The sequence below is a fragment of the Ceratotherium simum genome, chromosome 31, assembly GCF_057802395.1.
Source record: "Ceratotherium simum simum isolate JZ-2026a chromosome 31, ASM5780239v1, whole genome shotgun sequence".
NCBI lineage: Eukaryota > Metazoa > Chordata > Mammalia > Perissodactyla > Rhinocerotidae > Ceratotherium > Ceratotherium simum.
In genome coordinates, this window is record NC_141930.1 from 8,835,774 (window position 1) to 8,907,862 (window position 72,089).

The window sequence follows — 72,089 nt, forward strand, 5'->3', positions numbered from 1 at the left end:
GCATGATTTTTCCAATTTATACATACAGAAATCTGGGGGAATATGTATGAAAATGGATCTTAAGAGTGTGGGTAATGGTGGAAGGAATATAAACTTGGACCAGGCTGAATTTATTGATATGGGATCACGAAGCTCAATGGGCTAGAGAGGGACCTAAGGTTTGTTTTGTTGGTTGAAACATGGGCCCAAAGGTGGCTTACACTAAATTAAGTTGAAATGTCAGGATTACCTTGATATACTGTAGAGGAAGGTATTCAAAGTCTTAGGGAGGTTGGAATGTTAGAAGGAATTTGTCATGTAAGACCTGCTCATCCACCTAGGAGAGTTCAGAGGAAACTTTTTATTACCACAGTGACAAATAAATTTGTGAGGGGAGCCCCAATATCCTTGAGAGCTCTGTGTTTGCCCTTCTCTGTAAGTAGGAAGTACAGTGGGAACTGCTACCATTGAACTGGGATTCCTACATAAAACGGGGCTAGTGGGATCATGTTGTGCCAAGAAGGCCCTGAGGGCACAAGTAAGTTTCATGAGGAAGTGACCAAATGCCCATGGCCCTACTCCTGTTACATTACCTTCTCTCTCTCTCTGTGTGCACCTATCACCTCACAGGGAGTTTCCTACTATCAATGGACTAAGGAAGAAAAGACTCGAATGTGGATTACAGGTAGTTCTGTACAATATGCAGGCACCACCAGAAAGTGGACAGCTGCAGCACTACAGCTCTTTTCTGGTACATTCCTGAAAAACAGTGGTGAAGGGAAATCTTCCTAGTGAGAAGAACTTAGAGCAGTTCACCTGGTTGTTCATTTTTCTTGGAAGGGAAACAGTTAGAGGTGTGAGTCTATATAGTTTAATGGGCTTGTGGCCAGTGGGCTTGGAAGGAACATAATTGGGAAAAGTGGTAACAGCAAGGTCTGGGGAAGACGTGTCTTGATGGACTCCTATAAATGGGCAAAGTAGGTCAAGATATTTGTGTCCCATGTGAATCCTCACCAAAGGATGACCTCATTAGAGGAAGATTTCAGTAATCAAGTATATAGGTCAAACTCCTGTGTGGATACCAGTTATCCTTTTCTCCAGCCATTCCTATCACTGCCCAATGGCTTCATGAACTAAGTGGCTATAATAGCAGGGATGGGGGTTATGCATAAGCTCACCAACATGTAATTCCACTCATCAGGGCTGATCTGGCTACATCTGCTGCTGAGTGCCCATTCTGTCTGCAGCAGAGGCCAACACCACATCTCCAATATGGAATCATTCCATGAATTGATCAACCAGCTACCTGATGGCAGGTTGATTGCAGTGGACTGCTTCCATCAAGGAAGGTGCTTTGTTCTTACTGGAATAGACACTTACTCTTGGTGTGGATTTATCTTCTCTGCATGCAATACTTCAGCTAAAACTATCATCTGTGGACTTATAGAATGTCTTATGTACCATCATGGTATTCCACACAACATTGCTTCTGGTCAAGGAATTTACTTCACAACAGTCAAATGTGGCAATGGGCTCATGCTCATTGAATTCACTAGTCTTACCATGTTCTCCATCATCTTGAAGCAGCTGACTTGATAGAATGATGGAATGGCCTTTTGAAGACTCAGTTACAGTGTCGGCTAGGTGGTAATATCTTGCAGGGCTGGGGCAAGGTTCCAGGAGGGTATATATGCCCTGAATCATTGTCCAATATAAGGTGCTGTTTCTCCCATAACTAGAGTCATAGGTCCAGAAATTAAGGGATAGAAATGGGAATATTTCTACTCCTTATTAATCCTAGTGATCCACCGCAAAATTTTTGCTTCCTGTCTCCTCGACTGTAGGCTCTTATGGTCTAGAGATCTTGGTTTCAAAGACAGAAATATTTCTATCAGGAGACACAACAACGATTAAATTGTACTGAATATTGAGACAGCTACCCATCCACTTTGGGATCCTCATGTTTCTTAATAATCAGGCAAGGAAGGGGGTCACTCTATTGGCTGAGGTTATTGGTTCTGATTATTAAGGGGAAATTGAGTTGCTACTATACAAAGGAGGTAATGAAGATGATGTCTTGAATACAGGAAATCCCTTAGGGAATTTCTTAGTACTCCCATGTCCTGCTATTAAACTCAGTGGAAAACTACAACCCATTTCCCCCAGGACTCCTAATGACCCAACACTTCAGGCATAAAGGTTTGGGTCATCCCACCAGGCAAAAAACCATGACCAGCTGAGATGCTTGCTGAGGGCAAAGGGAATATGGGATGAGTAGTGGAAGAAAATAGTTATAAATACTAGCTACAATCACGTCGCCAGTTGCAAAACAAAGACTGTTATAAGTATTTCTTCCTTATTTTATTTTGAATAAGTTTGCATATATATTAACAAAATATTTTTGTTTTCTCCTCTCTCTTATTCCATTATCATCCAGCATAAGATGTATTACTGTTAATTAACTTTATATCACAGTAAGTTACAGGATATCAAAGGAGAAGAGTGAACATCACCCAAGGACTTTGTATCCTCTTCCCGGAACAAAAAGGTAAGTATCTCTTCGTTTTTAAACAGAATAGTTGTATCCTGTTAGGTGAAAGTACGACTTTGTTATTGGCTTTATTTCAATTTTCGATGTGGGTTAAGGAGATGTGTATAGATGTCAAACTGTGGTGCTGTGTTTGATATGTCAACTTGGCGAGGCTTCAGGCCCCAGTTACTCAAATAGTAATTTAGGTGTTGATGTGAAGGTATTTTGTAGATGTAATTAAAGTCTATAATCAATTGACTTTAAGTAAGGGGGATTATTCTAGATAATCTGGCTAGATCTGATCCAATCTATAGAAAGGCCTTAAAAGCAAGGCTGAGGCTTTCCCAAGAGAAGAAATTCTGCCTGTGGACAATAGCTTCAGCCTATGGCCAGGAGTTCCAGCCTGCTCTTCTTGATGGCTTCCCCTATGGATTTTGGAATTGCCTAGACAGCCCCCTTAAAGTAATTTATTGAAATAAATTTCTCAATAAATATGTTCTGAAGGTTCTCAATATGTATGTTCTAAATTTCTCAATATCTATGTTCTCTGGTTGAACCCTAACTGATATAGACAGGAAGCACCTGTCTACTGTTTTCACAATTTAGTAGATTATATATCGCTAATAATCATGAGAAAATTGTGTGACTAGATTGAATCTGAAATGGTGACAAAGAGAAAAACTCAAACAAATTGAAAATATTTACTAACAATATATCCTTCTTGTGCAGTTTGGTCAAATTTGTCTTTTATGTTGAGGACAATTCTCCATAAATTTCAGCTGTGGGAAATTAAACAAATCTCTGCCAAAGATCTGGCATAGTGCCCTGTAAATTATTGAATGCACAATTATTGAATTTGTTTTCTATGAAATCATTTCTAAGACAACTTAGCTTGTCTAGCACAAGGCTGAACTTAGATTCATTTCCTATTTGGAAAATTTCAGGAAGCATCTTATTTGGTCAATGATGGAGAATAAACAAGTCCACATCTTGCCTTTATCAGGATTTCATTAAATCCCTCTGATGCTCCTGAGATTTTCACATTTAGAAAGAAACTTTTTAGGACTTGTTGAAATAGTTTCTATTATTTCTTGGAGTTTTTTTTTTAATGACTTCATGTTATTGTGGTTTAGCTGTTGACGTTATTTATGATGATCATAATATACTTCTCTGTATTTCCTTTAAAATAATAACACCAACCATGTTGAGGGTTTACAATATTCAAGGCATTCTGCTAAACCCATTACAGTGATTATCTCATTTAATCCTCACAATAGTCCTTTCAGATAGGCACTGTCATTATTCCCAACTTACAGATGAAGAAGTGTAGGCACAGAGAGGGAAAATAACTGGCCAGAGGTCACACAGCTAATAGACTCAGCTCTGTGAAACTAGAACTGATACTCTTAACCACTGTGAGTTACTGTGATTAATTTAAAAACAAAAGGAAATTAAATCTTTATTTTTTAAAATTTCGTAATGGTTAATGTGCTAATGACATATTTAATATAGATAAATTAAAAATCTATATTACTGTTTTCAAAAGCAAAGAAAATAAGCTATTTTTTGCTTGGTATAATCCAGACTTTTTTCTTTCCTCAAAATTGATAATGCATAATAGAGAAAGTATTCTCATTGCTGACTCATAGCACAATGCAGAGTGCATTCTGTTCTCAAGTTTCTAAGATAAGAATAAAATTATTATCTTGCCTGACTCACCAATATTTTCATAGTAGAGGACAGGTCATCTAACCAATGATTGGCCTTTCTCCTTTCTTTTCCTTCTCCCTCTCATCTTTCCTTCTTTCTTTGCTTTTTATTATTCCATATTTTAAAAGTACTTGTGGATGTTTCCCTTTCCCAATTTTAGAAATGCATAGAGCTTTCTAGAATTCAATATTAGTCATGTAGTCATCGTAAGCATGGATGAAACTAATAAACAGATAAAAGCATTAGTCATTGTTCCCATCTTCCTGATCATGCAAGATGCCTCTGCAAGCAGCTCTTCCTTCCCCCTCCTCCTTTTAAGAAAGAAATCAAGTGAAATTCTTCATGGATATAAATGCTTTTAATACATTTAACTTACTGGACTTATGCTGCAACACCATGGCTCAGTGTCTCTCAAAGAGGTATCTTCCTTTCCTCTTCCTTCTTTATCCCCCCGCTTCCCTTCTCTGTCCTTCTGTTTGTGTGAAAGTCTACATCTTCCTCTTTCTGACTCTCTTCTTTTTTAACATCTGTTCTTCTTGTCCACTCACAACAGAAAATTTGGGACAGGGCACTAGAAAAGGAACATAGAGTGATATAGGAGTAAGACTAGAAGTACTGTAATTCCTCAAGGACATAATGAGTCCAGGGAAAATAGTTCAGTGTCATTCTTCTTCTTTAGCCCAAGGATGAAAAGGATTTTTTCAACCCAATCTTTGTAATGACGCTGTTGGGGGAAAAAATAAACAGATAAGAGCAGGGGAAAGGCTCAGTCATGTTTCATGTTGTAAAACGTAGAACAGGATCAGTGAAATTTGCTTTCTCAGTTTGGTATATAAGCCAAATATAGCAATTTTAGATGGCACTCCCCTAATCTGAGAGCTTTCCATTGGTATTCAATGCAGCTTAATTCTGACTCTGAGTGATTCATGAGAGAAGGGTACTTAGTCTCCAGGCTCCTCCTTTACAATAAGCCTAACTCTTTAAAGTGACACTGAAAAGCAATTACATAAATATACTGACTGACAAAATGTTCTCCTTTAATAGGGTAGACAAAAGGGATTTGAATAGATGGCACCTGAAGTACCCTCCACTTATGGAGAGCCCTACAATAAATGCATACATGTGAATTGCCACAAAATGTACAGCCGGAGGTGTCCACGTGAGATTCAAAGTGATGTGTCCTCACAAATAGATGACTTAAAAGATTATTATCCCCCAACTTAGTGCACACACAGCATGAAATTTAGGGCAGTGATTAGGAGCATGTGCTCAGGGATCAGACCACCTGGTTTCAAATCCTGACTCTAAGAGCTCCAACTGTGTGACTGCAACAACTCAGAGAATTTCTTCTCTCTTCTGTACCTCAGTAGTAGTGCTTCCCTTACAGAGGCGCAAAAATTGAATGAGGCAATGTGTGTGAGATAGTGAGTACACTGCCCAGCACATAAAAAGAACTCGGAAAAGGTTAAATTAGCTAAGGAAAGAGAAATATTTAGAGTTGCTTTCAACACTGGGGGATATGATATTTTTTAAACCTAATTGGAATGAGTTTATAAGAGAAAGAGTTTAAGATAGCCATAACATTTACTAGTTATCCTCGAACTCTTGGCATTCTAATTGCTTATTCACTTCTCTATACCATCTTCTCCAGTTTTCATTAGATGCGACAAGGACTCAGTTTATTCATTCTTATATTCTCACCACTACCAGTATGTGTAGCATATAGTATAGTGTTAGTGGAAAGAAATAAGTTGGCTGGACATAGTGTTATTTTGGTTTTAACTACTCATTTTATTCCCCAAATATAATTCATAGTCTTCCAACAGAAGATCATGACATTTTTACTCATTTTATATTTTAAATTAATTTCTTATTTTAAAGTAATTATAGATTCACAGGCAGTTGCAAAGATAGTACAGAAAATCCCATGTACCCTTCACCCAGCTTTTCCCCAGTAGTTATCACACAATATCAAAGCCAGGAAACGGACACTGGGACAAGGTGTATGTAAATCTATGCTATTCTATCACATGTGATGATTTGTGTAACCACCACGACAATCAAAATATACAACTATTCCATCACCACAAAGATCTCCCTCATTTTACCACTTTATAGTTACTCTCATCTCCCTATTCGTCCTTCCTTAGTCCTTGGAAACCACTAACTTGTTCTCCATTTCTATAATTTTGTCATTTTGAGAGTGTCATATAAATGGAATCATATAATAAGTGATTTTTTGAGACTGGATTTTTTTTGTTTACCATAATGCCCTTGAGATGTATCCAAGTTGTTACATGTATTAATAGTTTGTTCCTTTTTAGTGGTAAGTAGTATTCCTTGGTATGGATGTACCATAGCTTATTTAACCTTTCGCCCATTGAAAGACATCTGAGTTGTTTCCAGTTTTTGGCAATTACAAATAATGACATTTGTATACAGTTTTTTACGTGAATATAAGTTTTAATTTCTTTGGGTTAAATGCCCTGGAGCGAAATTATTGGGTCATATAAGTATACATATAGTTTTATAAGAAACTGCCAAACTATTTTCCGGAGTGGCTGTACCATTTTACATTCGCACCAGCAATATATGAGAGGTTCAGTTTTTTCACATCCTTGCCAGCATTTGGTCACAGTACACTGCTGCTGACATTTTACCAGTATTAGTAAATTCAGAAAACTTACCTCCCTTTATATCTCTATGCCCTACACCATTTATATGTCTTAAATATTTCCTCTATATACATTGAAAACCACATTAGAGAGCATTATAATTTTTGCTTTAACTGACAAATACAATTAAGAAAACTCCAGAAGAGAAGGAAAGTATATTGTATTAACCCATATTTTTACTCTTCACATTATCCTTTCTTCCTTTCTGATGTTCCAAGATTCCTGCTTTTTTATTTTCTTTCTGCTTGGAGAACTTCCTTTAGCTATTCTTTTAGGGTATGTCTACTGGCATTTCTCTTAGTAGTCCTTCATTTGAGAATGTCTTGATTGACCATTCATTCCTAAACAGTATATTTGTTAGATATAGAATTCTAGGTATAGAATTCTGGTTGACAGTTCTAGTCTTTCTGTACAGATCTTCCTCAAATTAACATGGGGTTATGTCTCAATAAACACATCATCAGTTGAAAATTGTTCAGTCAAAAATGCATTTAATACATCTAACCTACTGAACATCATCATAGCTTAGCCTAGTCTAGCTTAAACATGCTCAGAACACTTACATTAGCCTACAGTTGGGCAAAATCATCTAACACAAAGCCTATTTTATAATAAAGAGTTAAATATCGCATGTAATTTATTGAATACTGTGCTGAAAGTGAAAAACAGAATGGTTGTCTGGGTACAGAATGGTTGTAAGTGTATCTGTTGTTTACCCTTGTGATAGCGTGGCTGCCTGGGAGCTGCGTGCGGCTCACTGCTGCTGCCTAGCATCACAAGAGAGTATCCAATGCATTGCTAGCCTGGGAAAAACTCAAAATTCAAAGTACGATCTCTAGTGAGTGTGTATCACTTTTGCACCACTGTAAAGTCAAAAAATCATTAAGTTGAACCATCATCAAGTTGGGGACAATCTGTACTTGGAAAATACAGTGCCACTTCCTTCTGGTATCCATTGTTTCTGATGAGAAATTAGCTATAATTCAGAGTTTTTCCCGTATTGATAAAGTGTTGTTTCTCTCTTGCTTTTTTCAAGATTATTTCTTTGTCTTTAGCTTTCAGAAGTTTGATTATGATGTGTGTTGGCATAGATTTCTTTGGGTTTATCTTGTTTGGATTTGTTGAGTTTCTTGAATCTTTTATAACTTTTGCCAAACTTGGGAAATTTTCAGCCGTTATTTCTTTGAATATTTTTTCAGTCCCGCTCTCATTCTCTTCTCCAGTTAAGATTTCAATGACATGAATGTTAGATCTTTTGCTGTAGTCCCACAGGTCCCTGAGGCTCTGCTTACTTTTTGTTTTAGCCTATTTTCCTCCTCTTGTTCAACTGCATAATTTCCATTGCTCTGTCTTCATGTTCATTGATTCTTTCATCTGTCTTCTCCATTCTGCTATTGAGCCCATTCACTGAGTGTTTTTGTTTTGTTTTTGGTTATTATATTTTTGAGTTCTGAAATTTCCATTGGGTTCTTTATCTCTTCTATTTCTTTGCTGAGACTTTCTACCTTTTCATTTGTTTCAAGCATTTTCATAATTTCTTGATGAAGCATCTTTATGAGGACTGATTTAAACTCCTTGTCAGATTATTCTACCATTCATTTTATCTTGGTATTTGCATCTGTTGATGGCCCTTTCTCCTGCAAGTTGATATTTTCCCAGTCCTTGGTTTGATGACTCACTTTCCAGAATCTTGAGCATTTGAAGTATTATGTTACAAGACTCTGGAACTTATTTAAATCTGCTGTTTTAATAGACCTTCTCTGACACCACACCAGTAGGGGAATAGGGACCTCAGGCATTGCTTCTAAATGTGAATGGAACTCTAGGTACCCCATTTGGCCTCCAGTGACACCTGGGAGAAGGGGGATGGGCAGCTTGTTACTGCTGGGCAGGGGTGAGAGTTCAGGTTCCCTTCTAGGCTTCCACTGATACCATCATGGAGACAGGAGGGTGGAGTACCTTGTTACTGCTCTCTATGTGGCCTCCACTGATGCTACATCATGTGGCTTCATTATCATTGAGCGTAGGTGAAAACTCTGACTAGTCACTAGGCTTCCTCTGTCACTATCCCAGCAGGGAGAGGGAGGGATGTCTCATTACTGCCCTGTGGGGATGGAAGTCCAGGCTTCCCTTGTCTTCTCCACTGACACTGGGATGGGGAGAGCTCATTACTGTCTGGTGGGGATGAAAGTACAGCTCCCCACTTGGTCTTTCTGACACCAACCTGGTGAGGGGAGTGCCTTGTTACATGGGGCAAGGGTGGAAGCCTTTGCTGGTATGGGTTGGGATGAGGTCATAAAATTTTCTGTGATGTTTGGTTGGAATAATGCAGTTATTATCTAAAATTTTTTTTTTGTCTTTCCCCATTCCTGGTCCTTTGGCTAGACAGAGCAAGCTTTTTCCTTGGTGTTTTTTTCTGTTTGTTCCTGTTGGTGTTTATAGGTTGCTGGCTTCTCCAGCACCCAGTCCAGGATATATGTAGCAAAAAGAAAACCAGGAAACTCACCACCATGCCATTCCTCAGGTACTGTGGCTTCTAGTTGGGCTGATTTTCTCTCTCCACATTTAATAATTTTGTTTGTTTTATATATAATTTCCAGGATTTGTAGTTCAACTTAATGGGAGGTATAGGGAAAAATGTGTCTATTACATCTTTCTGCCATACTAATTCATATTGACATTATTTAAAGTCCTTTTTGTCAACTGTCCCTACGGAGAAAAAGAAAAGTAGAGTTTGGAAGAGGAAAATGAGAGAAAAATGAAAAACTCTGGCCTGTACAGTGCACAGCAACACAAAAATGGATGAGCTTGTATCCCTGGTTTCAAAGCCTCCTGCAAGGCCTGGAAATTTTCTTCTTATCTAGTATCCCAAAATTCTTCCACTGTCCAAGGGCTAAAACACAGAATGGGTGGGATAGGGAGGGGAAGAGAGTGAGCAAATAGATTGGGAAGATCCACTGTTAAGAAAGAAGGTGAATCCCATTATGTCACATGGTATGGATTAAATAATGAGTTTTATTAGAGAAATTTATAAGCCAAGGGCCTGCACATGAAGGCCTGAGCTTCCCATTCCTTCCGTCAACCTACAGAGAGGTGATGGACACACAGTGTGTCCTTGAGTGGACAAATCCCATCCTCTTTGTTATTCTTCTGTCTTACACAGTAAAGGGTGGATGAACAGAGAACTGAGCTCCAATCAGTTTGGGATTCAGTGTCAGAGGAGTTGGCTTGGGAAGTCAACTGGCAGTCCATAGAACTACAGTCTTTCCTCCAATCCTGTTGGAAGTTCAGTTCCAGTGCAGCCTCTCCAACCAGGAGAAGGAGAGACCTTCCTGGGCCCCAACCTGCCCCTGGCTAGCAGATTGTCCAGGCAACTCAGAATGACACGTAGACATCACTTCCAGATGCATTTGCTCATTGGATCACACTCACTCCAATGTACACTTCATAACTAGTTCTTCCTCTCCCCAGACACAAAATTATTTTTATTTCAAATTATTAATCATAAAAGATGGACTCAAGTTACTATATGTAAAATAGGAGGGATCTGATGAAATAAATTTACTTTAAACTGATTATATAACTGAAAAATAATACAGTTTCTTTAAAAATTAGCAAAATCACACATCCTCATGACAGAGCAGGGAGTGAAATCCAGGTTTGGATGGCAATGCCAGGCCTTCCACTGCAATACCAGACATCCTAAGCTGACTCTACTGCAGGAAAGATGATAACCCACTTTGTGAGTTTCAAGAAAATGCCATCATCTTTCCTTTCAATCATTATAGCACACCAGATAGATCTACATGTTTATTTTTAAAATGTTTTATCTTAATCACAGCAGTTAACTGTGTTCACTGCTACTGCCCCCAAATTAAATTCCTGCTAAAACTTACATCATTTAGCTGTGACAAAACTATAATTAAACTAGTATTTCAGTCCTACGTAAATAAAGTAATTAACAGACAAAAACAACTTTCACTTTTCAACTGTCATGAGGCTGCGCCTACACAGTCAAAGGAAGAGATAAATGAAATTATAAAGCAAGAGGCTGTCAGCACTGAGTTGTATAAATCAGGACTGACTAGAATCAATGTACAACACAACACTTGCTCATTTACCAAGAAATATTTATTGTATGTCACATTTTATTAGAAAGGCTTAAAGAAGGCTCTTAACACATGATTGCTGATTAATTGGCGGTGTAGATGGACAGAACTGAATCCCAAAGTAAAGAAGTGAGTTAGTGATAAGGTCACACATAAGAAAATAACAAAGGAATATTCTACTAAACACCAAATCTCTCTCTGTTTCCAGCATAGATGTTCAGGCAACCTCTAGAAAAATTGGCAGTGAGCATGCAATATTTAGAAACATAAATGCAGCCCTGCTGAGGAATATTCTGATCCCATTACTTGGGCTTCTTTCAGAATAAAATTAAGTTGTCAAGCCACAGACAAAGATCTAATTTCTTGGGAATAAGAGTGTATGTGTGGTGGTGCATGGGAGGAGTAGGTAGAGAGAAGGCACAAAGCACCCTGATTGTAAATGGTTAGATGCGATAGATTGACTTCTGTTGGTGAATATAATAACAAGAAGATGTTAATAAAATGGATTTTTAAAAACTATTGATTCTCACAAAGCAAACAGTCCCCTTTCTTTTCAAAAGGCAGCAATGCAGAGATGCAAAAACCAACCTGTGGTAACTGCAGAGTTCGGAGGCCAGGTTATGACTTCTCTGTGTGTGCCACCGCATATCATTAGAAGGAAAGGAGCAAGAAAGGCATTATTTCTTGATGGCACTGCTGAGCAGAAAGCATATAATGTAGCCAGAACTACAGACTTACAGCCTTTACAGCAACATCTATTCACCATAGAATAGAAAAGCCGAGGACCAGCAAATGAAGCCTCAGCCTTCCATTGAAAGGCAGCAACGCAGAGATGAGCAGTAAGCAATACCTCATTCTCGTTTTTTGTGAAAAAGCAAAATATTTGCTTGTAAGAGTTAATAATGGCTAAAGTATACTGTTTTTCTAAATTTCTAGCAAGATCTTCACCAAGGGTTCAACCTTTTTACCTCACTTATTTCTAAACATACACGCGCACACACACGCGAACACGTGCGCACACACACACATCCCTCCTTCTTAAGAGGTGCATGCTTGTCACCTGCTGCAATCTATGCCAATATCTATGCCAGACCTCAGTGTTCTAATTGTATACAAAAGCAATAAATGTAATAGGACATGGTTAACCTCCCAAAGGCCCATTAGTCTACTCGGCTGTGACAGCTAGTAGGAAATTTAAGTGGTTCCAATAAATCACCCAAAGGCAGATAACAACTGCTAATAGAAAGAGAATTTCGAGAAACAAGAAATACCTGATGGAAAACACTAGCATTATAAACACAAATTTATAATTTCCTTAACCCTTACCCTAGCTTCTTTCCCTCTCTAGTATCCTCCACACAGAGTGTGTTTCTGAAGGAGCAAGCTTGAATGGGATTTTCCTAAATTTCAGTTTTCACTCTGTAATGTTTCCATAATGTTTTCTTGGCTCAATATTGACCTTATGGTAATTTTTATTGATAAGTTCCAGTGCTTAGTACCACATTCTCACATGGCCCATTTTATGCATGTTTGTGCACACACATGCCACACACACGGGTTGAAAATTCAAAATGAGACCAGCACTACAGCATGGACTCTTGGTATTCACAGATTTAGTATCCCAAAACTATTCACAAAACAAAACTTCAAAGGACCATGAAATCAGACACCCTGCAGCAAATTTGGCAATGGTTCTGTGAGGCTGTTTCATAGATCTGTTTATACCACACCTCAGTGTAGTGAAACAGTTGCACATCAAAGACCAGGTGAAAAGAGTCAAACCCAGATTTTACAGCCTTCTGATGGCATGGCTGAATCCCAGGAGACAGAGCTGGGTACACATGTTTCCTAAAAAGGGCGTAGGCATTCCACAGCACCAGCTAAAGGCAGGCCTATGTCCTTCCATTGGGTGTCTATGTATTGACAAGCTTCTATGAAGAACGTGGTATTCTTCATGGAAGAATATTATATAAGAATATTATAAGAATATATAAGAATATTACCTTCATATAAGAATATTATCTTCATAATAATATATAAGAATATTATAATAATATATAAGAAGATATAATAATAATAATATATAAGAATATTATCTTCATAATATTATCTTCATATAAGAATATTATCTTCATGGAAGATATTTAAGATGGTCAATGAGACTCAACTCAAGAAGTGTTTTGAAGATGAGTACCTGATACATGTGCTCCCCACCTCTACGCAGAGCCACACACAGGAGAACCCCAGAGCAGGGCTCAGATTCCCTCAGAAAGTGATTCTGGGTGCATTAGGGTAATGTGGGTGACTAAGCCCCCAAAACCTTACTCCATAGACCATGGCTATGATCATTTCAGCCTGGAAAAAAAATTAATCAGCTGTTACCAAAATCCAGGCATAGTCATTTAAAAAAAATCAATAAATATACTGATTAAAGCAGATTTTGAAGATCTAACTGTAAGCAACGTCACTTCCTGGTGAACCCTCCAAGATAAACCAGTAACCAAGGGCGTGAGCACAGCCTCATGACAATGTATTTATTGACTTGTCGTAGAGGGTTGTTAGGGCAAGTTAGTTAGATGTTGAAAGATATTTAACATATGGTCAATGAGACTCAACACCAGCATCTTAAACAAGTTTTTTCCCCCACTTGCTTTGAAGACTGCTGCCAGAATCCAGGCCTGGTATCCTAGAGCCTTAGAGGCAATTTTGCCACCTGAACAAGACGACAGCATCATTCCTGGGCCCAACCAGAGGCCCAAACCACCCACACTCTGAGTGTGGGTCAGGCTGTGCTTCCGTGCTTTAAAGTACTACGTGGTCTCTGAACTCTTTTGGTCCTACGCCCAGCCAGTAAAATATTTTATATATATAAATATATATGTATGTATATGTATCATTTACTGTACTAGATTATATATATCAAATACCGTAGATTGCATGTATTAATTACTGTACCAATGTTTTACAAACAATACAAAATATTCATTAAAATAGACATTGGGAGGGATGAGATATAAAATGAATATAGACAGGAGTTCTCTGGAAGTTCTATTTTCTTCCCATCTCCCACTATATCATCTAGCACACTCCTCTTTGGAGGTCACCATCTTAGAGTAAGGAACTAGGCCTTCTCTGGACCACTTCTTGGCACTTCAGGCAAGGTTTCCATGATCCAGCTCCCATCTCCCCAGCCTTGTCCCTGCTAAGGCTCTCCACCCATACCCAGTTCTCCATCACATCAGACCTGCACCATTTCCTGCACACACAAGGCACCCTGAATTTTTTTGATCATGTCATCCCTTCAGTCCAAATGCTTTTCCCTCTTTCTCCAGCTATCAAACTTTCAAGATCAAGTTCAAATTCCATCTCCACCCCGTAATTTACCTAGATCCCTTCTCAAATAGGAATCATTTTTTCCATCATAATAGCCACAATTACCCTTTCTAGTCTTCCCAATATCCCTGCAAAATATTATTATCTATTTTACAGATGGGGAAACTGAGGCTTATGGAGGTTGCATAATTCATCCAAGATCATATCCCCAGTGACTGACAGGAAGAGGATTTGGACTCATTTCTGTAACATTCCAAAGGCCATGTTTTTTTCCAGTGTAGAAAGCTTTCTCTTCTTCATGCACTGGCTTCTCCTGACAGAAAATGAGTTTTACATATATTCTCTTGTTGCATCTTCAGCTAGCCCTGTGAGTACATGTCATCATCGCTAGATTGGAGCTAAGAAAACAGGGTCTCAGAGAGTCACAGTGACATGACCAACATCACACAGCTAGCAAACAGCAGTGATGGTTTCAATCCAGATTGGTCTCGCTATAGACCCACGTGCCTTCTGCTTCCCATACAGGTGCATCTACTCTTCTCACTGCTTGTCACTTCTGCCTCATTTTAGCTTTTAATCACTTTGCCTCTGATTCAATATCTTTCCTTCATTGCTCTGTAAGATACTTGAGGACAGAAAATGGATTGTCTCAACTCTCTGGTGGCAAGGACATACACGTAGAAAGTACGTTCGTAAATATTAAGCTGAACCCTACAAGTAGAGTAACTGTAAAAAATATCAATTCACCGTCCTGTCCCCGTCTCCAGAGCATTTGTATCTATTGGCTGTCAACACTGGATTCAAAGAATATGGAAAGGAAACTAGAAAAGGTGGAAGAGAGGATCACCTCTTCCTATCCCCTAAAAGATCATTCTTCATAACCCTTGGCCATCCTTGGAAACCGGTAAGTAAGAGGCTTCTTTCTGACAGCAGGGAACAGTGCTTGAACATCTCCTGAAAGATGCCAGAGGTCCAGGTGGCCATCCAGACATCAGAACATGCCTGGGGGCATGGATAGAAGTTACTGATATTACAGTCACCAGGGGATGGTCTATAAAATCCTGCACTCCTCCTCTCTCCAACACTTCTATCTTTGCTGGCCTTTTAGGGGACAACACACATGGTAAAGGGCAGACATGGTCAGTCAGTCTATTTTGCAAGTATGTAGCTGCCCTAGTGTAGGAGGCTGAATAGCGGCTCCCCAAAGATCTTAGGTCCTAATCCCTGGAACCTGTGAATTTTACAGGTAAACTCTGCAGATGTGACTACATTAAAGATCTTGAGGTGGGAAGAATATCCTGGATTATCGAGTTGGGCCCTTCATGTAATCACAGTATCCTTATAAGGGAGAGGCAGAGGCAGGTTTGGCAAAGAAGAGGATAAGGTGATGTGACCATGGAGGTAGAGACTGGAGTGCTACAGTCAAAAGCTAAGAACTACTAGAATCCGGAAGAGGCAAAGAACAGATTCTCCCCTAGAGCCTCTGGAGGGACCATGGCCCTGCACATTTCTTGATTTCAGCCCAGTGATACTGATTTCAGACTCCTGGACTTCACAAATGTGAAAGAATAAATTTCTGTTGTTTTAAGCCACGAAGTTTGTGGGAATTTATTACAGCAGCCACGAGAAACCAATACACATATTAAGAGCTTTAGGGGAAGGAGATAGGAGCTAATGATAGAAACAAAGTTTGAGAACATGGGGACAGTACCCAGTACCCCCCCAATCTTAAGCATGCCCAAGACCTTGTCTGCCACTTTTGAGGGAAATCAAGGTCTCCCCCACCACCAGAAACTCCCTCACCACCAGAAACTTGCATTTCTTTGCAAGTGCCATCAGTCCAGATGGAGGATGAATATTGCTAAGATGACCACATCCCTTCCACTTACCAAGGTCCAGCCAAAAATAACTCTTTGTGAGGCTTTCCAGCCAGCTATACCTATCATGACCTCTTGCTTGTTATTATCATTAAATATAAGTTCTTACAGATGCCATCCTGTTCATTCTCATCCCCATATCTCCTTGGGTTTATCTCCCTAGGCCCAAACTCCCACTGTTCCCAAACCTTCCACTGGGCCCTTTGGGATTAATATCTGTCTCAGAGCACCTGGCTATATCAACCTTTTCCCTGCTCCTTTCCAGCCTCAGGTGAAACTTGCCTCTTCCTCTGGATTAAAAGCTTCTGATTCTTCCACATTCATGTACCTCAGAGTTACTTCCCAACGCCACTTCCAAAACCATCATTCCTACCCCTTCGTGTGTAAACCCTAGCTATATCATCTTCTACACCTCGTGGCCATTGTCTTCCATCAAGCTCCAGGTGATTACTTTTTCTTCGATAAAGACCTGGCATCAGGCTCCGAGTTTTCCTCTCCACTCCTCTCTGGTTATCACCTTGGGGAACAGCATCATCCACATGGAAAACTCCGCTTCCACGACCTTCAACTCTAAGCTAAAGTAGCCCTCTCCTCCGGGTCCTGTGCTCAACAGAACAGCTCCACCTCATAACACAGTAACATCCCACTTTCTGACCACCACCTCCTATCCTTCCAGCTCTCCCTCTTAACTGCTCTCACTCCATCTGAGTTTCTTCTACCATATTGAGAAGCCTAAGCCATTGATTCCTTCTACTGATCCATCCCCCTTGTTTTCACTTCCTTGCCCATCCAGCTCATTGGATCCCATAGCTAATTAGTTCAGCTGCCCCCTTGCCAATATCCTCAACTCCCTTACCCCATTTGTCCTCCTATGCCACCTGCTTGGCAAAATCCCCAAGGAAAATCGATCCGAATATCTGGCTTCTCTTCTCTCTACCTGGGCTTTTGAGCACTGCTGCAGAAAATCAGAAATGCTCATCAGAACTCTAGGTGATCATGGTCTCCAGCCCTACCCTGGTCCTAAGGTAATACAACAATCTTTGTGTTTTTCTAGTTAGCTTTCTCCACCAGTCTCCACAGTGGCTATATCAAACCTTCCCACTCTCACCAAACCTCCTACTACTTCTTTATGCATTTATTTATCCATTTATTGTTTCTTTCAACAAATATTTAATGGGTATCTACCATATGCCAGGCACTGCACTAAGCATGGGAAATACACAGTGAAAAGACAGACATGGTCCCTGCTCTAAGGGGACTTAGAAGTTACCAGAAAATACTCTTTCAGCAGACCACCTTCTCTGCTCTTTGACAGGAGAAATTGAAGCTATCTAAGGGGAATCTCCAACTTCCTGTTGCCAGACTCACACTGCTGCACCTTCCTTTTCTCCTCTTTTGTACAAAGGGAATAGTGTTTCTCCTATCTGCAGCCAAAATCCTTCAACCAATGCTCCAAGGCTCCTCATTGCCAACTCATCAGGCTCCTCTTTCTATAAATTACCTCTCTCTTGTGAATAGCCACTCTGTCTCTTTTTCATTTTATCTAATGTCTTTTCACCAACAGCATTAAAACAGTCTTAGGTCCTTTCCATCTTAAAAAAAGAAAAAAACCTTCCAAGCTCTTGTCCTAATTTCTTCTCTTCACAGCCAAACTCCTTTAAAGAGTTCTGCATTCACAGTCTCTACTTCCTTGCTTCCCACTCCCACAGACATCCACTGTAATTTGGCCTATGCCCCAACCCCACTCCCCAATTTTACCATAACAGTTCTTAATAAACCCAATGGACATTTCACAGTTCTCTTTCTTGACCTCTGTGTAGGATTTGATACTATTGACTATTCCTTCCTTTTTGAAACATCATACACCCCACTCTTCTAGTTTTTCTTTTCTCTCTCTGTGGGAGGCAGAATTCTAAATATGTCCCTCCAAAATTCCCATCTCCCAATTATTCAATCAAACACTAACCTAGATATTGCTGTGAAGGGACTTTGCAGATAGAATTAAGATTAGTAATCAGCTGACCTTAAAATAGGGAGAGTAACCTGGATTGTCCAGGTGGACCCAATGTAATCACTTCTGCCCTTAAAAGCAGAAGAATCAGAGAGATGTGGAAGGAGAGATGGGGCAGAAGGGAAGGTCAGAGAGATCTGAAGTATGAGAAGGACTTAGATCACCCTTGCTGGCTTTGAAGAGGTTCATGGGCCAGGGAATGTGAGTAGCCTCTAGAATCTGAGAAGGACTCTCAGCCAGTAAGAAATTCTACCAACAACCAGGATGAGCCTGGAAATGGATTCTTCCTTAGAGCTTCCAGCAAGGAAACTTGATTTCAGACTTATGGGACTCTAAGCAAAGAATCAGCTAAGCCACACTGATACCAGACTCCTGACCTACAGAAACTGTGAGATAATAAATATTGTTGGGGGCCGGCCTGGTTGCGCAAGTGGTTAAGTGTGCGCGCTCCGCTGCGGCGGCCCGGGGTTTGCAGGTTCGGATCCCGGGTGCACACCAATGCACTGATTGTCAAACCATGCTGTGGTGGCGTCCCATACAAAGTGGAGGGAGATGGGCATGGACATTAGCCCAGGGCCATCTTCCTCAGCAAAAAGAGGAGGATTGTCAGATGTTAGCACAGGGCAGATCTTCCTCATAAATAAATAAATAAATAAACAAACAAATAAATAAATAAATAAATAAATTGATGTTGCTTTAATATGATAAATTTGTGGTCATTTGTATAGCAGCAGTTGAAAACTAATATACTCTCTAACTGCTCCTTCTCTGCCTCTTTGTAGACCTCTCTTCCTCTACCTTCCTCTTAAACATTGATTCCCATTCTACACATTCTCCCTGAGTAATATTATTAGCTCTATGGCTTCAATTTCCATCTATGTTATACTAAATCCCTAAGCCATAACTCTACACCAGATATCTTTGCTGAGTTCCAAACCCATAGATCCAGCTGTCTGCTAGATATCTCCATTCATATGTCTTAGAGGCATCTGAAACACAAAATCTCCAAATACAAACTCATTTTCTGCCCCTAGAGCTGCCCCTACTTCTGAGATCTCCATCTATCAGAACATCCAGCTGCCAAAGTCTAAACTTGATCCTCATCCTCATCTCCTCCCTTTTCTTCAACACTAAATCCAAGCCCCAAGTTCTATCTATCCCAGCTCTTAAATTCCTCTAATCCATCTACTTCTCTCCATTTTTCCAGTGAAAGTCATAGTTATCTCTCACCTGTGCTACTGCAAAAGCTTCTACTAGTCTTCTCGCCAATGGTACTCTCCAGTCCATTCTCCTAGCTGCAGTCAAAAGATCACTCCTGAGATAAATCTCTATCTGTGAGGAGAATACAATAAAATGGATATGACTGGAGACCAGGTTACCATTCTGGAGGATGAGGTCAAGGAAATCACCCGTAACTAAGGCAAAAAGATAAAGAAGTAGAAAGTTGTGAGGGAAAAAATAGGAGACGTGGAGAATAACTTCAAGAGGTTCAGTATCATCTAGGACTTTTACAAAGGAGGGAGTGTCCATTGACAGATGAATGGATAAAGAAAATATTGTGTATACATACAATGGAATAGGATTCAGCCTTAAAAAGAAGGAAATTCTACCATTTGTGAAAACATGGATGAACCTAGAGGACGTTATGCTAAATGAAATAAGCCAGTCACAGAAGGACAAATACTGCATGATTCTACTTTTATGTGGTATCTAAAATAGTCAAACTTAAAGAATCAGAGAGTAGAATAGTGGTTTCTAGGGGCTAGAGAAAGTGGGGAATGGAGAGTTCTTGCTCAATTGGTTATACAAGATGAATAAGTTCCAGAGATCTGCTGTGTTGGAGGAAGTTATCAAGAGGACATGACTGCCAGTTGACCTGAGAACTGGACGCAGACAATCGGGGTTTTTAAGATTTGGCAGACAAGTGTGGAGATCTACTTGTCCTGCAGCCACTCAAGACAAACCCCATAAGTAAATTCCCTCGCTTATTAAAACTTTCACCTACCAGTCTGGAGTGCTCTGCCTCTTTCTTCAGTGTCTCCCTGCCCTCTCTGTATAGGAGCCAGTTTGCAAGCTAACATGCTATACAACATAGTGTCTATAGTTAACAATATAGTATTGTGCACTTTAAAATATGTTAAGATGATAGATCTCATCTTAAGTGTTCTTACTACCAAAAAAAAAAAACACCTCACAAAAGAATACAAGGAAATTTTGGAGATGATGAGTATGTTTAGTACCTTGGTTGTGGTGATGGTGTCATGGGTGTATGCATATGACCAAAGTCATCAAAATGTAAACACTAATATGTGTAATGTTTTTATATATCGATTATACCTCAACAAAGTTTTAAAAAAGGTGAGAGTGGGAAGTAATTTTTTTTTAAAAAAGCAGAAAATATCCCAAAGTTCTAGACAGGAATTTCCAAGTGCCGAAGAGTATTAACAAAAAAGACCCATGCCCAAGCATATTCCAATAAAATTTCTCCTTGGTAACATTGGATGCCTAAAGATAAAGCAGAAATATATCGAAGTTTCTAATGGAAAATTATTTTAAATCTAGACTCATATTCTCAGCCAAATTAACTTAATGTGGGAAGGTAAAATGAAGGTAATTTTTCAGATACATGTGGATAAAGATTTCCACCTCTCTAAGTGAATTATCTGTGATGTGTACTAAGCCAGTATTTCAACTGGCCTCCTACAACTCTAGAAAGTCAAGTCACCTCTGACAGATCTGATCCAAGCGAAACAAAAAGGTTGATTCTACTGCAACTAGTAAGTAAAGAAAACAAGAAGACTTGTAGTTAAGTCTAAATAAGTTGGTACATGTTTTACAGTTGACTACATTTCAGAATTTTGCTATCCCTGTGATTGATTCGATTTTGATTCTTTGAATCATGAGATAAATTTCACAACACCATGTGGGCTGGTCAAAGTGTTTCACAACCCTTTATTCACTATCGTATGTAATGCTTAAATGATATTTAGATACTGCCCACATTGATGTCAGCCCTCTGTCCAAACAATGACAACACTGATTATGCAAACATTCTCAGGATCCAGATCTCGGACTGTTTGCACAGTGCTGAAGGGTGGAATATGCAAGCAATGTCAGGAGCCTAACACCAAGCCCTGCAGGGAATTTCTAGTTTATAATTGCAGCAAGCAGATTATAGAGCTATGGTGAAATTTACTTAAAACTACCACCCATGGGGAAATCCATTATGCCATTTGGCCATGGCAAAATCCCTTACAACTTTCTTCTGGTATAAATGAATGTAACAAAAGAACAAGCAATCAAAAGTCCCTGAAAAAAGGCTTCAAGTAGGGTTTTGCAAATATTTTTTCTGCCTTTTTGCAGATATTGCAAGATAAGGCAGAGAGCCCTTGGCCCATACTGCTGACAAAAAATGGTCACTGATTAGCATCCACTATCTATTCCAGAGCTTTGTTTTATTATTGGCTGTAGGCACAGTTACACCAAAGGCTGCTTAGGCTATCTTAGTGACACAGTAGAAGCCTTGTTAAAGTAGTAAAGTCATGCTGATGTTTCAATTTAACTCTAATTTTATCGTCTTTTCTTGTGTGATTTTATGTAAGTATTTCCTGGTTCAGTTTTTCTAAGATGCCATCTTGTCTCGTGTCTTCTGTATACAACATATTCTTACCAATTGTAATATATTCTTACTATGTATTGTCACCAGGTGTTTAATTATAATATTCATCAAAACTTTAAAAATCTTAATTTTTCTGCAAAACAGTTAACAAATTCACTAAGGCAGAAATAAAACATTAGAAATTGACAATTGGAGAAAAGCATCTCTGAGGTAGGGTGAAGAATGGCCTCCCAAATTGTCCACATCTGAATCACCAGAGCCTGTGAATATGTCACCTTTTATGGCTAAAAGGACTTCGCAGATGTGATTAAGTTAACAATCTTAAGATGGGGAGAGTATCCTGGATTATCTGGGTGGTCCAATGATGTAATCACAAACGTCCTTATAAGAGGGAAGCAAAGGAGATACCACTACAGAAAAGAAGATAACATGATGACAGAAGCAGAGATTGGAGTGATGTGCTTTGAAGGTGAAGGAAGAGCCACAAGCCAAGGAATACAAACAGCTACTAGAAGGTGACAAAGGCAAGGAAACAGATTCTCCCCTCAGAGCCTTCAGAAGGAGCCAGCTGCACCAATACCTTGATATCTTCAGCCCAGTGAAACTGATTACATACTTCTGACATCCAGTACTGCAGTAGGAAAAAACTGTTAAGTCACTAAATTTGTGGTAATATTACAGCATTAATAGGAAGCTAATACCATCTCCCACCAAAAAAAAAAAAAAAAAAAGATTTACTTGGAAATATAAAAGCATTCCAAGTAACTATTTAATTAAAAGAATAATTACAAACTATTTAGAAAGGAATTAGTGTAGTACATATTGAGGGCTAAAAGATTTGGCCACCTCAGTAGTAAAAAAAAAAAGACAATGTATAACCTCATAGGCATTTATTAGAAAAATGAATAATTGAACTGGTGCAGCCACTATGGAAAACAGTATGGAGATTCCTCAAAAAATCAACGATAGAACTACCATATGATCCAGCTATTCCACTGTTGGATATTTATCCAAAGAACTTGAAAACACCAATTTGTAAAGGTACATGCACCCCTGTGTTCATTGCAGCATTATTCACAATAGCCAAGACTTGGAAGCAACCTAAGTGCCCATCAAGGGACGAATGGATAAAGAAGCTGTGGTATATATACACGATGGAATACTACTCAGCCATAAGAAATGATGAAATCCAGGCATTTGTGACAACATAGATGGACATTGAGGGTATAATGCAAAGTGAAATAAGTCAGAGGGAGAAGGTCAAATACCGTATGATTTCCTTCATTATGTAGTAGAAAATAACAACAATAAACAGACACATAGGGACAGAGATTGGATTGGTGGTTACCAGAGGGGAAGGGGGGAGGGGGGAGGGTGAAAGGGATAATTCGGTACATGTGTGTGGTGATGGGTTGTAATTAGTATTTTGGTGGTGAACATGATGTAATCTATGCAAAAATAGCAGTACAATGATGTACACCTGAAATTTTTACAATGTCATAAACCAATGTTACTGCAATAAACAAAAAATTAAAAAAAAAAGAAAAGAAAAATAAATAATTGAAAGTAAATTTAGTGTTCAATTCTAGAATCTAAATTAAAAAAAAAAAAAAACAGAAGAATCAACCCAAAGAAAAAGAAGTAACTAACAAAAGGCAACATTAATGCATTAGAATACAAAATAAAAAATGGCAGAGTTAGACTCTAAAACTAAAAGTTAGTTTTTTAGAAAGAGCAAAAAAATAAACTTTGGCAAGTCTTATTAGGAAAAAATTGAGACAACAAACAACGTTAGAAATTCAAAGGAGAATGTAACCATAGATACAAAAAGATTATTCTAAAACATAAGAAATCTTCTATATAACTTTATATCAATAAATTTGAAAGTTTATGTGAATTCATACTTGTCTATAAATATCTATGACTCAAGAAGAGAGAGGAAAAACTTAGTGGACCCATAACCAATTAATAAATTTTTTAAATTGTCAAGGATTTATCCTGAAAATGATAGTAGGCTTAGATTTTTTTTAACAGCAAGTTCTACCAAGCACACAAATCCTGTGTTATGTAAAGTAATACAGAGTGTGGGGGGCATATAAGGCTGGCATAACCCTGACACCAAGATGGAAAAAGATAAAATAAATCAAGGAAGCTATTGGCCAATCTTTCTCAGGAAAATGTAAAAGTAACAAATAAAAAAGCAACAAATGCAACACAGTAGTAAAATTTTAAAATAAACATCATGGTCAAGTTGAGTTTATTGCAATTATGCAAGAATGTCTCAGTATTAAGATATCTATTAACTCAATTCAACAGATTGTCAAGTTAAAAAAGAAAAACCAATAGATTTTAAAAGAACATTGGACAATATAACTTCCTATTCTGATTTGGGGGGGAAACCTTAGCAACCTAAGACTAGAAGCAAACTTACTTAATATGATAAAGCTATCAGAAATCTCTAACAAACCTTATATTAAAAGCATTTCCATTAAAGTGAGGTAAGAGACAAAGACATTTACTATCATCAATATGTTGGAGATCTAGTCAGTGCAATAAGACAAGAAAAATAAACAAGAGGTATTATTTGCAAGAGTCAAAAGTACAAGGAGTTGTATCCAACACCTCATCTATGGAAAGCTTACCAAGAAACGGGGAAAAGATGAGGCAAAGAGTCAAAACCAGGTCAAGATATTATTTTGAGGATGCTAATTAAGGTCAAGTCAGTAGTTCCTAGATCAGGTAAATTAGTATGTCAGAGTCTTAGCCTTCTCTCCTTCTTTAGCCTCTCTATATAATCCAAATGTGGGGTTTGGAGAAAATTTATCATACACACATATCCACCCATGTACACAAATGTCATTATTTGCAGTGGATATGATATCTTCTGAGAAATACCAAGATAATGTTTTTAATAAAAACTAGTAACAGATTTATCAAAGGAGCTGGATACATGTTCAACCAAATCAATCTTTTTCTAGAATTAATCAATTAGAAAATTTCATAAAAAGGGAGATCCCACTCACTGTAGAAGCATATAAAATATCTAGGAAAAAAAAGTAACAGAAAATAATATAGAGAAAGCTTTTATAAAGTTATTGAAGGATATTTTCAAAAGACCAAATTAAATAAAGAGATATCCATGTTCTTCAATTGAAATATTTATTACTATAAAGACCCTAATTCCCTCCAAATTATATATGAATCAATATAATTACAATCAAAATTCCAAAAGGATGTTTATGCTGTTAAACAGGCTGATTCTAAAATTTGGTCTGGAATAAAGAACACTTTAGAATACTCAAGTAAATTTTGAAAAAGAACAATGAAGGGGGACTGCTCTACCAATTTTCAAATTATGTTATAAAGGTAAAATAATTTAAAATAAGGTAATGGAGCAAGAATAGATAAATAGATCAAAGAAAAAAATAGAGAGTACAGATAAAATCTAATGTACACATGGAAATTTAGTATATAATAAACAGCTGTTGTTTTTTCAAATATTTGGTGAAATAAAAATGGTATGTGAACTACCCATTCAAAAAACTTATAGCCCTATACCACACCATTTACAAAAATTGTCTAGATATATTCAATAATTAAACATAAGAAACAAAAACCACAAAATTATTAGAGAAAAAATAATGGAAAAATCAAAAGCTATAAAGTAAGAAATTGAAATATTGAGTATATAAAATTTTAAAATTGCTATGTGGTAAAAGAGTCATAAAAAGGTTAAAAACTAATGTGAAAATTTTGAAAAAAATATTTGCAATGGATATAAAGACAAAGGATTAATATCCGGCCTGTGCAAAGAGATTCTACAAATCAGTGAGGTAACAACAATCTAGATTAAAAAATAATAGAGGGTCCGGCCCAGTGGCACAAGTGGTTAAGTGCACGTGCTCTGCTGCAGGGGCCTGGGGTTCGCCGGTTTGGATCCCAGGCGCGCACTGATGCACCACTTGTCAAGCCATGCTGTGGCAGCGTCCCATATAAAGTGGAGGAAGATGGGCTTGGATGTTAGCCCAGGGGCAGTCTTCCTCAGCAAAAAGAGGAGGATTGGCAGATGTTAGCTCAGGGCCGATCTTCCTCACCAAAAAAAAAAAAAAAAATAGAGCAAGGGATATAAATAGGCATTTCACAGAAGAAAAAATACAAATGGCCAATTAAAAGATTAAAAGATGATAAGACTCACTAATGAAGAGGAAATCTCAAATTAAAACTATGAAATATATTTTTACCGATCACATCGGCACAAACTCTTAAGTATGAAAATCCAGTGCTAGTGAGAGGTTATTAAAAAGAGCACTTTCATATGCTTTTTATGAGTGATAAATTAGTAATGCCTTTTTGTAGCAAAATTAAAATACACCTAGTAGTTCCACCTAGCATTTCCAATTATAGGTATCTACCTGGAGATATGCCCACACGTGTGCACAAAGACACATGTTCATTGCAGCATGATTTGTAATAGAAAAAATTGGGGGGAAACACTAAATTTCCAGTAAAATGGAAATGGATGAATAATTTGTGGAAGAACAATATAAATAGCTAGGTTTCTAGACCAACTCTCTCACTTAAAACAACTAAAATGCTGGGGAAAATACTAAAAATATCTTAAAGGCAAAGACAGCTGCAAAATAATCAGGAAATACTAATGACAGATCGTAAGTGAAGGTGGGAACCTAGACAGGTAAGCAGAGCACAGAAGCTGCCTTTCACCTGAGGGCATTTGCCAAACCTAGTGTACTTGCATTTCATTATTACAGTCTGAGGAAGGCCAAGACCCAGTAAAAGAAGGAGGACTAATAGGAAATTCTCATCCCTTGAAGCTAGGATCCCAAAGGGCTAGACTCTCTGATGGAGAAAATCAAACAAACAAAATCCTATATGTTATACCCACAAGCCACTCCTCTCACCAATTTATTGCCCAAATTCACAACGTCAAAACAAGTATTTAAAGTGCTCTCAGATGCACTGCAAAGGCACATACTGGCTGGAAGAATTCACCTTCATTCCTGCCTCAAGAATTTTCACACACACACGAAAGTATATGAGCTTTCCTCAATAAAAATTCACTAATCACACGAGAAGACCTGTGACCAAGAGTGAGAAGCAGCTGAAACAACAGACAACAAAAAACAGACATGAAAAGAATTTAGATACGGGAACCATCAGTCAAAAAATTTTAAATAGCTATGCTTACTATGACCAAAGAAAGAATATAGAACCTTGAAAAATATGTGCAATAAATAAGAAACTATAAAAAAGACCAAGAAGATTTTTACAAAACCAAACGATATTTCTAGGCATGAAAAATACCATAATTAGCTTTTAAAGCCCAATAGGTAGATTTAACAACAGAATAGATTCAATGAAAGAGACAATAAAGTGGAAGACAGACTAAAAAAATTGTCCGGAATACAGAAGTAAAGAGAGAAAATATAGAGAAAAGATGAACAAGTTAGTAAGAGACATGAGGGATAGATTTAATATATATCTAATTGGAGTTTCAGGAGAGGAGAGAAAGGATAGCAGAGGAAATATTCGAAAAGATAATGGCCAAGAATTTTCCAGTAGTGTTGAAAGACACCAATCTTTAGATTCAAGATATGCAAAGATTCTGAAATTGAATAAATAAAAATAAATTCACACCTACATGTATCAGGGCAAACTGTGGAACACAGAAAAAGTCTTTATGTTAAAAAGAGAAAAGACAGATTATCTCCTGTTGGTTGTACTGACAGCTGGAGTGCCAACAACCACAATGAAAGCCTGAAGTCAACTTGATGTCTTCAACAAATGAGAAAAATAACTGTCAACCCAGAAATTTATACCTAGAAAAAAAATAATATTTTATGATATGTCTATACTATGGGTTACATATGATATTTGAAAAGAATGATATAGATATATGTGTTTAAAACAAAAAAAATTCTAAGGCATATCTTCATGGGGAAAAAGCATGTTGCAGAAAATACTCACAGTATGAGTCAATGTATGCAAAATATAGACTATATTTCTATATATACCTATAGTACATACATGTATTAAAGTAAAGGAAAACATTTGGAAGAATCTGTTAAATATTGAATAAAGATTACTTCTGAGGGGGAGTGACTGATCTGATTGTGCAGACAGGGAAATGAGCAAGGAACGCGTGTGGCTCAGCCTGGGCTCATTCGTGCTTTAGAGTTTAGACCAAGCTATCTGCAGGACATATTTGAGCTTCCCTCCTTCAGGCAACAAGCAGCAGGCCAGACTCTGCCTCACACTAGGCGCAGGGTCATGGGTCTGCCAATGCCCAGCTGCCCCATCCCCACCTGGATGGACAAGTTCAATTCAAGATGGGGAAGAAGCATGTTGTCTATTTTGGCCTTGAGTCCAAATAGCCTTTTCCAATCCTGTTTCGTCAGAGGTAAATTTCACTTTTTGATCCCAATCTGACTTCTGTGTCTTTCTCTCAATAGTCAGCAATTGAACAGGAGATGGATATGAATAATTGGCCGCTTCAAATCTCCGACAAGAAAGTATTTATGTATTAACTTGGAGAGTCCACACCCATAGCAGATTTTAAAATAAAGAAAACCAAAGTTACTTGTTTTGAAAAAGAAGCAGATTGTCTTCAATTGAGTTCTGTTCAACCCTGAGATGTTCAGCACCTATTATATGCAAGCAAAGCACTACTTTTGGTAGATACTGAGATAAGTAAGACAAGGTCTGACCTTAAAGGACATTATGGCGTAGGGAGGGGAGGGCATGCAGCAAACAAGCTCGAATGCAAAGCAGAAAGAAAACAAATGCTCAAATAGAGGTAGAATCAAAGTTCTGTGGGAGCAAAGAGACTGGTCAATTAGTTCCACAGTGAATCTGAGCAGACTTCACAGAAGAGAAGGCATTTGAGATCATTGGGAAGATGAGTAAAACTTTGACGGCGAAAGAAGAGCAGAGAGAATAGTAGACACAAAAGCATAAGGCAGGAAGATGCATTCTAGGTTTATAGAACTCTCAGTTGCACAAGACAGTTGGAACAAAACAAAATAGAAGAGAGAGAGAAAGAGAGGAAGTGGGAAAAGGGACCACAGTCAGATTAAGGGATGTGATGAACATCGAGTTCAGAATTTAACGTTATGCTGTAGGCAGTAGGGAGCCATGGTGGCCTTTTGTGGGTGGTGTGACATGATCAAATCTGTGGTCTAGAAAACAACTCCAGTGTGAAGGAGGAATTGGAGAAAGAAGAGAGGGCATCCAGTTAGGAATTTACTGTTATAATGATCCACGTAAGAGATGCGAGAGGTCTGAGCTACAGCCTTCTCAGTTAAATGTAAAGGGAAGCAATGACCGAGGCAGAACTTGGGACAACATGATAGATGTGGAGAAAGAGAACTGTTTCAGACTTAAGCAAGTGGCTTAGAAGGGGAGGGAGAGAGTCCTTTCCAGGTGCAGCCTAGCTACCCCAGGACAAGAGGCAATGCCAGGAACCACAGCCATCAGGAAACCTGGTCTCTAGAACAGGCTGAAAAGGAGATGTTACCACAGAGCAAAGTGAAACCTCAGGGAAGTTGCGAAGTGGCCCTGGAGCCCAGGAGCAGAACCCAAGCGTCCTGCTTTTAATTTTTTCCTTATGAAACAGAGCATCTCTGGTGCGGTGGCCTTGGGACAGGGTTTCCCATCTATCCCTGAGGCCTCATTTGGTCGGGGAGGTCCTGCTTCCCGTACAGAGCACCTGGACAGGTCCTGAAGCAGAAGAATGGGCCTGGGGCACAGTTGGGTTTTGGGGGGCAGCACTTTCCTTGCTGAGCCACATCAGAGCAAGTGGGAGGGCGGAGGGAAGTTCTCCCCAGGGAGGTCTGCAAACCTTTGCAGCATCCAGCCATTCTGGGATAATCCAGGACCAGACAGACACGAACAATCTGCTCTGATCTTGCCTGATTTTTCTTTGTTTCATTGTTCTTAAGTCTACACCAAGCAAGCCTCATTTAGGTATCTCCAAGAACTCCAGAATGTGCACTCCCAGAGCCTCTGCTTCGTGTCTTCAAAGCCTCCCCAGCAGAGGTTTCTTTGATCCCTAGAAAAGACTTTAATTACACAAAGATCTGAATCACTTGATTAATTTTCACTATACTTAGAAGCTGTTGATTTCCATCAAGCGAAAAGAATTTTCAGAAGCTTAAACAGACCTTATTTGAAACTTACCGCCATCATATTATTACCACTATCTTTGGGTACCCCAACGTGAAGCTTTAAGGTGGGAGCTTTTAAAAATAAGCACTTTTTCACATTTCTGTGGCTGGCATACCAGGATCTAACATCCATAATTCCGCACACGCTGGCTCTCTGGCCTTCCCTCTGTTAAGCACCCAACCCACAGATAAGCTGGGGGGTGGCCAGACCACAGCTGGAGAAGATTGGCTGCATACGCCTGTTCTTGGCAGCTGGGGATGATGTGTGCTTTTCAAGACGCCTGTATTATAATAGCCTCAGTGTTGGAAGAGAACACGCCAGCAGAGGGCTGAACAAAACGTCGCTTGTGTGAGCTGCACCACGTTTGCTGCTGTTAGTGTTAGCTGGCTCCCCTGGATCCTCCTCAGATCCTCCAGCTCTCACTCCTTCCCCGTCTCTTTTCTCCCAAGGACTGCTTTGGTGTTACCCCAGACACCAGTGCCTCTTCCAAACTCCTGCTGTTCTTAGTGTCAGGGCTGCGTGATCATATCCAGAACCACAGAGAACAGCTGCCACAGCAACATAAATAGAGCAGACTGTTTTTATTGAGCACATGCTAAGTATGTGCCAGACGTGTTTGCTCATGGAATCCTCACCACAATCCTAGAAGGTAGGTCCCATAGTGTTCACATGCAGTAGATGAGAAAACTAAGGCTTAGAGCACTCCATTAACTTGTGCAACACTGAACCACTAGCAAGTAGAGGCTCAAGCCCTGGGCTGCTGACTCCCGTCCTGAAGCTTGTAACTGCCACTCTATACTTTTGAGTTCATCAAGCTTCATGTTTATCCATTCACATTCTCCACGCTGTTCACCAACCTTCAAGAGAGGTAAAGGGAAAACACAAGCTATCGTCCCATTGGTATTGAGATTCCTTAAACTTTGGCCAAAGTGCAAATTTGGAAGAGGCATAGAATATACTGCCTCAATGAGCCAGAGACCAAAATTAACAGGATGGGGTTAGAAAGTGGGCAGAATCTAACAGGATGGAGTTTCACAAGGACAGAGCTCGACACCAGACTCCAAAACACCGTGTGAGTGAATCCAGGTGCCTAGAAGAATGTCATGTGAGAAACACCCATGTCAACACTGGTACTTGAAACAATACTAATAATTACGGTGCTAATAGCTAACCTTTATTGCACATGTACTAGATACCAGCACTGTGCTAAGTGCTTTCCTTGTATTAACTAATTTAACCCCCATTTAAAACAAACGTATAACCCTATGAGATTAGGGCCGTTAGTATTCCCAGTTTATAGAGGAGAAACTGAGGCTCCGAAAGTTCTTGCAGTGATTTCCCACAATCCCCTCCCTAGTACGTGGCAGAGCCAGGATTATACCCCGTGCAACTTTATTTTAAATTCTGCTCTAGTGCCCTTTGAGCTTTACAGAAGTTCAGCTAAACAACTTGTGCAACCATAGACTACGTGCCCGGTAGTTTCTAGAATGAGGGAAGTGGGTCCTATGCTACCGTGTGCCACACCAGGCCACGCACAGAGCATTACTGCATCCATTCCGGGAGGTCATGCGTTAAAGACAATCAAATCAGGAGCTCATTCAGAGGCAAGTAGTCAGGATGGCAAAGGATCCTGAACCGCATCCTACGAAGGAAAGTTAAAGGAGTTGGCCACAGATCCCAACTATGAAGAAGACACTTCTTCAAATACGGGAAGGGCTTGTTAGTGGAAAAGGGACAGGATTAATTTTTGATGGCCTTAGAGGTTGGATGTCACACCAGAAGGTGGAAGTTTCAGGGAGACAGCCTTCAGCACAGCAGTCTGTCAGCTCTAGTGAAAGCGGAAGGGATGGGTGTTGCTCTTCTCCGGAGGGGCTCTCACAGGCTGGACCACTAGGTGGCAGAGTGTGGTCCTGGGGTCCTCAAGCACAAGTGCCACTGGACAAGGTACAGTGTACACGATGCTTCCGTCATCTTTGAGGATGGTGTCCCCCACCTCTCCACTCTCGCAGACAGCCTGTTTGTAACCGTTCTGTGTTGTCTGAGGCCTCTCAGCCCTCGCCCCTGCCCCTACTAGAGATGATCACAACAGAGGTAGATGCCTGATCCAGACAAAGCCATCAGATGCCCCATCCTGGGAATCTGGGCTTGGGAATGGACAGCAGTGGTCAACGTCCAAGTGGCCGACCCTGTATCATGTAAGCTTGAGAGCTTCAGGGTAGCTGTGTTCTGCCAAGTGGCCAGAGGAGCAAAGAAATCAGTCCACATGAACAAACAAGGACATGCAACAAGAAGAACCTTCTAGTTCTACGTTCCAGGCGCCATCTGAGGCCAGCTGCTCCCCCGACCCTGACTACAGAAAGACACACTTGTACCTTTTACACAATATTCCCCGGGGGCCTTTGATACTTGTAACCAAAAGAATCCTGATTAAGACAGTGTCTGACCAAGCAGGCGCCTTCACACAGAGGGCCTGAGACTGGAGAGCCTGTCCCAGCGCAGCCCTTTGAAGCTGTTTCCTGGACAATAGTACTGAGATAAGATCCTGAAATATTAATCTTGGGGCTTTTCCTTTCTTCCCTCACTTGCTGACCTGGAAGGGAGCAGAAGGCCCTGAGTGGAGCGGAACTTCCAGTCTGTGCCACAAGAAAGATTCGAGAGAGCCCCGTCCCCTAATTGGGCACAGGCATCTAAAGGTCCTTGAGTTGCAGGGACACAGAGAAAAGGAAACAGGCAATATTCCGACTCTTTTAATTCCAAGCTAGACTCTAGGAAATTGAAAGAGAAAGTGCTGAGTGGAAGAGAATATACAGTTTATGCTGCAACAAAGACTAGAAAGTAATGGAGGGGGAGGGACAACCAAGTGGTGCTTCCCCGTCCCCAGGAGACAAGGTGAAAGTCACTAGCACTGGGAGAGGGGACTAGCATGGTCATGACCTTGTGGGGCTCTGTGGCCAGAGACAAGAGAACTAGATCGGGGTACAGGAATTCCTCTCAGAGTAGGAAATCTGTGTTGAGAGGCGTCTGAGCCCCTAATGAGCCAATGGAGTGCCAGTAGATCATCCCAACCCTCCGAAGGAGCAGCTCCCATGCAGAGGCCACGTCCCCCATCACTGTGCAGCCAGGGTCTTCCTTCCACAGCAGCCTGCACATGCCCTGGCTCATCTGGCAGCCTGTGCTACAGGTTTTGCTAAGCCCACATCGGAACTGCCTCTAGACCCCACCTCTCATTATCTGTGTGCTCTCTTCCTTATCTGCACAGCAGGGCAGGGATAACATTTACCTCAAAGGGTAAAGGGCAAGAGGCAATAAATTAATACGTGTAAAACACTTAGAACAGTGCTTGGCACCCACATTGTGCTAAATAAATGTTTGCATTACTGCTGCTGTTGATGATGTTAATACATGATTGACTGTCATGCACTGGGCCAGTGCCCTGAGTCAGAAGCAGAGTCCACGCAGCACTCTTTCCAGGAAACCCCTTGCCAACTCACATCAGGCCATTCATAGACGGAGTTCTCCTGGCTGAAGCATCAGTCTAAGGCCAAGGTGAACGGGAAAAGATTCTATAAAAGGCAAACATGGAATCAGGTGAAATTTAAAAGCTTTGAAGTCTACAATATTTAGAAAGTTGAACTGTTGGCCATGACTATTACAGCTGCCAGCGAAACGATTTCCCTGACCTTGTTCTTCGTCCCAATTTCCTGCTTCTCATCTACCATGCATTAAAATTTTAGCTCAGTTAAAATTGTTTCTAAAATAAAAATTAATACCGTCTTAGCCAGAGACAAAAATAGCCTAATATGGATAGAATATATGAGCTTAATTTAAGATATCTTTGTCATACCTATTTTAGAGTTACTCAACTCCATGATTTGTCATGTGATTTCTATTTGTTTGTTTATTATTGTGGTTTGTTTTGAAGGGTTACTTTTCAGATAGTTGCAGGAGTTGTATGGATCTCGTGGTAAGTGAAATACAGCTAAGGAACCATTTTTTCTTGCCATCCAACACCCTCTTCCAACCTCCCTCACTCTGAACTTGAAATGATCTCTTCTCTCTTGACCCTTTTGAGTCACTAAAGCTCAATCTTTACATTATCTCTTTCATTGTGTCCTGTCGATTCCTATCACCAATGCTCTCCTTTTTACTGATGTTATTTCATAGCAGGATTAATATCACAGCCTCCTATCTTGATTTCCTGATTCTTCACCAAGGCATCCTACATGAACAAGGGTCTTCCTTCTCTCAGTGTAATTTGTCTTCTCTTTCACATTCTGAAATGCTCAAAGGCTGGGACCATGTTACATTCATGTCTATATTTCCAGCTTTTATTTTTTTTTATTTATTTATTTTTTGTGAGGAAGATCGGCCCTGAGCTAACATCTGCCAACCCTCCTCTTTTTTTGCTGAGGAAGACTGGCCCTGGGCTAACATCCATGCCCATCTTCCTCTACTGTATATGAGACGCCACCACAGTATGGCTTGCCAAGCGGTGCGTCGGTGCTCGCCTGGGATCCGAACCCGCGAACCCTCGGCTGTCGCAGTGGAGCGCGCGCACTTAACGGCTTGCACCACCGAGCGGCCCCTATAATTCCAGCTTTTAACTGTGTGCCCAATACTCAGCAATTGTGGGGTGGAGGAAACTTGAATTTAAATTTTACTTCCAGGGCTAAGAGTGTTATCAATAAGTTAAATGATTTTACTTTAGGAAGATTAGCTTACATGCTCTTTGGGGAACTATGAGCTTCTTTAGGAATCAGAGGCTGTCTTTGTTTTTGTCTATCCAACCTTCTCAAATGCCTACTGCGTGTGCCAGGAGGCAAATCTAAATCTCTGAATGGTCATGTGTGAGTACTTGAAAACCTGTTTCTCCAACTGTTAGAGACAAAAAGATTCCATGTAGAAAAAAGTATCATGAAGATAATCTGATCTTAATTTTGGAAATAACCATTTTGATGAGTAATTTATGTTAAAAGGAAAAATACTGCAAATGCGTCATTTCTTTGGTAGAACAACAGGTGGCAGCAAACGGGGCTGATCTTGGCATTCTCATTTTCACAATAATTAAAACTGAAAATTGCTTTTTGTAGACCATTTTGAATCCTGTCTAAAACATAACAGAATTTTCAAAAATTAGTATGAAGTTTTGTTTAGTAATTATATTGCAGGGCATTCAGCTTTTGAAAATAATAGTGTTCCTAGGACAAATGGACAGAAACGTGAATATTTAAGAGCTCTCTTGGAACTCTCACTTAAAAAGAAAAGTTACTTTTTGGTGGATCTAAAATGAGGAAAAATAAACCACTGAACAGATGCTTGGTTTTTAAAAGATGCTCATGGGACCTCTCTCTTACATTAGCCAAATTTTCTCTTCCTATTAAGCAATCTGTCCATCACAGCAACACGTCAAAGTTTTTAAATCACCAAATTTAATTTATCATATGGTTTGGTGTATTTTTTTTATCCAGAACTAAAATCTTTTGACAGGAATATTAAATTTGAATAAAGAGCATTCAAGTTTTATACTAGGCACCAGAATTTATCTATTCTTAGAAAATGAAAACAACTATGGCTGTTATCCTAATAATTCCAAACGTTAAGGTGCCCCTTGACATTAGTTATCTGAATAATTGACTAAACTTTTCATTTTACTATTTATGTGATTGTAGGAGTGCCAACTTTTTCTTTTAGAGAAATCCTCTTTTCATATGTAGGCTTTTTTCTTTCTTTCTTTTCTATTGAGGTAACATTGGTTTATAACGTCATATAAATTTCAAGTGTACATCATTATATTTCAACATCTGTATAGACTCCATTGTGTTCACCACCAAAAGTCAAGTTTCCATCTGTCAATATAAAAAAGTGCCCCTTTCCCCCTTTCATCCTCCCCTCACCCCTCTTCCCCTCTGGTAACCACCAATCTACTCTCTGTTTCTATGTGTGTCTATGTGTGTGTGTGTGTCTGTGTGTGTGTGTGTGTGTATGTTGCTCACATGTGGTCTTACTTGCAGAGGGAACTAAGGTCAGAGGGAGGGAAAGAGCTAAGATCCTGTTTGTACCCAAAGGGAACAGAGAGAAAATAATGAACAATTACATCAAATCACCGAAGTAGCTCCAAATGTACCCAAACTGATGATGGTTAACAAGCCACATTTGAAGGCTAGACTCAGGTTGAATTACTGGTACAGTTTTAATATATTTAAGACTTTCAGGCCACTTACATGTGTAATGGTCTTTTTTTTTTCTTCTTCTTTTTTTTTTTTTTTTAAAGATTTTATTTATTTATTTTTTCCCCCAAAGCCCCAGTAGATAGTTGTATGTCATAGCTGCACATCCTTCTAGTTGCTGTATGTGGGACGCGGCCTCAGCATGGCCGGAGAAGCAGCACGTCGGTGCGAGCCCGGGATCCGAACCCGGGTCGCCAGCACTGGAGCGCGCTCACTTAACCACCAAGCCACGGGGCCGGCCCTTTCTTCTTCTTTTAAAAGAAATAATCTGTGGGGCCAGCCCGGCAGCGTAGTGCTTAAGTCCGTGCACTCCATTTTGGCGGCCTGGGGTTCGCAGGTTCAAATCCTGGGCTTGGACCTATGCACTGCTCATCAAGCCATGCTGTGGCAGCATCCCACATATAAAATAGAGGAAGATGGGCACAGCTGTTAGCTCAGGGCCAATCTTCCTTACAAAAAAAGAAAGAAAGAATCTGTGCTTTTAGAAACAGATCTTGTTGGGATGGCCTACAGACAGTTTTTTTTTTTTTTTTTTTAAACTGGAAGTGTGAAGGAATAAAGTTTGCCATTTCACAAAGGTAATTTCAGGAGATGTGGAGACTCACGTAATGTTCTAAAATAAACAGGAAGGTATTTAAGTCCCGTCCCCATCTTTCCTTTCATTACCTAATCCCTCACTCCTGGTACTGCCACTCTCCCTACCTCAGGCTCCCGTGCCTTCCTACTCCTTCTTTTCTCTTCCCTTTAAAGCTTACTTTCAGATCCCACATTCACACTAAATATCAATAACTTATTAACAGGGGCCAAAGCCTCAGGTTAAAGTTCTACTGAGTAAAATTCCAGGCTCCCAACTATCAAATGGAGGGGGGCTTCAAAGGCAGGGATGGGGACGAGAGAGTTAAGGGCATTGGACTGAAGTCAATCCGTGTAGTTGCTGCTTCCTCTGTTTCCATGTACACTTAGCTGAAACCTTTGCAAACATGGCCATGATATTGGTTTTCAAAGCAAATAACCTGTATATCATTGTAATGAACACTTATGGCCAATACAATCAGAAATCTAAACAAACCAAAAAAAACAAGCTCATAGATACAGAGAACAGATTGGTAGTTACCAGAAGAGGGGGTGAGGTGGGGTGGGGGGAAATTGGTAAAAGGAGTCATAAGGTATCAACTTCCAGTTATAAAATAAATCGGTCATGTACAGCATAGTGACCATAGTTAATAATACTGTATTGCACATTTGGACACTGCTGAGAGAATAAATCTTAAAAGTTCTCATCACATGAAAAAAAAAGTGTAACTACGTATGATGATGGATGATAACTAGACTTATTGTGGAGATCATTTTGCAGTGTATATAGATATAGAATCGTTATGTTGTACATCTGAATCTCATATAATGTTATATGTCAACTATACCTCAATAAAAAAAAATTACAATTCATTTTAAATGGTCTGAAGGGCACAGGTTCTCAAATGGAAAATTAGATCTTCTCTAATTAAGTAGTCTTAAGAAACAAGATCAGCATCAACACTTATGCGTTTGAAGACTTCCTCTCTCAAAAGAAAATATCTGGGCTGGTTTCAGAGTGTTTCTATTACGCAGCTATGGCTCACTCCTAAATGAAGGAAGCTCTAAAGTCAAAATGTAACTTAATAACAAGGGAAAGATAGTAAGACTAATCAGAATAGTGCAAAGGCAATCAACACAGAGGAAAAAAGAAAAGAGAGTCATAATAAAGGAATTTTGTTTTTAGAGTAGGAAGAATCACACAGACACCAGGACCGCCACGTTCAGTCAAAAACATGTGGAAAATATGTCCCCTAGTCAGGCCATTCTTGGCAACTGAATGACAACTGTGAGTGTTGGGTCAATATCAAGTCCACCTGACCACTGGAACTTACAAACAGGAGGAAAAGGAAGCATCTGAGCAGGTGCCAAAAAGGCCAACGATGTGTATGTCCTCACTGTGTTTGGTTATCTCTAAATGAAAATAAATCTGGTGCCACCTGTGTCACCCCCAGAACAAGGTGATGATGATCTAGAGACGGATTCATTCCGCTTTCTATTCTCTTGTAACTCTTGTGGGAAAGCAAAGCTGTCAGAGCACAATTACACCATTAAAAACAAGAGCAGAGAGACCTTGATGACGTGCATTTTACCTCACAGATTTAGGAAAAGGATGTGTCAAAGCACATTGAAATCTGTGGAAAAAGCACAATTTGTGAGATAGAAATTAAGCCACAGTGTTGGGACATCTTTCAGCTCAGCTCAGTGCAACTAGTTGATCACATTCTTGCATAGATCCAGTCCAACTGCACAAAAGCTTAAATGCATGGGTACAAGTCAGTTTCTCTACTGGCCACATAATGAAGGTATATGTAATTGTGGGCATGGTCCTCAATGGAAAAGTATGTGGCTTGGTTTTGGGCACCAGGTCTCCTCCAATCTTTCCAAATAGTTGAGACCTCCTAGGGTTTTGAGATACCTAGGGTTTCGAGAGAAAAATTTGCTTCACGGAATGTTAGAAAATGTAACCATGATAACAATCACAAATTATTATTAGATGTATATTATGTGGCAGGTACTGGGTTAATTCTGTCATGTGAATTATCTTGCATAATTCTCACAAAACCTAATGGGATAGACTCTAAAGATCTGCAATTACTGACCAAAATCCTTGGGAAAAAAAGAGTTCTGGAATTCCAAATATTTTGAATTCTAGAAAGGCAATATGATACATAAACCATATATTTTGTAACTCCACTAGAAGGGGTTAGAGCAGGACACGGCAATCAGACAATGATATTTCCAAATTAAAATATATAAATACTTACACTCAAATGGGATAAATGAAGATGGTAAACAGGTAATGTTTTGCCACCAAATGAAATTATTCTAAATCTTAAAAACTTATTTTTTATAAATTCTTTATTTTAAAATCATGTATAAAGATTTTGGACATGGTTTCCTCTCTTATTTATATCTAACATTAGTATGGTACATTTGTCACAATTAATGAACTAATGTTGATATAGTACTATCAACTAAAGTTCACACTGTATTCAGATTTTCTCAGTTTTTACCTAATATCCTTTTTTTCCCCTGAATATCACGCTACATTTAGTTGTCACATCTTTTTAGATTCCTCTTGGGTGTGACAGTTCCTCATACTTTTCTTATCATCGATGACCTTGAGTTTTGAGGAATACTGGTCAGGTAGCTTGTAGAATGTCCCTCAACTGAGATTTGTCTGATGTATTTCTCAGGATTAGACTGGGCTAATGGGCTTAGGGAAAGAACACAGATGTAAAGTATTATTCTCATCATATCATATACTGAGTACATAATATCAATATGACCCATCACTGTTGATATTAACCTTCTCATCCAGCTGAAGCTGTATTTGTCATGTTTCTATACTGTATAGTTATGCTTCCCACCTTTCCCCCTTTTCATACTGTACTATTTGGAAAGAAATGGCTAACCTAAATTCACATTTAAGGAGTAGAGAATTATATTCCACCTCACATCTGCACGGGAGATTTGTCTATTCTCCCCCATTTATTTATATTTTTTAATCACTTATGGAAATTTATTTTATACTTTTGAGTTATAATCTAACACTATTTATTTTGTTCAAATATTTTCAACTTTGGTCATTGGGAGTTCTGTGAGCTAACTCCTCTTGTATATTCCCTGACCCAGCCCTAGAATCAGTCATGTCTCCAATGATTCTGGTTCCTTTTATTGAAGAACAGTATTAGAAACCAAGATCTGGGTGTTAGGTGTGCTTGTTGCTATCAGAGGTTTCTTTTTTAGGCCCTGAAAGATGACAGAATAAGGATATATGTGTGTATACTTATCCAAGTATATAAGCATACCTATAAATATTTCTATATATAACTATCTGTATCTGTATTAATATAAACATGAGTTCATACTGATCTCTGCAACTCTAATCCGTCACCACATGGATCACTCTAGCCTTTTCCCCTTGCATGTCTATACACTCCCACTTCAAAGTGAGAAACTGGATCCCACCGTCCACCATCCATTTACTTATTTGTTCAATTTCATTATACATATATAGTGCTTTCAGAATTGTTAATCTGTACCCTCACGGGAAGTAACTTTATCAAGTAGAATACAGTGCTTATGTATAATTGCTTTTGTCTTTGGTCACAGTTTCCCAAGTTACTTAAGGCAACACCTTTTCCCTCATTCCATTCAATGAGGGTATGTCATAAATTTGTAATACAGTTAGATTCTTGTGTCACATTTTCATTCCATCTCAGGAATCCTCCAACCTCCTAAATGATTTTTTTTTTGCATACATTAAGGTTCACTCTGTCCGCTATAATGTTTTGTGAGTTCTGACAAATTTAAAGTGCCAATATCACACAGAATAGTTTCACCACTCTGAATAATCTTGTGTGCTTCACTTATTCAGTCCCTCTTCTCCAAACTCCTACAACAACTAATCTATTTACTGCTTCTATAATTTTGCCTATTCTAAAATGTCATATAAATGTAGTTATACATGATAATGCCTTTTTTATGTAGACTGGCTTCTTTAAGTTGTTAGTTAGAATTTATCTACATGGCTATTTTTACATGGCTTGATAGCTCATTCCTTTTCAACACTGAATAGTATTCCACTGTAAGAATGTACCATAGTTTATCTATCCCTTTACCTATTGAAGGATGTCTTGGTTACTTTCAGGTTTTGGTAATTATGAATAAAACTGCTGAAAACATAGGTTGCAGAATTATGTGTAAACATAAGTTTTTAAATTAGTTGGATTAATACCTAGAAGTATGATTGCTGAATTATATAAGACTACGTTTAGCTTTGAAAGAAACTGGTAAACTGTCTTCCAAAGGACTGTACTATTTTGTTTTTCCACAAGCAATGAATGACAGTTGCTATTTTTCTCATCCTCACCAGCAATTGATCTTGTCAGTTCTTCTGGATTTTGAGCTATTCTAATATGTGTGCATTGGTAAATCACTGTGGTTTCAGTTTGTAATTCCCTAATGACATATGATGTTGAGCATCCTTTTATATGCTTTTTTATCATCTGTATATCTTCTTTGGTGAGACATCAATTCAGACATTTTGACCAACTTTTAATTGAGTTGTTTGTTTTCTTATTGAGTTCTAAGAATTTGTTTCCTATATTTTGGATACAAGACCATTACGAGATACATGTTTTGCAAATATTCTCTCCAAGACTGTAGCTTATCTCTTCATTCTGTTACCAATGTCTTTCACAATGTAGAAGTTTTAAACTTAATAAAGTCCAACTTAATCAATGTTTTCTTTCATGGATTGTGATTTTGGTGTTGTATCTAAAAACTCATCAAACCCAAGATCATGTATATTTTCTTTTAGAAGATTTATAGTTTTGCATTTTACACTTAGGTCAATAGTCCATGTTGAGTTAATTTTTGTGTAATGTGTAAGATCTATGTCTAGGTTCATTTTCTGCCCATGGAAGTTTAATTGCTCCAGCATTATTTAGTGAAAAGATTATCCATTCTCCATTGAGCTATTTTTGTGCCCTTACCAAAAGCCAGTTTACTGTATTTGTGTGGTTCTGTTTCTGGCCTCTCTATTCTGTTCTGTTGATGTGTGTGTCTATTCTTTCACTAATTACTGTAACTTTATACTAAGTCTTGAAACCAGTTAGTGTGAGTCCTCCTTCAATTATGTTTTTCTTCTTACATATTGTGTTTGCCATCCAAAGTCTCTTGACTTTTTCCATATACATTTTAGAATCACTTTGCTGATATTTAAAAATCACCATGCTGAGACTTTGATTTGAACTGAATTGAAAATATATATCAAGTTGGGAAAAAGGACATCTTAACAATATTGAATCTTCTCATTCAAAACGCAAAATATCTTTCCATTAATTTAGTCTTTTATTTCTTTCATCAGTGTTTTGTAGTTTTCCACATACAGAAATTGTGCATATGTGTTAGATTTGTACCTAAGTACCTTATTTTTTGGTAATATTGTAATTTTTTTAAATGTCAAATTCCAATTGTTCATTGATATATAGGGAAACAATTGACTTTTGTGTATTAGTCTTGTGTCTTGCACCTTGCTATACTTGCCTATTAGTTCAAAGAGTTTTACATAAATTCCTCTGTAAATAAAGACAGTTTTATTTCTACCTTTCCAATATGTATACATTTTATTTATTGCTCTGGTCTTATTGCATTAGCTAGGACTTCAAGTACAGTGTTGAATAGGAGTGGTGAGAGAGGACATCCTTGCCCTGTTCCAGATCTTAGGGGAAAAGGTCCAGTCTCTCACCATTAAATATATTGTTAGCTGTAGTTTTTTACTGATGTCCTTTATCAAGTTGAGGAAATTCTCTTTCTATTCCTAGTTTGGCGACAGTTTTTATTATGAATTGGTGTTGGATTTTATCAAATTATTTTTCTTTGTCAATTGATATAATCATAATTTTTATTCTTTAGAATTTTGATGTGGTAGATTACATTGATTGGTTTTCAAGTATTTTTGTATACCCAGAATAAATCCCACTTTGGTGTGGCGTATGATTTTTTTATATATTGAAATTATTTTGTTCAGGCGGAGTCAAGATGGCGGCGTAGGCAGACTCTGAACTCACCTCCTCCCGTGGACACAGACAATTTACAACTACTCGTGGAAAAATTACCCCTGAGACAGAACTGAAAACTGGATAAGAGGAACTCCTGCAACAACGGAATCCTAACTGGGGTGGAAGAGGCAGAGACTCCCTTCCGGAGAGGAAAACGCCGCCTCCACAAGCCGCCAGCTTCACGGCCGCCGGGAGCAGCTCACAGGTCCGCACCCTCCCTGGAGGCGCGGGGTCCTGAGCCGGGAGCGCCCCCACTGTGGGCATTTTGTGGACCCAGCACAATCGAGACCAGCGGCATAATATCTGACTTTGCCTGCTACCAAAGCAGTGGGGGGCACCCCCAGAAAACCCGCTTCACAAAGAAACTAAAACTGGCTCTTAAAGGGCCCGTGCACAAACTCACCCGTTCCAGAAAGCATCCTAAAATCACCAGAAAGAAAGGTGCACAGTGCTTCGGTGACAAGAGACCCACCTAATAGGCCCTGAGTGCATCTCGGTGAGGGGTGAGACCTCTCCAGGGACTGGGACATTGGCGGCGGCCATTGTTGTGGCCTGGTGTGAGCGTGCTGACACAGACGCCATTGGAGTTTTCCCTGAGACCTGCTAGCCCAGGGTCTGCTCCACCCGCTAGAGCACCGATTTAATCCAGCTCAGCCAGGGCAGGCAGCCCACCCTAGAGACTGGCCCCACCCAACAACAAGCCCTCAGGCAACTTGTGGGCCTGCATAGATTGGTGACTGGATTCCCTGCAGCCTGGCAACTGAGCTGACTTGAGCAGGGCAGGGTGTGCACAAGGAGCGGGTGGAGAGTGTGGGGTGGTGGCAGAGTGTGTGGGGCTCCCGCCGTGGAGAGACTGGGTCCACTTGGGGAGGTCGGGACGCTCACACGGGACAGGACTGTGTTGACTGTGTGTGTGGACCTGTGGGCAACAGGGCTTGTCAGCTGCAGAAGACTTGTGCTACTCAAAGACCCACATAGGGGGTTTGCCCCACCTTCCAAAGCCTGAAACAATTGGGTGCTCCTGTGCCTGAGGCCAGCCCCACCCAGCTGCAATCCTCAGAGAGCTGACAAGAGACCTAATAGGCTAGAGGTTTACAGCAATTCTAAGGCCCTGAGCCTAACAACCTGCCACGCTGGGGGCCTACTCACTTAAAAGAAATACTGCAACACAAATGTGGTATTAGAACATGCAGCCAACTGTGCTGGGGCTCCCCACACCTGATAAAGAGACTGAAGGGCCCACAACAACTACAAGCAGCTGAGCATTACAACAGCTGGCCAGGAGCATACTCAGCCTCCCTGGGCGCCTATAGGGAGAGCTAACAGGCCACAATAGAAGGACACACGTAGCCCACATAGGGGCCACCCCTGGAACATTGAGAACTGAGGGAAGCACACTGGAAGCCTCCTAAGCCATCACTTACATAAGGTCACCTATCCAAGAGTAGGAGACGTAGCTCACCTACCTAATACGTAGACACAAGCACAGGGAAAGAGGCAAAATGAGGAGGCAAAAGAATACATTCCAAGTAAGGGAACAGGACAAAACCCCAGAAAAGGAACTAAGTGAAACAGAAATGAGCAACCTACCTGACAGAGAGTTCAAACTAAGAGTGTTAAGGATGCTCACTGATCTGGGGAGAATAGATGAATTCAGTGAGAATGTCAACAAAGAAATGGAAGATATAAAAAAGAACCAATCAGAAATGAAGAATACAATACTGGAAATGAAAAACTCATTAGAGGGACTCAAAAGCTGAGTAGAGGATACAGAAGAACGGATCAGTGAGCTGGAAGAAAGACTAGAAGAAATTACCCAAGGTGAACAGGTAAAAGAGAAAAGAATTAAAAAGAGTGAGGACAGTCTAAGGGACCTCTGGGACAACATCAAGCGCACTAACATCCGTGTTATAGGTGTCCCGGAAGGAGAAGAGCGAGACAAGGGGGCAGAGAATCTATTTCAAGAAATAATAGATGAAAACTTCCCTAACCTAAGGAAGGAAACAGACATCCAGGTACAGGAGGCACAGAGAGCCCCAAACAAGATAAACCCAAAGAGGCCCACACCAAGACACATCATAATCAAAATGTCCAGAATTAAAGATAAAGAGAGAATCCTAAAAGCCGCAAGAGAATGTCAAGTTACATACAAAGGAAACCCCATAAGGCTATCAGCTGACTTCTCAGCAGAAACCTTACAGGCTAGAAGAGAATGGCACGATATATTTAAAGTGCTAAAACGAAAAAACTTACAGCCAAGAATACTCTACCCAGCAAGGTTATCGTTCAAAATGGAAGGAGAGATCAAAATTTTCCCAGATAAGCAAAAATTAAAGGAGTTTGTCACCAAGAAACCAGTGTTACAAGAAATGTTAAAGGGACTGATTTAAGGGTAAAAGAGAAGACCACAAATAGGAAAAATTATCTATTTCCACGATTAGAACGTAATGGATACAAATGCACAACAAAGAGGTTAGATATGATATCAAAAACATAAAAGGAGGGAGGAGGGGAGTTAAAGAGTACAGCTTTCAGACAGAGATCAAACTAAAGTGACCATCAATTCTGTATAGAAGAAGTAAGGAACAGAGAAGGACTACTAAAACACTGAGAAAAAAAAAAAAGTTAAAAAATGGCAGTAAGTACATACTTATCAATAGCTACTTTAAACGTCAATGGACTAAATGCCCCAATTAAAAGGCATAGGGTGGCTGACTGGATAAAACAACAAGACCCATATATGTGCTGCATACAAGAGACACACTTCAGACCTAAAGACACTCACAAACTGAAAGTGAAGGGATGGAAAAAGATACTCCACGCAAATGGCAATGAAAAGAAAGCTGGGGTAGCAGTACTCATATCAGACAAAATAGACTTTAAAACAAAAACTGTAAAAAGAGACAAAGAAGGGCATTACAGAATGATCAAGGGAACAATCCAACAAGACGATATAACACTTGTAAATATCTACGCACCCAATGTAGGTGCACCTAAATATATAAAGCAATTATTAACAGACATGAAAACAGAAATAGACAGTAACACAATAATAGTAGGGGACTTTAACACTCCACTTACACCAACGGATAGATCATCCAAACAGAAGATCAATAAGGAAACATTGGCCTTAAACGACACCTTAGAACAGATGGACCTAGTAGATATATACAGAGCATTCCATCCAAAAACCGAAGAATACACGTTCTTTTCAAATGCACATGGAACGTTCTCCAGGATTGATCACATATTAGGCCACAAAACAAGTCTCCATAAATTTAAGAAGATTGAAATAATACCAAGCATCTTTTCTGACCACAACGGTATGAAACTAGAAATCAACTATAGGAAGAAAATCAGAAAAGCCACAAATACATGGAGATTAAACAAAATGCTACTGAACAACGACTGGGTTAACGAAGAAATCAAAGAAGAAATCAAAAAATACCTGGAGACAAATGAAAATGAAAATGAAAATACGACATGCCAGAATTTATGGGATACAGCAAAAGCGGTTCTAAGAGGGAAGTTTATAGCGATACAGGCCTATCTCAACAAACAAGAAAAATCTCAAATAAACAATCTAAAAATGCACCTAAAGGAACTGGAAAAAGAAGAACAAACAAAGCCCAAAATCAGTAGAAGAAGGGAAATAATAAAAATCAGAGCAGAAATAAAAGAAATAGAGACCAAAAAAACAATAGAAAAAATTAATAAAACCAAGAGCTGGTTGTTTGAAAAGATCAACAAAATAGACAAACCTTTAGCTAGACTCACCAAGAAAAAAAGAGAGAAGGCACAAATAAGTAAAATCAGAAATGAAAGAAGAGAGGTTACAACAGACACCTAAGAAATACAAAAGATTATAAGAGAATAGTATGAAAAACTATATGCCAACCAATTCGACAATCTGGAAGAAATGGATAAATTCTTAGAATCATACAACCTTCCAAAACTGGATCAAGAAGAAGTAGAGAATTTGAATAGACCAATCACCAGTAAGGAGATCGAAACAGTAATCAAAAACCTCCCCAAAAATAAAAGTCCAGGACCAGACGGCTTCCCTGGTGAATTCTACCAAACATTCAAAGAAGACTTAATACCTATCCTTCTCAAACTCTTCCAAAAAATTGAGGAGGGGGGGAAACTCCCTAACTCATTCTACGAAGCTGACATTACCCTGATACCAAAACCAGACAAGGACAACACAAAAAAAGAAAATTACAGGCCAATATCACTGATGAACATCGATGCGAAAATCCTCAACAAAATACTAGCAAATCGCATACAACAATACGTTAAAAAGATTATACACCATGATCAAGTGGGATTTATTCCAGGGATGCAGGGATGGTTTAACATTCGCAAATCAATCAACGTAATACACCACATTAATAAAATGAAGAACAAAAATCACATGATCATCTCAATAGATGCAGAGAAAGCATTTGACAAGATACAGCATCCATTTATGATAAAAACTCTGAATAAAATGGGTATAGAAGGAAAGTACCTCAACATAATAAAGACCATATATGAGAAACCCACAGCTAATATCATCCTCAATGGTGAAAAACTATAAGCTATCCCTCTAAGAACAGGAACCAGACAAGGATGCCCACTGTCACCACTCCTATTTAACATAGTATTGGAAGTCCTAGCCAGAGCAATCAGGCAAGAGAAAGAAATAAAAGGGATCCAAATTGGAAAGGAAGAAGTGAAACTGTCACTATTTGCAGATGACATGATTTTATATATAGAAAACCCTAAAGAATCCACCAGAAAACTTTTAGAAGTAATAAACGAATATGCTAAAGTTGCAGGATACAAAATCAACATACAAAAATCAGTTGCATTTCTGTACACTAACAACGAAGTAGCAGAAAGAGAAATTAAGAATACCATCCCATTTACAATTGCAACAAAAAGAATAAAATACCTAGGAATAAACTTAACCAAAGAGGTGAAAGATCTGTACACCGAAAACTATAAAACATTTCTGAAAGAAATTGAAGAAGACACAAAGAAATGGAAAGATATTCCGTGCTCTTGGATTGGAAGAATTAACATAGTTAAGATGTCCATACTTCCTAAAGCCATCTATAGATTCACTGCAATCCCTATCAAAGTTCCAACAACATTTTTCACAGAAATAGAACAAAAAATCCTAAAATTCATATGGAACAACAAAAGACCCCAAATAGCTAAAGGAATCCTGAGAAAAAAGAACAAAGCTGGAGGTATCACACTCCCTGATTTCAAAATATACTACAAAGCTATAGTAACCAAAACAGCATGGTACTGGCACAAAAACAGACACACAGATCAATGGAATAGAATCGAAAGCCCAGAAATAAACCCACACATCTATGGACAGCTAATCTTTGACAAAGGAGCCAAGAACATACAATGGGGAAAAGAAAGTCTCTTCAACAAATGGTGTTGGGAAAACTGGATAGCCATATGCAAAAATGAAAGTAGATCCTTACCTTACACCATACACAAAAATTAACTCCAAATGGATTAAAGACTTGAATGTAAGACCTGAAACTGTGAAAGTTCTAGAAGAAAACATAGGCAGTACGCTCTTCGACATCGGTCTTAGCAACATCTTTTCAAACAACACATCTGACCGGGCAAGAGAAACAATAGAAAAAATAAACAAATGGGACTACATCAAACTAAAAAGCTTCTGCACAGCAAAGGAAACCATCAACAAAACGAAAAGACAACCTAACAATTGGGAGAAGATATTTGCAAACCATACATCTGATAAGGGCTTAATCTCCAAAATATATAAAGAACTCATGCATCTCAACAACAAAAAAACTACCAACCCAATTAAAGAATGGGCAAAAGACCTGAACAGACATTTCTCCAAAGAAGATATACAGATGGCCAACAGACACATGAAAAGATGTTCAAAATCACTAACTATCAGGGAAATGCAAATCAAAACTACAATGAGATATCACCTCACGCCCGTCAGAATGGCTATAATTAACAAGACAGGAAACAACATGTGTTGGAGAGGATGTGGAGAGAAGGGAACTCTCATACACTGCTGGTGGGAGTGCAAACTGGTGCAGCCACTATGGAAAACAGTATGGAGATTCCTCAAAAAATCAACGATAGAACTATCATATGATCCAGCTATTCCACTGTTGGGTATTTATCCAAAGAACTTGAAAACACCAATTTGCAAAAGTACATGCACCCCTGTGTTCATTGCAGCCTTATTCACAATAGCCAAGACTTGGAAGCAACCTAAGTGCCCATCAAGGGACAAATGGATAAAGAAGCTGTGGTATATATACACAATGGAATACTACTCAGCCATAAGAAACTTGTGAAATCCAGGCATTTGTGACAACATGGATGGACATTGAGGGTATAATGCAAAGTGAAATAAGTCAGAGGGAGAAGGCCAAATACCGTATGATTTCCTTCATTAAGTAGTAGATAATAACAACAATAAACAAACACATAGGGACAGAGATTGGATTGGTGGTTACCAGAGGGGAAGGGGGGAGGAGGGTGAAAGGGATAATTCGCACGTGTGTGGTGATGGGTTGTAATTAGTATTTTGGTGGTGAACATGATGTAGTCCATGCAGAAATAGAAGTACAATGATGTACACCTGAAATTTTTGCAATGTTATAAACCAATGTTACTGCAATAAACAAAAAATTAAAAAAATAATAATAATAAAATAAAAAAATAAAAAAATAAAAAAATAAAAAAAAAAGAAATTATTTTGTTGAAGATTTTTGCATTCATGTTCACGAGGAATATCAGTGTGTAGTTTTGTTTTCTTGTAATGGCTGTATCTGATTTTGGTATCAGGCTGTAAAAGAAAAAAAATATTCAATGACACTTGTTAAGCATGGTGAGGAAGACTTTATTTAAAGTGGGGGAAGCTGTCACATAGGTATAGGAACCACTGCAGTGGAATTTTGCAGTGGGGGAGAGAGATTGGGCTCAACTCCAAATACAGCATGGGCCCGTGCAAATGTATGGCCAAGGAGCAGGGTAGGGGGTCAGCAGATGGAAAATTACTAAGAGGAAATCAGGGGTAAGGAGGGTTCTGACTAAGCTGACCTAACAGGATAATTGCTGAAGGCAGGCCATGGTGATTAGATATCACACAGAGGATGTTGGAGGATGAGGAGCCTGATCAGATATCAAGGTTGATCAGATATTGAGGGTAGGGGGATTCTGGTTAAATTGACTTAGCAGGGTTCTTGCTAAAACTGGATTTTACGAGGAAGTACACAAATGGGCCTAGGAGAAGGTTCAGGAGCCTGACTAAAGTTTGGTCAAGCAAAGAATGTTTGTCAAGGGTAATGGGTCACCTCATGGAATGAGCTAGGAAGTGTTCCTTTTGCTTCTATTTTTCTGCAAGAGATTGTGAAGAATGGTATTTAACATAATTTCTTCTTCAAATGTTTGGTAAAATTCACCAGTAAAACCCTCTGAACCTAGTGTTTTGTTTTGTGGAAGATTTTTAATTATCAATTCAATTTTAATTATCAATTCAATTTCCTTATAAATACAGGACTATTAAAGTTACTTATTTTTCCTTTTGTAAGTTTTGATAGTTTGTGTCTTTCAAGAAATTGGTCCGGGCTGGCCCGGTGGCGCAAGTGGTTAAGTGTGCGTGCTCTGCTGTGGTGGTCTGGGGTTCACCGGTTCCTATCCCGGGCGGGCACCGACGCACCACTTGTTAAGCCATGCTGTGGCGGCATCCCATATAAAGTAGAGAAAGATGGGCACGGATGTTAGCCCAGGGCCAGTCTTCTTCAGCAAAAAAGAGGAGAATTGGCATTGGATGTTAGCTCAGGGCTGGTCTTCCTCAAAAAAAGAAAAGAAATTGGTCCATATATTTAAGTTTTCAAATTTTTGGACATAGAATTATATGAACAATTCTTCAAACTATTCCTTTACTCATTGAATTTTGATGGTCTTTGTAAAGATAACCTTACTTTTAGTTCTGATATTGGCAATTTATGTCTTCTCTCTTTTTTTCTTGGTTAGGCTGGCTGGAGTTTTATAGATCTTTTCAAAGAACCAGCTTTTGGCTTCATTAGTTTTCTCCATTATTTTCTGCTATATATATATATATATATATATATATATATATATATATATATAAATATAAATAAATATATATATATAAATAATAAAACTTATATATATATGTTTTATTATTTCTTTTCCTTTTCCTATTTTAGGCTTAATTTGCTCTTCTTTCTACAGTTTCCTCAACGTGGGAGCTTAGGTTACTGATGTTAGATTTTTTCTTTTTTAATATATGCGTTTAATACTATAAATTCCTCTAGTTCTTGGGATACAGCAGTACCTTTGCTGCATCCCACCGATGCTGATAGTTGTATTTTCATTTCCATTTACTTCAATTTTTTAAAATTTCTGTTGAGACTTGTTCTTTGATCCATGTGTTATTTAAACATCTTGCTTGATTTCCAAATATTTGGAGATTTTTCAGTTATCTTTATGTTATTAATTTCTAATTAAATTCTACTGTGGTATGAAAACCTACTTTCTGTAGTTTCTATTTTTTCACAGTTTTTAACGCCTATTTTACCTTAATACATACTCAGAATGTGGTCCATCTTGGGGAATGTCCCATGTAAGCTTGAGAAGAATGTGTATTCTGTATATTCTGCTGTTGTTAGATGGAATACTCTATTAATGCCCATTAGATAAATTTATTAATAGTGAGTTTTAGGTCATCAATATCCTTACTGATTTTGTGCCTGCTTTATTTATCATTTACTCACGGAGGGATATTGGACTATCCCGTTATAATAGTGCGTTTGTCTATTTCTCCTTTTAGTTCCGTCAGTTTTGGCTCATGTAGTTTCATATCCTCTTGTTAGGGTTGTTATGTTTCCCTGGAGAATTGACCATGTTATCATTACTTAATGCCCTTCTTTACCCCTTTCTTGTTCTGAAGTCTGGTTTGTCTGAAATTAATATAATATACTCTGTAGACTTCTAGAGTAGTTTAATATAGTGTACTCTAGCTTTTTTAAAAAATTAGTGTTAGCACGGCGTATCTTTCTCCACCTATTTACTTTTAATGTAAGTCTTTGTATTTAAATTGTATTCCTTTAGACAACATATCATTGGGTGTTGGTTTTTTTATACACTCTAACAATCTCTGTCTTTTAATTGGTGTATTTAGACAGTTCAAGTTTAAAGTGTTTATTTATATAATTGAATTAATATCTACTATGTTTGCAACTCTTTTCTATTCGTTGCATTTTTTTTTTTTTTTGTGAGGAAGATCAGCCCTGAGCTAACATCCATGCTAATTCTCCTCTTTTTGCTGAGGAAGACCGGCTCTGAGCTAACATCTATTGCCAATCCTCCTCCTTTTTTTCCCCAAAGCCCCAGTAGATAGTTGTATGTCATAGTTGCACCTCCTTCTAGTTGCTGTATGTGGGACGCGGCCTCAGCATGGCCGGACAAGCAGTGCGTCAGTGCATGCCTGGGATCCGAACCCGGGCCGCCAGTAGCGGAGTGCGCTCACCCAACCGCCAAGCTGTGGGGTCAGCCCTGTTGCATTTTTTTCTTATTTTTCTCCCCGCTTTTCCTACCTTCTCTGGTTTTAATTAAGCATTTTTTATGATTTCATTTTATTTTCTCTCTTAGTATCAAACATTTTTTTAATTTAGTGTTTGCCCTAGAGCTTACAATATACGTCCTAAATTAATCTAAGTAAACCCCCCTATTCCATTTTACGCCTAGTGCAGGTATCTTGTAAAAAATTATTTCCAATTCCTTTCTCCCATACCTTGTTACATTACTGTAATTTATTTCTTTTATTCATATGCTACACTCACTCAATATATTGTTACTATTATTCTGTAAATGAGCAGTTATCTTTTTGATCAATTGATAAAATATTTTATTTTACCTTCATTTATTCCTTTTCTAATGTTCTTCCTTTCTTCATGTAGAGCATAGTTTTTGACTCATTATTTTCTTTCTTCTGAAAGAACTTCTTTTAGTATGTCCTGCAGAGAAAGTCTACTGGCAACAGACCCCTCAGTTTTTGTTTGGCTGAGAATTTTTCTTTCTCCTTCTCTATTGAGAGATAATGTGCTGAATATAGACTACTAGGTTGTTTTTTCTTTTTCTTTCTTCTCTCGACATTCAAATAAACCCTTCTTGCTTGCATAACTTCAGATGAGAAGTCCGCTATAATTCTTACCTTTGTTTTTCTTTGTGTAAGGTCTTCTTTTTCTCTGTTTTTTTTTCAAGGTTTTTCTTTGCTGTGATTTTCTGACGTTTGAATAGGATATGCCTAGACGTTTTTGTTTGTTTGTTCATTTTTATCTGCTTGGTGTTCTCTGAACTACCTCATCATGTGGTTTGGTGTCTGCCATTAATATTGGAAAATTCTCAGCCATTGTTACCTTGAACATTTCTTCAGCTCCATTCTCTCCTTCGTCTCCTTCTGGTATCCTACTTATATTTGTGTTACACCTTTTGAAGTTGTCCCAGTGTTCTTGGGTGTTTTGTTGTTCTGGCTTTCTTTTTTTCATTCTTTTTTCTCTTTGCATTTCAGAATGAGAACATTCTATGGATCTGTCTTTAAGCTCTCTTATTCTTTCCTCATCCATGCTGAGTCTACCAATGAGTTCATCTTGAGCATTCTCTATTTCTGTTACAGTGCTTTTGTTTTCTGGCATTTCCTTTGGATTCTTAGAGTTTTCGTCTCTCTGCTTATATTACTCATCTGTTTTTGCATGTTCTCTGCTTTTTCCATTAGAGACTTTAACAAATCAATTTTTAGTGATTTAAAATTCTATCTGATAATTCTATCATCTGTGCCATGTCTGAGACTGGTTCTGATTATTGCTCTGTCTCTTCAAATTGTGTTTTTCTTGTATTTTGGCACTCCTTTTCATTTTTTTATTGTTGAAACTTGGACATATTGTAATTGGGTAATAGGAACAGAGGTAAATGGGCTAAATGTGAGGATTTATTAACCTCGCTAGGAGTTGGGCTGTACTCAATGTCTGCTGTAGTTGTGAGCGTTGGAGGCGTCAAATTCCTTTAACATCCTTAAGTTTTGCCTCCCCTCTTTCTTTCAGGATTCTCTACGTTCTTCTCAGAGAGCAACTTGCAGCTCTTTCAGCTGTAATCCACCGCTATTACACTAGAGCACTGTCGGTGGTAAGGTGTAGAGCCGGGAGCATTCTACAGTCTTCCCATGATGTCTCAGTCTTTTAGGTCCTGTATCTCAGGGCTGTCACCTTCACATGTGTTTCCCTAGTAGTTTAGCTTTTCTCCCCCTTACCCATTTCATAGATGATAAAGTGAAGGCTGTTTGACTAACTGCTTAAAATCGTAAAGCACTAGGATTTTGAACCTGTGGAATAAAATGAAATCAAAAACACCCCAGGAGAGAAAGACAAAGTGGACTCTGTGTGGCTAACTGGGGCCTAAAACAAAACAGAGTCAAGCGGCCATGCCAGGACCAAGATGCGATCACATGCTGTGTTCTTAGAAAAACCACAACTTGTACCTGAAACTGAGTATTCCTTCTGGATGGATGGCCAGAAACCCGATATAGCTGATTTTAGAACAATCTGTAGGGGAACCAATAATCAGGGGGCTTTCAAAATAATCCCTGCCGTCTATGGTTTTTGCCTTTATAAGCTCTGCCTTCCCACACTCTCCCTGGGGCGTACTTCCCATTTGTTCCAGAGGCTGCGTCTCCCCGGTTTGCAAACTGTATGAACAATAAAGCTTTTCTAACTAAATTCTTGTATTCCAGAAACCCAACCTGTCATATACCAGTTCTACTGTCATAACTTCAATGCTGTACTGGTTTCCTAAAGACCAAATCAGCAGAGTATCCCCAGCTCATGTTAAAAGTATGTGTGTTGGCGATGCTGGCCCGGTGGAGTAGTCGTTAAGTTCGCATGCTCCACTTCACTGGCCCGTGGTTCGTGGGTTCAGATCCTAGTGCCGACCTACACACCACTAGTCAAGCCATGATGTGGTGGCGTCCCACATACAAAAATAGAGGAAGAATGGCACAGATGTTAGCTCAGGGCCAATCTTCTTCACACAAAAAAATTAAAAAGTGTGTTGGTAAAAGCATATGTGTAGTCAAGGAACATCTGAAAGGAAACTCTGATGCTTTTTCCTTTCCAGCACTTATCTTCCGCACTAACCTTAAGTGAAGGATACTGTCCCTTAAAGCTCTTTTTATAGGTTATGTACTCTGATAATCTGTATTCAGATGTAAACACTATACACTTGCCAGCTGTGTGGATTTCAGCAATTCACCTAACATCTGTAACCTTACCCAGTTTACTCAACTGAAGATGAAGAAAATAATAGCATGAAATTTATAGTTTTCTGAGAGAAATAAATGAAATAATGCAGGTATGGGGCTTAGCACTGTGGTGGCATAGAGTAAGTGCTCAATAAATACTAACTATCACCATTTTGAGCAATATTTAAATATCATAGACTTACAAATCATACCTTAAGAGGGCTGAATGTGCAGAATAAAAGAAAAATAAAAGTTTCTCTGAGGAGGTATGTGGGAATCTGTGAGGAGATACTTTCATCATCACAATGACTAGGATTTCTTTTGGTATTTAGCATTCTGGAGCCACCTCCTTTCCCTTACACTGTCTCTTTTCAGAGCAATGACAACAATAAAAATGAAATTACCCCCCGGTAGCTCATGTCACCATTAATTCATCACGCATGCCCAAACCTGTCTCAGTGACAGCGTATGTTCAGACTGCTATGCCCTTGGTACAGGCATGTTTCAGTCAGTTTAAACTCTAATTATCTAGTATATTTCAAGACAAAAATATTTGTACATATAAGGAGCATCACACTCAGACTAAACAGGTTTGTGTGGTCCATTATGTACACGGTATTGCTTCCCAGATCTTCCCTCTCTACTCATGACGTGTTGTCTATGTACATCAGTTGGTCCCATAAAGTTTAAAGACTTCTTTCTAATAATACCTGTCACCTTTCTAATACAAGACTTTAAAAAGAAAAACAAGATATTTTTTTGGGGGGGGAGCACTGAAACCAAAAACCATGGACCGAAAAACTTGGACAAAGCTCTCCCCACCCCACTGATTCATTTTTTAATTTCCAATGGGTGTGCAAAACGAGTTTATAAATAAGTTGGTCAGCCCCATCAATGCACGTTATTTAGTTTCTTTTCTCCCACTCAAATTCATTACCCAGTTTACTGCCTCATCGGCCAAAAGATGCTATTTCAGCTGGCATTCTCTACCTCAGTCAAGAGTACCATGAATTTGAGCACTTTTCTCCTTTCTCTTGGATATGGCTGGCCCCACAGGGTGCCTCTGCTTGTAGTAGGCATCTCCACTCTATACCCAAGTCTTCAAGGTGCCAAAGTTATGCAGTATTCTGTGGTGGAAAGGTAGGGAGAATGCTTTTCTTCCCAACTATTAGAAGGAGAGTAAATCCCTGTTGTTTATTTCCCAATGTCTTGGGTTTTCTAGTAAAGCAGAGCTTTTAATGTTTACGTGTATCTCTCTTTCTCTCTAGGATCCAAACAATCATCCAGGCATAAGCAAGTGGTAGACACAACTGTTCTCAGCTTCATTGGTTCTGCCCATCTGAGATTTGATCACCAGGTCAGGCTTGTGTTGGTATAGTTCCTCTCCCAAGGACAGTTTTCTCTTCTTCCATAGATTTCTGATGGAAATATCATTTCTAGCCATGACCATGAGTATATATGAGACAGAAGTTGGGAACTCCCAGAAATAATTGAGAAGAAAGTTTTGGAAAGCTAAGAATTATCCTGAATTAAAGTCATGTGTCAATTGTCAATGAAACACAGTATACGTTTTGGAAGACCCAAGTAAGAAGATGTAGGGGGAAGATGTAGATATAGGTTTCTATATATTACTATGTAACGAACTCGGTAGTCTCATTAGAGTACTAGTAAACTCTTCTGCCTACAGTGTCTATGGCAGTGTCTATTCTAGTTTGAGTTCAAGTCTTCAACTTAATCCTATGGTTCCTCAACTTTCTATCTCCCTTTCTTTACCTTTTACCCCCCTCCTCCTTATCCCTTTCCCTCTTTCTTTCGCATTTGTTAAATATTTAGAAGTATGTTTCAGGCACAGAGTTAAACTTTATCCTCTTACCACAGTACTAATCGAATGGTCATCTGCCAATCCATGAATTGCTTGTTTCTGGTGGACAATGAAAAAAGCACAGAAATTGAGAGTAATGAGTTAGAAACTTTTACAACCTTTAAACATTACTGCAATATCTAATTTTAGGTCAGATGAATCTGATAATAAGAAGTGGGGCTTATGTTTTTATATGTATTTTTTCTCAATTCCATTTTTCTAGTATTACTAGTATTCTATTTTTTTTCCTCCCTTAATTTAATACAAGGATCAATCTGTGACAGATTTGGAATTTAAAAAAAACAAAGCAAAAAACCTGGTCCTTCATCACAGATTGAGTAGACCTGCTTCAACCCATTAATATTCCCTTAGCAGAAAATGAATGTGTTATAAGCATATTGGCTGTCTTCCAGAATCCATGAGATGGGTGAAGTTCCAGGCTTGGATAAGTCTCAGGAACAAAACGAAACTGAGTGGCCAGAAGGTACCAAAAGCAGGCCTCAGAACAGTCTGATGAGAATGCCACTAACATCGTCGCTGCCACCGCTGTCACAATATAACCAGATACTGGACCTCATGGGGTCTGCTGCCACTGAACCAAGATGCTGCTGCCATCTCCATTTCCCCTGGAATGGTGTCTTCCCTGACCCTGACTCTTTGCATCACTCACCTTACAGTCAAACTACTGGGTTAGAATATCTATTTGCCAGACCAAGTGCCACCAATGTCTAACTCATTTGTGGCAGTCCACCTTTTCCCAAGAGCCAGACTTTGGTTATAGGCAACGGGCTAGCAGACCGTCTTTGAATACTAAAAATATTCAAACCAGGGATTGAGACACAATGTCAAGAAAACATTCCCCAAACATATGCCCCCTATTGCTTTGTGGTAAATAGAACCAGTCTTGCATAACTGCCTGGAGTATCTGTTCCCCTAGTGACCATGTTTAGTTACGGGCATAAAGCCTTAAAATTCTCAGAATACAAACTCGGGATCAATATTGTTCCTTATTTAATCTTCGTGTCCAGGAAGAAAAAGGAGCTATCTAATCTTCAAGCTAGTATTCCCCAGAATTCATAAGAAGAGAAATATCAAACCTACACGTAAGCTGATGACACATACCTAAGATTCTGCATATTGTCCACATGTAATGTTGGCATAGTCTCTCTTTGATATTTTGTTTTCTTTTGCAAAATAAATATTAATACAATAATTTCATCCTTTCTCAAGAGAGAGACAGATTTATGTATCTAATAAGAAGTTGCTGTTAAGGAACAAGGCAGAGGAAACCTCTAATAACAGCAATAAAATGACCCAAAATAATGTATCATAGGAAACCTGAAATACTCAAAACTTTTTTTGTGTGACATAAACTAGTGTGTTTTGATAGTTGGATGTGGGGAGGAAAATAGAAGAGCGTTGGGGAAGTGTGCTGTTTTCTTTACTGCAGAATTGAGTAGGAAAAAGTTCCAATGACTTAGCATGTGACAAGCTCTTTGTTATTATCCAAATCAAAGTGAGTTTCTGGAGCAGGGCATGTCTGTAAGCCTGACATTTGTAGAAGTGACAATCTGTCTGAAGAAAAGCTTTTAGCATATTCTCAGCAGTAGCTAAATGCAAAATACGAGACCTCTCCCTGTTCTGCTGAATGAATGTTTCTGGAGACCTGATGTGTGATTATATGATTTTTGAGGGTGAAGGAGCACTTAGCATGTCCTTAGCGTATTTTGCTTCAATATTTCCTATGTCCTTATTCTACAAAGGAATGAAGTTTAAAATTCACAGAAATGCACAAGAAATTATGATACTACATAAAATCATGATATCATAGAGTATTGAAACAATACAATTCTAGTGTTGTAGAGAGTAGAAAATAACATTTAGGCAAAAGCAGATCTAATATACAATATCTTAAGTATGATGTAGGAAATGTAGCTGGTTTGATCTGTGAAAAATACGTCCCTGGAGCATTACAGTTCCAAGCTCCTTGTTCATGTTCAAACAAAACATTCTCAAGATCTGGCCTGTCACAGGATACATTGCACCATTGAAGCATAGTCCAACCCTATGACTTGAACTTGAGGCCCCAGGTTCTACTTCTGTACTCTCAAGTACGAGAACACCACTCTATCGACAGATTCTAAGAGCCACTACCAAAAAGCACAATCTGACTCAACACTATTGAGATAATCCTAGTGGTATTTTTATCAGGTTGGGCTCTTCTCACAAATGTGAAACAGTAAATTATGGAATGCCCAAATGAGAATGCACAATACACGTCAATCCTGCCAAGTTTAAATGGCAAGGTGGGTGGCATCGCAAAGAATATATGATCTGCTTACCAATCTCCTTTGCTGGAAGTTTGCAGAAACAACTACCTCTTGTTCTGAAATGATGGAACTTCTGATTTTAGTACAGGACTATTTCAGAGGTATTTTCAAAGTCATTATTCAGAGACCTGGCTAAATGCCCCTTCATTCTGGAGATGTGACTTAAACAAGGAGCAATGCTGATAGCAGGTAGTAAGTGCATGTTCTTTCCGTTGCACTGATGGCTATAAATAGAGGAAAGAGATTAGAATACCATCAAAATTAATGGAATCCTATTTTCATGCCAGCAGATAGAATTTCATGGAGGTTTTATAAACAATTCCAAACCCATCAGCTTTGAGTGCTGATGTTATTACGGGTTGTTCAATCTGTACAGCTTGTCATTTGAGGATAAGGCCGATTTCATGTTCATTTCTGCATGCCCACTGCCTTTCATAGTGTCTCACTTGTAGAAATATCTCACTTATTAATACTTAAATAAATCTAAATAGGTAAAAGCAGCCACGGGGGTTTGGATTGTCATGAGAACTACATTATTTTTTCTTTTGCGTATTTTCCCTCTTCACAAACAGCAATAACTAAACTTATTAACTGGTTTCATATGACAGGCACTATTCTAAGTGCTTTGCATTCTAATTTATTGAATCCTCACAACAACCCCGTGAGGTTCTCCTATTAGCTTCACACAAATAAGTAAACCGAGGCACAGGGAGGTTAAACAACTCGCTCAAGATACTATGGGTGTTGAGTGACTGAGCCGTGATTTGAACAAAGGCAGCTCTGGGTCTGGAGCTGTATTCTTAATCATTCCACTAGGCCATTGAAAGCACACAGGATTTTAAAGAAGAATGACAAAACTGGCCCCTCTCAAAGATTTTTTCGTAGTTTCAGTATCTAATCAGCTTATATCTCTTGATGACTATAGCTTTTCACTGAGATTCACTTTATTGATAATCAACTGGAATTTCCATACATTTTTATAAATTTAAAATAAATCTCTTTCTTATAGCACTCAACTCCGAAAGCTTTAGTTACCTCTAATAATGTGAGACAGGCTCTACCTTTTAAGGATAATATTTTAAAGCAATGTTTCAGTCCACTTGGAAATCCCAGTACTGAGAGATATGAAGGACTAAAATATTTGAAGACATCATTAAATATGTCTTGTTATGTATTTATTGTATACGTCTAAAATGCAATGAAATATTTTTTACTGCAATGGAAAGAACCATGCCTGTTTCCATCATAAAGCCCAGTCTTTGCCTGACACACAGACCCTGATCAGCACGTTGTGGGTCATAAAGCACCTTCTTTCGGTGATGGGTGTCTGAAATTACACTCATTCTTCTAATTTTGAATTTCTACAGGCATTAATTAAATTCACTTGAAAATCCTTGCAGCACTTAAATCTCATTTCTGATTAAAGTGGCAGTGGTGGTGGCGCCCTGGCGTCTTTTGCTGTTATTGTCTGTTTTTCTTTGTGTAGGGACTGGTTTCTGTGTTGCTGCTTCTAAACTAACTCTCATCGCCCAGCCCAACCGGATGGAGCATTATTGCATTAATGTCTAAAAAGCGTTGACTATGGTGTTAGCAGACATGCTTTCAACTACAACATATTTTATGTGTAACAATCGTATGGCTTAACTTCACTTACTATGTCCCTCATTTGTCCTATGGGAATTGTGATAGTCCATTCCTCATAGAGCTGTTTGTTCATTCATTAACTCATTGCGTCAGTCAACAAAGAAATCTGGGGCATCTGCAGATGTCAGGCGCTGTTCCAGACACTGGAGAACCTACAATGAATAAACCAAGTCTCCTCCTTCAGGAAATCACAGTGGAATGTTATTGGGATTAAATATTAAAAAATCTATGGAAAGCCCTCAGTGTCTGCTACATAGAAAACCCTAAAAATACATTAGCTATTTTAATGACTAACCCAGAGCATTTCCTTTGCCCATTAGGGTTCAAAAGGATGAGTGAACTTATTTCCATTCCTCAGGCCCTGATAATCTCTGGAGAAACACAGAGACCACCAACTAAAGAGAAATGGAGAGTTGGAGGGTGTATTGAATCACAGATGTGGGTGATTAATTTGGCTTAAAGTTATATGAATACCTTCAGAGAGGATGGTATTTGATATTTTATGTTTGAGAAGAATGTGAGGAAGAGGAATTTGACAACTAGATAAGAAAAGAAAGAACAATCTGGGATGTAGGTGGAAGGAACAGCAAGACGAAAAGCTGAGAAATGTGAAGGTCTATGCATGTCATGAGAAAAAGGAAGCAAACAGTCTCACTAGAGTATAGAAAATGATAAGAGATGAAACTGGTAAGACAAATTGTGGCCGTGTTGTAAACAGCCTCCAATGTTCTGCTAAGAAGTTGGAAACCATTCTAAACATAACGTGGAAAATATGAAGGTTTTAAACCAGGGAACGACAGGAGTGGTAGGGCATTTCAGAAATATCACAGCAGTACAGATTAGAGTGTGAAACCAGGAGACGAGAGAACGTCCAGTATAATCTATGGCAATAATTTAGGTAAGATGTAAAGAACTAGCATGGTGAGGTGAGAAGGTAGACAGATTACAAAATAGATTACAAAATCACTTTGAGGGAGAATCAGGACAGTTTGGTGAAAAGTAGTAGGTAAGGAAGAGACTGAGGGAAGTGAATATTTCCAAATGATACGTTCATTTTCCTTTTGAAGGCAATGTTGAATATTGAAGAGGTCAAGAGTTAGGAGGGACAGAAAGAAAGAGAGAGAGAGGAAGGGAGGGAGAAAGGGAAGGAGAGGGAGATGGTAGGGGTAAGGGGAGGGAAGGGATGGATGTTAGGAGTTTAGAGATTAATCAGATTTTATATATATATATAACTTATATATAATTGTGTGACTGTTGTCCCTAGTAAATGGCTAAGTTGCTATAGTCTGTAAAAATTAAGAATAAACTTAAAGAAATCAAATATGACACATACAGAATGCAGAAACTGAGGACAATGAAGAAATATGGTCCAATACAAAAAAACTGTTACAGTAGATTCTTGGATAAAAACTGCATATACAAGAACTAGAGGATGAGAGTAATGGATGAGACCTAACTAACTAATAACTACAATGAAGACTTTTACAATCTCAAATGGCATCACAGAGAAGAATATTTTTAAGACTAGCTATGGAATAATACACAATTATTAACATGACCAGCAAAGTCCAATATTAAAACTCTCAACTTTCTGACTGTTAAAAACATCTTTATTCCCCAGCTTGAGCCTATCTTAGGTGGAACACACTGGCTTATTGTTTCCCTTCTACTGACTTTAGTTTCTGGCCCCTTCAGAATGAGTAAATTAGGGTGGGACAGGGAGGTGAAGAGTCAGTAAAGATATAAAGAGACTAGTAGGATTTTAATCTGGTCTTCTGGCTTTTTCTCTCTTAAGGTGCTTTTATGGATTTCTCAGAAATATCTATCTTCAATGGGAACCTCTAGTTAAGCTTTCATGGAGCTGGAAATGCCTCCTTCCACCTGGCTGGGTGCTTATAAGATGGTAGGTGAAGTGTTCATTTGTTGTACATTAAAACTTGAGATGCCAAATGACATGTATTGTTTTATTTTCCTTTGATGGCCTTGCCCGCTAAAGACAGAAAACATGGGTGTTCATCATTTGCTCTAGGACAATCAGCAGAAATCGAATTCAGAATTTATCAGATTTTATGTATATGTTATATCACTTTCAGCTTCTTCATCTGGAAATCCGCCCCCCGGCTCTTGCTGAAGTGTTTCCCTCCTTCCTGGCAGGAAGCCCTCTTGAGTGGGGTCGTTTCAGTACATCTTCCGCCTCCATCATTCCACCATTGGTGCAGTTGAGACTGGCTCCCAACCTGGCCTCCTTACTCAGTTAGCAATAAGTCAACAAGCCCAGAAGTTAAGTACCTGTCTCTAAAGTATCCCTAAATCACAGCAACATGTACCAAGCTCTGTGAGAGGTTCTCACGGAGCTTGGGGTACATCTTGAAACACCTTTCTTCTCGTCTCCAGGTGGGGTTGGGGACTGTGGTAGGCAGCTTCTAAGATGACCCCCATTAAACATCAGTTTCCCTTCTCCTCCATACTTCTCATGGAACTTTCCTATATCTCGACACACAAATATATACACATTTTACATTAGAAGCTGATAATTCTGCACTAGTTTTCTGCTGATTGTCCGAGAGCAAATGATGAACACCCATGTTTTCTATCTTTAGGGGGCAAGGGGCATCAAAGGAAAATAAAACAATACATGTCATTTGGCATCTCAAGTTTTAATCTACAGCAAATTGACACTTCACCTACATCTACCACCATAGGAAAACCAGAAACAAAACAAGCACTTCATGTTTATTCAAATATGTCATCCTGAAGCCAATTATAACAAAGAGGCTCTCATTCTGCACTTCCTCTTTCAGAACTTCCCGCTGGCCTCCTCTCCCTCTTCTTCCTTCCCTAGCCTTTCCCTGGCTTCCGTTCATTTCACTTTTCCTTTTTATGACATTTTTTTCCTGATTTTTTCAACTCTCCTTCCTGAAAAATGACTGCCACCGAGGGTTCATAGAGCTGCGTTCATTGCTGTTTAGGCTGTTTCTCCAGTGCATGGCAGCACGTTTGTTTCCCAGGTGGTCCCATCACACGAGTTGGGTCAAGATCCAAGGAGAAATCTGCTGTTCCTTGAAGCATCTCTATCAGCAGCTTTGTGTGGGAAACAATGCCATCTTTATGTACAATGGACAACTGTTACCAATAAGAAAGAAAAAAGACATAAAATATTGAAAAATCAGCTTTGAGAACACTAAAACTTGCTAATAAAATGATTTCTGTATGGAATGCGTGTCCTCCATTCATAAATACGATGATTATGCACATTTTCAGAGAGAGAAACATAAGATATGATGTTAGTATTGCTAGTACTAATGTTAAAATGTAGTAAAGTAGACACAGGTTTTTTTTTATTTTTTAAAAATAAAACCTGGTCCAAACTAGCCCGCTTGATTTTGGCTTTCTTATCTTCTCCCACCGATAACACTGTGTCCCACCAACCCCCATACACTCTAGCCCCACTGCACTTCACACAGTTTAATGAACAGGCAGTGTCCTTTTGCTCTCTCTTTATAATGTTGATCCCTATGCTTGGCAGGCTTCCCATGTCAGCCTTCCCTCCTAACACACATTTCCTCCTCCACCCCTGAACATGCACCAACACTTGCAGGCACATACAGTCTGCATGCAAAGCACTTAGCAAGCACTTAATAATGTTTATTGAATAAATTAATGAATGAGTTAATGAATAAAAGTGTATTATAGATGCATTGCTAAGTGGCTATCTGACGGAGTTGAAGTACAACAAATAGACACTGTGAATGACCACCCACCCTCAATCCATGGGCTAACTTGTTCCTTTCTAAGAACGGTAGCTGTAACCATCTGTTCTGTTCCCTCCTTCCTCAACACTATTTCCCAGATTCTGTCTGATGATCTGACATTAGCAGACTATGGCTTTCTTTGTTCTATAAACTATGTTCTTCTAACAGAAATTATCGATCACTCTTTGCATGACCTTTTGTTCTCAATCTTTTACAGTGTGGCTATCTTCACTATCAGACAATAAAAATTGTGCTCACCAAGACCAACAACAACCTTCCAATTGTTAAATTCAACCACCTATTTTCAGTCCCATATAACTTCCCTGTAACACTTGGCATTGTTCACCCTCACTCCCTCTTTCTAGAGACTCTATCCTGATATATCTATTCTACTCTCTCCATTGTCTAGTAATCCAGTGACCATTCCTGCCCTTTAATTTGTTGGCTTGTCCTTTGTACATTCCCTGTGTGTTAGGGCTCCGAGACCAGGGCCTTCTTATCTTGGACCAAATATTCTCCCCTGTATATACACTCCCATTGCTTTAATTATATGCAAATTTCAATTATGTCTTTAGCTTTCATCTATTTTCCAGCCTCCAAGTACAAATTTTGAATTGTCTTCCGGGAAAATAAACTTTGATATTGTACAGTGCCAACTTAACATCCAGAGCAAAATTCTTAACACACTTGCCTTCACACACACAGTATCCTGCATATACCTCCATCAGAGAGGAAGTGTGTTTAGTGTTCAATAACATGGACTCTGGGGCCAGTCTGCTTGTGATTAAATATTCGCTCTAGCACTACCAGTTCTATGACTTTGGACAAGTTGCCTAACCTCCCTTTCTCACATGAAAAGTGGGGATAGTAATAGCACCTCCTCTTTAAGATTGTTATAAAGATAAAAAAGCTTATTCCTGTAATATATTGAGAAGAGTGTTGCTGTGACTGAATGTTTGCATTTCTCAAAATTTGTATGTTGAAATCTTAAAACTCCAATGTGGTGGTATTATAAAGTGGGCCTTTGGGAGGTAATTGGGTCACAAGGGTGGAGCTCTCAGGAATGAAATCAGTGCCCTTTAAAAGACATGAGCGAGCTTGCTTTCTCTCTCTGCCCTCCACCACATGAGGATACAGTGAGAAGACAGCCATTTGCCAACCAGGAAGCATGGCCTCACCAGACGTGGGATCTGCTAGACTTCCCAACCTCCAGAATTGTGAAAAATAAATTTCTGCTGTTTGAACCACCCAGTCTATGGTATTCTGTTATAGCAGCCCGAACTGACTAAGACAAGTGGCTAGCACATAATAATCACTCAAAAGGTTGGCCATTATTAGTCATTATTGCATTTACCACGATGTAATTCACTTTTTAATCCTACATCCCCTCCGACACACACACTAAACACTGAGATCCTTGATGGTAGGAACTATTTCTCATTCGTCTTATGCCGGGTTCCTAAGCAGCTCCTGGTACATGGACACTCAGTGAAAGGTGTATTGAATGAATGAAAACTGTGTCCTTAAATTAATTTAATCACTTACTACCACAAGAACTTCAGTTCTACTGTCCTTTTCCCACCCACTCAGTCAATAAGGTCTGTGTGTCTAACTTCAATGGCCTCTGGCCTCCAGCTCCACTGCCACTGAGAGCCCTCATCATATCTCACTTGAGCTATTGAAATAGTTCCCCAACTAGTTTCTCCGTCAAGACTCTTATACATATCATCTCTGGGTTTCCTTTCTTAAAAAGAAAAAAAAAATGATCATGTTACTTCCCAGGTTGAAAGCTTCTATTCATTACTTGCTGCCCACAGAATAGAATCCAAACTCCCCAGCATGACATACAAGATTTGTCAAACTCTAATCCCACCCTATACACCATCTCCTTCCACTTACCTCACTGATCCTGTCACACTGAACTTCTAAATGTTCAGCAAATATGCTAAGTCCTTTTAATGCTCAAGTCTTTACTCAAGCCACTATGATCCTGAGAGAGTCTTAGTTATCCTTTAAGATTCAATTTAAGTGCTAATCTTTCTGCAGACCTTTCCTGACTCCCCTAGAGAATTTGTCATTCTCCCTTCAATGATTCCACTGTGTTTTGCTCCTATGTCTCAATGACATTTATGAGGTTGTACTGTTTACTATTTACCTGTACGTCTCTTCCATTACACTATAATAAGTTCTTTAATCACAGGGACTGTCTGTCTCCCCATTCCACAAAGCCTAACCACTTGTAGATACTCAAAAAATGACTGCTAAACTCATCACCAAATTCAATTAATCAACTCAACAAAAATTTTTAGCATCTACTCTCTATCAGATATTGTATCAGAGTTTTAGGTAGAAAAATTAAAATCCTCCCCCATGTAAAGTAAATATAAGCTTCCCAACTATAAAACAAAAAGATTCTCTTTTCTTTTCTTTCAATTACAGGAAGTAGGTTGATTAAAGAGAATAAGATCCCTGAGAAGTTGGATAGGAGTGTAGAGACGAGGTGATGATGGGGACATTTTTTTTTTCCAGTGAGGAAGTGAGATTACTAAAAAGTAACAGGCAGGTGTTGTGAGTCCAAGACGATGAATTTATTTCTAGCTCAAGATACCAATAGGGTTTCCATGCATGCTTAAAGTCACTGACTGGGGTCTCTTTTCCCTTCCTCCTGGCCACCTCCTGTATCTTCCCTCTTCCTTTTCCCCCAACTCTCAGTGCTGGACACTCTCTGTCCAAGATTGAAAGAAGGAAAGAGGAACTTTGGAGGGAGGTGGTAGGGAAATGCCTTATGGATTACAAAGCAGGAATAATTTGCTCTTGCAGACTTTGCATCAATCAATGAGTTTTTATCCCCAAACATGTATGGCTACTCAATAGTAGCTGGCCTCAATGCAACGCATAGGTTTAGTTGCGCTATTCCACAGTGGTAGCACACACAAGCACACAAAAAGAACAGCAAGGGCTACGAGTGCTTTCCACCTGTCCTATCCTTAGTGACAGCCAGCAGAGAATTCCCTCTCCCCTTTTTGCATTGCCCTTTTAGGGAAAAGATTAGAGAAACTCAAGGTAAAATAAATTAAAAGGCTTGTCTATCCAAATTTATAGTCCATGAAATGGAAGAATGTTGCAATGGAAGGGGATCTAGATTAAATTCCAAGCACTGCTAACTAACCATGGGACCTTGGTCAAGGCTCTTGTTTTCTCTAGACCTCAGTTTTCTTCTCTAAAAACAAGAGGATGATCGTGTGTACATGCCTTTCTGCTTAGGGTCTGGTCAGGACCAGGGACTGAAAAAAGTATAGAATTCTGCTAATTAAAACAAAATGTAGAGCATATTGAAAAAATCTGAATATAATAACGTCCAAGCTTAGGCAAATGATAATTAAACATAGAATAGCCATATTAAAAACTCAAGTCAAATTCTCCTTCTTCCATTCTTAAATTAAAGTTCCAGCTGGTCATTATTGAGCAAAAATGCAGCTTTGGGGAGGAAATTGAATTATTTCCCATTATAGAGACTTTTAAACACAGTAAAACTAAAATCATACCAGGCTTCTGTTTGTACTTGAAGATGTGTGTAACTCAATGTCCCTTTTCAATGCATTCCTGCCCTTTACATAATTTTGTTTTTCATAACTAGCACAATTAACTCTCTATCATAGAAAAGGGAAAAAATATCTGTCCTCTAGGAGAAGCAAATTATTTGAATTGAGCCCATTGTTATTTCCAGGAACAAGTAGAGGAATTATTCCTACATTCTTTCTTTAACCATTGTAGGCTGAGGAGACTGAATGTTTTAGGTCTTTCACCTTAATCCACCCCTTTCTCACTCTTTGGGAGAACCAAGCACTGGAAAGAGCACCTACTGGGTTACAGTTCTCCCATCTGCCCCTCAGACCACCGATGACCTTGGTTGTAGATTTAGCCCTCAAGATCCTGATCTGCGAAAAGTTGCAGTTGAACTAGATAACTGGCTAAATCTAAAACCCAATAAATATGCTTGTTCTTATTTTTAGACTTTATTTCTCTAAATGAAACAAATGAGAGTAATATTAGTTACATCAATGGCACTAGTAAAGCATTCATTGAGCTTCAATAATAAGAGTAACAATAGCAATAAAATTTTATGGTTCTTTTTCTCAAAGGAAGTTGGAACACTTTACCAACATTATTGTCTCATTAATCTCACATCTTTGAAAAACAGTGCAGCATTGTATGGATGGAACAGTATAAGCCAGGGAATCAGACAGACCTGTTTTTCATTTACATACCTGGAAGTCATTTTAGTAATGAGTCAATGAGATAAAGTACATTAAGTATGTGCCTGCATGGTAAGCACTCAACACATAATTCTCTCTCTTCTTTCTCTCTCCAGACCCACCAGCCATTTCTCCCCTGATCTTGTCTCCCTCTTCCTGCTCTGGCAACCACTCCTCCCTCACTTCTTTCCTTTTATAATAGTGAAAGCTGAGACAAGTTTGTTGGGGTTTTTGTTTTGTTTTCTTTTGTTTTCTTTGCTCAAAAGTATTCTGATCCCCTCTGAGAGAAGAAGTCATAAAAGTTTATTGTCATTATTCAACTGTCATGCATGGGCAATAGAGTCCAGCTCCTACCTTCAGCCAATTCTCCAGAGGATAGGATAAGGAACTCTTCTCGCTCAGCATCCCTCTCTTTAGGTTCAGAAGAGTCTTAAGTTTGAGGCATCATAATGCCTACATTTTGGGCATCTTGGTGAAACAGAGAATCTCTGAGTGGATATAGGCCAACAACTAACATGAGATGAGACCTACAATTCTAAAAACTCAAGTTATAATCTGCATGCCAAATTCTCTGTATGTACGTCCCTATGGTTGCCCAAAAGCCTTTACTACAGTCTTGTTTAAATGCTGTAGCCTTGCCCTGGGGCATGATGGGAAAGATTGCACTTCCCTGCTTGGCTCGGATGTTAAACAGTGAGCAGTACACCACTTGAGGTCAGCATGGTGGTGTGGATGGTGCTGGTGGTGGAAGAAGCAGAAATAATTCCTAGAGCCTCTCCACCTTCCAAGGCAGAGTATCTTGGAATGAAAGTCAGATCTTTAAGATTCCACTGACATTTTCCCTATCCCAGATAACTTGAGTGGAGATTCTTTCTCCATTTCCAAACTAGGAGAAGTGGGGGTTTTATAACTACAAAATGTGGAGTTTTATCTTATGGAAGGTAGTGGAATGCATGCTATTTTTAAATATATGTAGATGGAATAATTTATTCAAGAAAGAGTCAATCAGTAGCTAGCCTCGGGTTTCACCTAGAACAAGAGGTATTAAATGATAATGTTTATTTAGATATGGACAACCTGATACTCCAGGAAGTACTTAGACTTGTGGGATACTAAACTTGATGTCTTGGAGAAAAATAAATCATAGCTTTAGGAGCTGGCAGTGAATTTCTCCAAATCTTAGTGGAACTGTGACGTCCAGTCACTGGCTTGAACACCATCTTCATTTTCTATTAGAATTGAGCCAAACTCCTTGATTCTATAAACACACACACACAGACACAATGTAATTAAAATAAACCCAGTGTCTGAATCAGAGTGAATGGGAGCACAGCAAACAATTAGAAAAGCAATGGATGTAGCAATGGGGATTGATTTATAGGGTAGTATTTTAAGAGGCAAATTTGTATGGCTTGGCTCAAATCATTACAAAAGAAGACAATAACAATGCTGTAATAATACAAGGTTGTAGGTTTTAAAGATGGAGGAGCAAAAGAAAGTGGGGTTGCATTTTTAAAGGATATAGCCAAGCAGAACAATGTGAAATGAGGCAAAAGAAAAGCTGGACTGCTCTCAGCGACATTTCTCAACAGGAAGATCTATAATCGAGGAGTAGAGTCTCCCCAGGGCTGCTGGTAATGCTTCACTGCCCCTGTCATTTCACAGGAAATACATAACCTGCTACAGGAGGTGGACAAGGTGACCTGGCAGGTCGCCTGTCTCTAATTTCTGTGATTTAAAGGTTCTGTGCTATTACCCAGTGAGAAGCACTGCTTTTTAGTGATTCCATTTGTAAAATGACCCTACAGGTGTTGTCTCTTAGCTTCCACCTTTGCAGAATTCTTTTTTTTTTTCCATCTATACAGTGAGACTCAAGATTATACTATTCAGCATCACAGGATTGGGGGGTGAGGGTGGAGGGAGGGTTAAATAGGAGTAAATGGTTGCTTACTTGGGGAAAAAATTAAGAGGGAGGGAGACTGGAGGGAAGATGAAAAGATCTCCACACACTAGCGGGTTTCTCTGCATCTAAATGGAATTTTGATTTAGACACCACATTCCTATAAGAAAAGCTGTATTGAGTTCAGAAAAAACTGCACATTAATCTTCCTTTGACAAGACTAAGGAAAAACAAACAGAGGTAGTAATTTAACACTGGTTTATTGATGTTCTCAGATTGTAATTTAATTCTGGAAGAAGTCACAAGGTAGTGACAACCTTTGGATGACAGTGAGCATCCCCGACTTGTTAAAAGCCTTTTAATGATAAGTCTGGAATGTAAACCGTGCTTGCCATTTACATGATCTGTGTAAAACTTTATCTTTCGGTCCAGATGGACTTGGATTCATATGATGAAAAACCTTCAGAAAGCAACCCTTGCTGGGTTTTAATTAGAAGTACAAGGTTTAGTCTGAATCTTTTCTCCTCTTTTGTGGGCCGTTATGAATGGGCACATTGTGAATACTGTATATATTATAAGAGACTGGATCACTGGTGGCTGCAATGCACTGCAACAGGATTCAAAGCTGATTTTTGATTGCCGGAATAAAAGAATTTTAAACTGGATTTAATGCTTTAGGCTCGAGTGGAATGAAAGGGGACTTCTTCACTGGTTACCTAGCGAGACACACTCAGTCACTGAAGCATTAGGACACAGGGCTAATAAAAGCAATTTGTGACAAACTCCCAGGTCCTGGGATCCTCAAGGAAGAAGGCGGAGAACCCTACAGTATGTCTTCTTCTCACCCACCCCAGTCCTATTTTCTTTTCTTTCTGCTGCATTCCCAGACGTTGTCTCCAAAGCATCAACCAACTTGGAAACTTGAATGTAGCAAAGCGGCCACAGGAAGAGACCACAGCAATACTTGTTGGACTTAACGAGATGCATAGAAGCCTTTGTTTTCCTCAGAATCTGGATGAAATAAGAAAGCCCGACCTTTCACTAAAGAACATGGCTGCCATTTTCCACATCTGTCCAATTTTGCAACATTTGACTCTGCTGCTGTTACTCATTGCACACTGTCTATAAT